General features: G+C 48.4%; 2 protein-coding genes across 4 annotated transcripts in view; one reads left to right on the forward strand and one right to left on the reverse strand.

Moving 5' to 3' along the window:
• Positions 1-7,357: 7,357 nt before the first annotated feature.
• LOC127586524 (keratin-associated protein 21-1-like) lies at positions 7,358-27,508 on the reverse strand. Its single transcript, XM_052044538.1, has 13 exons — positions 27,433-27,508; positions 21,620-21,643; positions 20,222-20,245; positions 19,523-19,630; positions 19,383-19,409; positions 18,755-18,778; positions 17,443-17,466; positions 16,541-16,567; positions 15,501-15,524; positions 14,622-14,648; positions 13,643-13,660; positions 9,845-9,942; positions 7,358-8,004 (listed from the first exon to the last, which is right to left on the reverse strand). Exons 1-12 carry the CDS (start codon positions 27,506-27,508, stop codon positions 9,863-9,865), a joined length of 483 nt encoding a protein of 160 aa, XP_051900498.1. The 3' UTR covers positions 7,358-8,004; positions 9,845-9,862.
• A 40,076-nt stretch (positions 27,509-67,584) lies between these two features.
• LOC127586685 (CD276 antigen-like) overlaps positions 67,585-70,600 on the forward strand; it is an 8,865-nt gene continuing 5,849 nt past the window's right edge. For all 3 annotated transcript variants that reach the window (XR_007958718.1, XM_052044812.1, XM_052044813.1), the window contains exon 1: positions 67,585-67,689. Coding sequence is in view for 2 of the 3 variants with exons in the window: in XM_052044812.1 (XP_051900772.1) it covers positions 67,632-67,689 (58 nt within the window). In the remaining variant the exon portion in view is untranslated. The remainder of the gene's footprint in view (positions 67,690-70,600) is intronic.

The following is a 70,600-nucleotide window of genomic DNA, read 5'->3' on the forward strand; positions in this document are numbered from 1 at the left end:
TTCTTAACAAAGATTTGTAACTTACGAAGGATTTCCAAACGCAAGTACGATTCTCACAAGCAAATCAACAAGTTGCAGACGAGCAAGTCATCCAATGCAAGACCGAAAGCTGAGGTTTTTTTTCTGTAACCCCTTCTCTCTGTCATTCCTCCCACCCTGACTGCCTTCTAACATTTGTAGTTTTTCCCACTAAGTTGACATCATGTGATGTTTTTCGACCACGTTTTCAGGTCAGGAGACTGGAGGGTTTATTTAGGGTAACGTGGACCCCATTGTTTCACCTTGATTAAGTCAGAGGCCAAGGTGGACCCCATTGTTCTCTTGTTTATGTCAAGAGGCTGAGCAGGGAATATTGGTTAGAAGTTTACCTTAGCAAACAACAAACATCTCGAGCCTTGGACAATTTCTGCTGGTTTTGTAAAAGTGAATTTAGCTGAAGTGAACGACCACTTCTTGACCTTTGGACAGGTCACGCTGTTGTGCTAAAAAGGCTGATGTTAGTGAATATCCGTCACAATCCCAACCTCTCTGCTCCCACTACTTAATCTGAAACACTTCCCTGATCTAATGACTGTTCTCTTTGACCTCTAAACCACCTCGGCCATATTTCCCTGTAATCTCCATCCAGTCTGTGTGATACTTAAGTTGACCATATTACAAACTTTCCTAGTTTTCTTTCCTCCTTGGAAAGGATTCTCCTTCAACCAATCCTTTCCTCCCAGTGTATGCATGACTGATCCAACTGAGCACTCTCACTGGTTTATGCCACTCTGTTCCCAGTAAGGGGAGCTGTTGTGGCATTCTGATCAACAGCAGAAGGTTGCCAAAGGACACAGCAGGATATTGACCAATTGCAGATATGGGCAGAGAAGTGGCAGATGCAGTTTAATCTGGGCAAGTGCGAGGTGTTGCACTTTGGGAGATCAAATGTAAAGGGACAGTACACAGTTAATGGCAGGATGTAAATTAGTTTATTATTGTCACATGTACCAAGTTACAGTGAAAAACCTTGTTTTGCATGCCGTCCCATACAGATCATTTCATCACATCAGTTCATTGAGGTAGTACAAGGGAAAAGCAATAACAGAATGCAGAATAAAGTGTTATAGTTACAGAGAAAGTGCAGTGCAGGCAGACAATAAGGCGCAATGTCATAACGAGGTAGATTGTGAGGTCAAGAGTCCACTTTATCGTACTAGGGGACTATTCAATAGTCTTATAACGGTGGGGTAGAAACTGTCCTTGAGCCTGGTGGTACGTGCTTTCAGGCTTTTGTATCTTCTACCCATGGGAGAGGGGAGAGAGAGAATGTCCGGGGTGGATGGGGTCTTGATTATGCTGGCTGCTTTACCAAGGCAGCGAGAAGTACAGACAGAGTCCATGGAGGGGAGGCTGGTTTCCGTGATGTGCTGGGCTGTGTCCACAACTCTCTGCAGTTTCTTGCTGTCATTGGCAGAGCAGTTTCCATACCAAGCCGTGACACCTCCAAACAGGATGCTTTCTATGGTGCATCGATTAAAAATTGGTGAGGGTCAAAGGGGACATGCAAAATTTCTTTAGTCTCCTGCAGAAGTGGAGGCACTGGTGAGCTTTCTTGGCCGTGGCTTCTACGTGGTTGGACCAGGATAGGCTATTGGTGACGTTCATTCCTAGAAACTTGAAGCTGTCAACCATCTGAAGTCAATAACCAGCTCTTGATGTACAGGGGACCTAGGGGTCCAAGTCCATAGCTCCCTGAAAGTGGCTGTACAGGTTGATAGGGTGGTAAAGAAGGCATATGGCACGCTTGCCTTTATCAGTTGAGGCATTGAGTTCAAAAGTTGGGAAGTTATGTTGCAGCTTTATAGAACTCCAGTTAGGCCACATTTAATTCTGGTCGCCCCATTACAGGAAAGAATGTGGAGGCTTTGGAGAGGGTGCAGAAGAGGTTTACCAGGATGCTGCCTGGATTAGAGGGGATGTGCTATGAGGAGAGGTTGGACAAACTTGAATTGTTTTCTCTAGAGCAGCGGAGGCCTGAGGGGAGACCAGACAGAAGTTTATAAAATCATGAGAGGCATAGATTGAGTAGACAGCCGGTATCTTTTTCCCAGGGTCGAAATGTCTAATAGCAGAGGGCGTGCATTGAGGGTGAGAGGGGGTAAGTTCAAAGGAGATGCATGGGGCAGGTTTTTTTTCACACAGAGAGTGGTGGGTGCCTGGAACAGGCTGCCAGGGGTGGTGGTGGAGGCAGATACGATAGAGGCGTTTAAGAGGCTCTTAGACACATGAATGTGCAGAGACTGGAGGGAGGTGGATCATGTGCGGGCAGAAGGGATTAGTTTAGTTAAGTGGGTTAACTAGTTCGGCCAACGTTGTGGGCCGAAGGGCCTGTTCCTGTGCTGTACTGTTCTGTGTTCTACCACAGGGTGACCAATAGGGGGCGGTGTTATGGCATTCTGCTCAATAGATGGCGCTGTTGTACCACTGAGTGACCAATAGGGAGAACTGTGTCAGTGTTTGAACCAATAGATGACATTCTTACATCGCTGACTGACCAATAGCGGACGCTATGGTACTCTAACCAATGGATGACACTGTTGTGTCACTTATGGACCAATAGTGGACTCTGTGGTATTTTAACCAATAGATGGCACTTTCACCACTGAATAACCAATAGGAGAGCTGCAGCAGCACTTTATCCAATAGACAGTGCTGTTGGTCGCCCAGTGATAGAACAGCTGGCACCAACACCTCCCTCTGTCTTGCCTGCCCCTAATGTTACACCAGCGACGCCGGTTCGATCCCGACCTCCGGCGCTGTCTGCCTGTGCGGAGCTTGCACGTTCTCCCTGTGACCGCGGGGGTTTCCCCCGGGTGCTCCGGTTCCCTCCCACATCCCAACCACGCGCAGGGTCAATTGGCAGCTGTAAATTGTCTCTCCCCACCACCCCCCCCCCCCCCACCCCACCAGAGTAGGTGGTTAATTGCAAAAAGAATCAAAGGGGAGTTGATGGGCAGGTGCGAGAGAGAGAGAACGAGTTGGAGATCGGTTCCTGATAGATGAGGGGGAGGAATGGGTGGGAAGGCAGAATCGAGGTTACAATCAGATCAGTCATGATATTTGAAAATAGTGGGATAGGTTTGATGGGCTGAATGGAGCATAGCATCATAGAGCAATACAGCACGGTACAGGCCCTTCCACCCAACTAGTCCATGCCGACCACTGTGCTCACCCAGCTAGTCCCAATTTCCTGCGTTCGGCTCATCTCCCTCCAAGCCCCGTCCCTCCCTGTACCTGTCCAAGTGCTTCTTAAGTGATCCCGTTGTACCTGCCTCACCCACTTCCTCTGGCAGCTCGTTCCGTACACCCACCACCCTCTGTGGGAAGAAGTTGCCCCTCAAGTCCCTTTTAAATCCTTCCCCTCTCACCCTAAACCTACACCCTCTAGTTTTGGATTCCCCTACCCTGGGGAAAAGACTTTACCGTCCACCTTATTTCTGCCTCTCATAATTTTAAACACTTCTATAAGGTCGGCCCCTCATTCTCCTACACTCCAAGGAATAACAACCCAGCCTGGCCAACCTCTCCCCATAACTCAGGCCCTCGAGTCCTGGCAACATCCTTGTAAATCTTCTCTGCGCTCTTTCCAGTTTAACCACGTCTTTCCTATAACAAGGTGACCAAAACTATACACAGTACTCCATGTGTAGCCTTACCAACGACTTATACAATTGCAACATAATGTCCCAACTCCTATACTCAATGCCCTGACTGATGAAGGCCAGCTCCTATAGTTTCAGGAGATGTTAAAGCAAACCTTCGTTTTCCGCCTTGGGCTAGAGTAAATGATTGTCTCACTATCAGTATAGAGTTACACAGCACAGAAAAAGGCCCTTCGGCCCAACTCGTCCATGCCGACCAAGATGCCTATCTGAGCTACTCCCATTTGCCTGCACTTGGCCCATATCTCTCTGGGGGTGTTTAAAGAGGAGGTTGATAGGTATCTAATTAGTCAGGGTATCAAGAGATATGAGGAAAAGGCTGGGAATTGGGGCCAGATGGGAGAATAGTTTAGCTCATGGCGAAGTGACGGAGCAGACTCGATGGGCCGAATGGCCTACTTTGCCCCTTCGTCTTGTGAAACCTTTCCTATCCACGTACCTGTTCAAATGTCTTTTAACTGTTTTAATTATACCCGCCGCTACCACTTCCTCTGGCAGCTTGTTCCACACACCCACCGCCCTCTGTGTGATGAAGTTGCCCCTCAGGTCCCCTTTAAACCTCTCCCCTCTCACCTTAAACCTGTGCCCTCTAGTTTCAGACTCCCCCTACCCTGGGGGACACTGACTGCAACCATCGACCTTATTTACGTTCCTCGTGATTTTATAAACCCACCCCATCAGCCTTGGAACCTCGCAGCCTAACAGCAGGGACATTGAATTCTCCCAAAGTAATCCCCACCTCCCCCTTCCCCACACCCCACCCCTCCCACTGTGCTTCTCCTCTTCCATCTCCTAAACTCTCTTTTTTTTTCTACCCCTTTTTTTCCCCTTTCCTTCCCTCCCTGTGACCCCTCCCCTGGTGGATCTGCTCTCCCCTCCTCCCCTGCACCTGCCCATCACTACCTCTTACCTGCATCTACCTATCCCCACCCTGTGCCCACCCCGCCTCCCCTCTTTTGTCCACCCGTCACTGCTCTGCTTTTCCCTCCTATATATCGGGCTCCCTCTTTTCCTATCTTCAGTCCTGAAGAAGGGTCCTGACCCGGCCTGCTGAGTTCCTCCAGCAGCAGAGTGTTTTTCACCCCTCAGCCTCCTACGCTCCAGTGAAGACAGTCCCAGCCTATCCAGTCTCTCCTTATAAGCCCTCCAGTCCCAGGAACATCTTTGTGAATCTTTCCTGCGCGCTCTCCAGCTTAATCAACGTCCTTCCTATCATGTGGTTACCAGAACTGCACACGTACTCCAGCTGTGGCCTCGCATCCAACCCCCAGCTCAACCATGCTACCACCAGATGACCTGGCCATTACATGTTGCTGCCCGTGCGATCTCACTCTGTCACCATCTAGATTGTTAAAGTCCAAGAATGACTCCAAGATTGTGACAATAGAGGCCTGTAAAATATGGTGCCAGAGGCATTTTAGAACATGGAAGACTACAGCACAGTACAGGCCCTTCAGCCCACGATGTTGTGGCGACAAATTATCCTGCTCTAAGATCTATCTAACCCTTTCCTCCCACAGAGCCACTTATTTTTCTATCATTCATGTGTGTATCTAAGAGTCTGCATGCAGCATGCAGGAGAATACTTGTACATGCTCGATCTGACCTTTTAAACAGCTTCTGCCCTACAACCATCAGGTTCTTGAACTGACCTGCATAACCCTAACCCTACCTCAGCAACAGAACACTACGGACCACCTCTTGAACTGACGTGGACTTGTCTCTGATTGTCTCTTTGTTTTTTTTTCGCACTAAGGTCCTGCATTTGCACCGTCTTTTTTCGCTGTATGGTATAAGTTTATGTGTAATTTACGTTCTGTGTGTTGTCTGTACCTGTGATGCTGCTGCAAGCAAGTTTTTCATTGCACCTGCACCTCACGGCGTGCACGTGGCAATAAACTCGACTTGATTTGACTACAGTAAGTTTTAGGATGCTAAGGATTGTTGATGAACCTTGGAGTTCAAGTCCATAGTTCCCTGAAAGTGGCAACAGAGGGCAATACTGTGGTGAAGAAGGTATATGGCTTATAAGAGTGAGGGGAGATTTGATAGAGGTTTACAAAATTATGAGGGGCATAGACTTAATGCAAGTAGGCTCTTTCCACCTAGATTAGGGGAGATAAGTACGAGAGGACATGGCTTTAAGGTGAAAGGGGAAAGGTTTAGGGGGAACATTAGGGGGAACTTCTTCACTCAGAGAGTGGTGGGAGTGTGGAACGGGCTGCCATCTGACGTGGTAAATGCAGGCTCACTCTTAACTTTTAAGAGTAAATTGGATAGATACATGGATTAGAGAGGTCTGGAGGGGTGTGGGCTGGGGGCAGGTAAATGGGACTAGCAGAATAATGTTTCGGCACAGACTAGAAGGGCCAAATGGCCTGTTTTCTGTGCTGTAGTTTTCTATAGTTCTATTATTGTGGTTTATTTTGCACCCATGTCTCTGGGTCTGTACTCGATGGAGTTCAGAAGGATGATGGGGGGAATCTCATTGAAACCTACCAGATACTGAAAGGCCTGGATAGAGCGGATGTGGGGAGGATGTTTCCATCAGTGGGAGAGTCCAGGATCCGAGGGCACAGCCTCAGAACAAAGGGACGTCCCTTTAGAACTGAGATGAGGAGGAATATCTTCAGCCAGAGGGCGGTGAATCTGTGGAAGGGCTGTGGAGGCCAAGTCATTTAAGGCAGAGGTTGATAGGTTCTTGGTTGGTAAGAGGGTCAGGGGTTCCGGGGAGAATGGGGTTAAAAGAAAAATCAGCCGTGATTGAATGGTGGGGCAGACTCGATGGGCCGAATGGCCTAATTCTGCTCCTTTGTTGTTTTGCACAGTGTTTTCCTTCACTGCCTGTATAATTTTATGTTCTGTGTGTTGTCTGTGATGCTGCTGCAAGCAAGTTTTTCATTGTACCTTTACCTCACCGTACTTGGCCACATGACAATAAACCCGACTTGACTTGGCTGATTTAGGCATTGCCACTGGATCTACTACATTTTAACAATGAAGGTACGTCACTAGCTGAGACTGCTCTGGAATGTCCCAGAAGTCACGGTGAAAAATCTCCGAACTTAGGCAAGTCTTCCATGAAAATAATTCTGAAAAACCACAGGCATCATGTACAGTGAGGAAGTTTTTATTGCTCCTTCTGGTGTGGCTGCATTACTATCGAAACAACACTCCGATGGGAGCCTAAATCAATTAAACCGAGGCAAATCCTTGGTGGTCATCCCAGGGAAGTGCAACTTGGAAGGCAGTTCTGGGAGTTTGGCTCATCCAACCAGAGTGAATCTCATCCCAACATAAGTTAACATTAACCAAACGAAATAATGACATTTGATTGCACTGTGTGAAGCCATAATTTCAACAGAGTCTTCACTAAACTGCATCTGATGTTCAAAGGTTGTTGGCCTCTCCAAAGACGATTTGTTTTTCCAAAAGCTAATTATCTAATCATGACCAATACACACAAAAAGTGCTGGAGGAACTCAGCAGGACAGACAGCATCCGTGGAGGGAAACAAACAGTCGACTTTTCGGGCCGAGACCCTTCATCAGGACTGAAAAGGAAGAGGGCAGAAGCCAGAATGAGAAGGTTGGTGGTGGGGGAGGGGCGGGGGGGGAGGGGTAGGAGCACACGCTGGCAGGGGATAGGTGAGTCCAAGCGAGAGGGGGAAGGTAGGTGGGTGGGGGAGGGAGTGGAAGATGTCATAAACTGAGAGGTGCTAGAAGAGGCAGTGGGCTGAAGAAGAAGGAAGCCGGTTGGAGACCATGGAGGAGGGGAGGGGAGGAGATGGACAGGTCATCAAGGCAGGGGAGGGGAGCCACAGGAATAAGGGAAGGTTGTCTAATTATGAGATTTCTTGCATTCCAACTACTCAAAAGCTTATGAAGCATCAATCAAAGATAAGAGACATAATGAGAAAAGATTCCAAGATCACTTCAGCCTTTAAGATGTGCAAATACAGTTATTGTTTTCCGTTAGAAAGAACAAGTGTCAATTTTTAATGATTGTTGGGGACACACCTTCTCTCTGGTCAATGACTGATAACTACACGTGTTTCTTGGACAGTCCAGGCCAGAGGAGGCTTCCTTTAGATTGACCTGCTGTGGTGTAAAGCAGGCTCGTCTGCCGCGGGCGTCTGGTGACGTTCCTCAGGCATATCCGTGAGTCAGCAACGAAGGAGCCTCGCTTTTGAACAACTACCGAGCTAACCTTGGGGTGTGAATTGGAAGCAGTTTTAAGCAGAAGCAAAGCCATATCTATCAGCGGTCCTCTCCTGGAGCAAAAAGAGTTTCCTGAAAATCTGAGCACAGTACAATTCCAATGATCAGGCACAATTAGGGCACAGTAAAGAATCTGTTGGAGGGACTCAGCGGTTCCCGCAGCATCTTCGGGGCAGTGAGGAATCATCGACGTTTCGGGTCGAGAGCCCTGCACCAGGACTGAGAGTGGAGAGGGGAGATGGCTGGTGTAAATAGGAGGCACTAGAAATTTTCCTGGATACTGGAATCTGGGGCAATGCGCAAAGAGCGCTTGAGGAACTCAGTGGGTCAGGCAGCATCCGTGAAGGGAGATGAACTGTCGACGGTTCGGGCCGAGACCCTTCGTCAGGACTGGAAAGGAAGAGGGCAGAAGCCAGAATAAGAAGGGTGGGGGGGAGGGGGAGGAGCACACGCAGGCAGGGGACAGGTAAGTCCAGGTGAGGGGGGTAAGGGAGGTGGGTGAGGGAGGGGGAGAAGATGTAATAAGCTGAGAGGTGATAGGTAGAAGAGGCAAAGGGCTGAAGAAGAAGGAATCCGGTAGGAGGGCAGTGGACCATGGAATAAAGGATGGGGGAGGGGAGGGGAGGAGAGATGGGCAGGTCATCAAGACGGGGGGAAGGGAGCCACAGGAATAAGGGAAGACAAAGGAGTGGTGGGGGGGGGGTAAGAAAAAGAAGGGATGGGTTTACCGGAAGTTCGAGAAATCGATGTTGACGCCGTCAGGTTGGAGGATCCCAAGGCGGAATAGGAGGTGTTGTTCCTCCGACCTGCGCCTGGCCCCAACGTGGCAGTAGAAGAGGCCGTGGACAGACCCGTCAGTATGGGAGTGGGATGTGGAATTGAAGTGGGCGGCCACCGGGAGGTCCCGGCTGTTGGGGCGGACGGAGCGAAGGTGCTCGACGAAGCGGTCACCCAATCTGCGTCGGGTCTCACCGACGTACAGGAGGCCGCACCGGAGGCAGTAAATGATGCCCTTGGACTCACAGGTGAAGCGCTGCCTCACCTGGAAGGATTGTCTGGGACCCTGAGCGGTGGTGGGGGACGAGGTGCTGGGAGCACTCGGTGCGGTTGCAGGCATAAGTGCCAAGGGGGGTAAATAGGAGGGGGTGAGACAGCTGGTAGGTGACGGGTGGACTGAGGAGCGGTGATGGGCAGATGAAACTGGGGGTGGGGGGGGGTGTGGGAGACACCTTCTCCCTGGCATCCTTCGCTCCCCCCCCCACTCGGTCCTCAGCCTCGATGCCAAACATCGACAGTTCCTCTCCCTCCACAGATGCTGCTCGACCCGCTAAGTTCCTCCAGTAGATTGTGTGTGGCTCCAGATCCCGGTGTCCGCAGTCTCTGGTGTCTCGACTTGGATGGTGCCAGACAGTACTAGAATTAATAAATAAAGGTGGGTTGACAGGGAGTGGGGAACGGGGTCCCGATGGGTTTACAGGGAGTGTGGGGAACGGGGTCCCGGTGGGTTTACAGGGAGTGTGGGGAATGAGGTCCCGGTGGGGTTACAGGGAGTGTGGGGAACAGAGTTCCCCGTGGGTTTACAGGGAGTGTGGGATTGGGGACAGAAGGCACACGGAAATGCCCCATTCCCACCCAACAGAAGATGCCTGAAGTCCGGCAGCAGCCGGCCGATCCATCCCGCCGATCTCCCAAACTCTCGCTTTCCTCCCCAGATATCACATAGTCCAGGGCGTCCACCCTTTGGCCGACTGTAATGCAGGTAGGACCCGTATCGGATGGGAGGTCAGTCTTCCTTCAAAGAACAGTCATCTGGCACACCAACAATGTCTCAATGTATTAGTGTTGTGATGCACAAGCAGGTGACCCTCACCGGCAAAATAAAGGAATCCAGAAGTTCAAGTAATTCTAAAATCCACTTACCAGAAGATGAAGCATCGGTCAGTAATATTTATCCATGCATTTTCCTTTGCAGCAGACTTCTCCGTTTTCACAATCTCTGTCTTTTTGACAGGGAGAACCTGCCGATAAAACACAAAGGCATCCCAGAACCTGTAGGATTCAATGTTGTGGTCCTGGGCAGAACAGTTGCCGTCCCAAGCCGTGATGCATCCGGGTAGGAAGCTTTCTAAGGTGCATGGATAAAAGTTGGTGAGTGTCAAAGGGGACATGCCAGATTTCTTTAGCCTCCTAAGGACGTAGAGGCGCTGGTGAGCTTTCTTGGCCGTGCCGTCTACGTGGTTGAACCAGGACAAGTTATTGATTTTGTTCACTCCTGGGAACTTGAAGCTCTCAACCCTCTCAACCTCAGCACCGTTGATGTAGATAGGAGCATGTGTACCGCCCCCCCTTCCTGAAGTCAATGACCAGCTCTTTTGATTTGCTGACACTGAGGGAAAGGTTGACACTAAGACAACTCTGCCCGAGACCTCACCAATTTTTACAGATGCATCCTATCCAGAGGCATCACAGAAAGCATTGTATCCAGAAGCATCACGGCTTGGTACGACAACTGCTCTGCCCTTGACAGCAAGAAACAGCAGAGAGTTGTGGACACAGCCCAGCACATCATGGAAACCAGCCTCCCCTCCATGGACTCTGTCTACACTTCTCGCTGCCTCGGTAAAGCAGCCAACATAATCAAAGACCCCACCCACCCAAGACATTCTCTCTTCTCCCCCCTCCTGTTGGGTAGAAGATACAAAAGCCTGAAAGCACGTACCACCAGGCTCAAGGATGGCTACTACCCCACTGTTATAAGACTGTTGAACGATCCCCTAGAACAATAAGATGTACTCTTGACCTCACAATCTACCTTGTTATGACCTTGCACCTTATTGTCTGCCTGCACTGCACTTTCTCTGTGACTGGAACACTATATTCTGCATTCTATATTGTTTTCCCTTGTGCTACCTCAATGCACTGATGTGATGAAATGATCTGTATGGATGGCATGCAGAACAAAGCTTTTCACTGTACCTCGGTACCTGTGACAATAATAAACCAATCTACGTTCTCTATCTCCTTCTCCCACTCATCGTTAATTGAGATTCAGCCCACTAAGTGTGGCTTCAGAGCACAAGAGTTCTTCTGTTCATTCCCTGGATTGGTCTGCTGAAATTTCTTGGTCTCCCAGCACAGCGAGTTGTCCATGAGAGAACGCTGCCGACTGGTACAGTCCAGGGTGCAGGAGTCCCTGCTGAGGGACACACTGAAGCTCAATGCAGCCACCGCAGAGGCCCTGTGGGGACGGACCACAGTCTAGGGTCCTGCAGCCAGTGGACGTTGAGGGACTGGGGCAACGCACGATCTGCTGGAGGAACTCAGCGGGTCGAGCAGCATCTGTGGGAGGAGAGGAATTGTTGACATTTTGGGTCCTGATGCAGGGTTTCGACCCGAAACGCCGATATTTCCTTTCCCTCCCAACAGATGCTGCCTGGCCCGCTGAGTTCCCTCCAGCAGATTGTGTTACTCCAGGTTCCAGCGTCTGCAGTCTCTTGGGTCTTCACTGAGGGACTGGGTCTGTGCAATGGTTTCTCAAACACTCAAAGGTTGTATTCAAAGATACTGCAATGTGACAATTGTACAACTCGTTAGTGAGACCACATTTGGAGTACTGTGTGTAGTTCTGGTCGCCCAGCTACAGGAAGCATGTAATTAAGCTGGAGAGGGCGCAGGAGAGATTCACAAGGATGCTGCCGGGACTGGAGGGCTTGAGTTGTAGGGAGAGATTGGACAGGCCGGGACTGTTTTCCCTGGAGCGCAGGGGTGAGGTTTATAAAATCATGAAGGGTATAGATGATATGAGATGTTTATTTATTAGTCACATGTACTTTGAAACACACAGTGAAATGCATCTTTTGTGTAGAGCGTTCTGGGGGCAGCCCGCAAGTGTCGCCACGCTTCTGGCACCAACATAGCACGCCCACAACTTCCTAACCTGTACGTCTTTGGAATGTGGGAGGAAACCGGAGCACCCGGAGGAAACCCACGCAGACACGGGGAGAACGTACAAACTCCTTACAGACAGCGGCCGGAATTGAACCTGGGTTGCTGGCGCTGTAATAGCATTACGCTAACAGTCTTTTCCCCAGGGTAAAGGAGTCTAAAAGTAGAGGGCATAGGTTTAAGGTTTAAAGATTTAAAGGGGACCTGAGGGGCAACTTTTTCACACAGAGGGTGGTGGGTGTGTGGAACGAGCTGCCAGAGGGAGTGGTAGAGGCGGGTACAATTAGTGTTTAAAAGTCATCCGGAGTATATAGTGTTTGATCTGCTTCATCTAAGGAAGGATATTAATGCATTAGAAGCAGTTCAGAGATGGTTTACTAAACCTATACCTGGCATAGGTGAAGTGCCTTATGAGGACAGGCTAGGCTTCTATGCACTGGAGTTTACAGTGAAGAGGGAATGTTGGATTAGGGTCCAGATTGTAGTTTTTATTGTGAAACACATAAGATCCTGAGGGGTCTCAAGAGTGTGGGTGTGGAGAGGATGTATCCTCTTGTGGGAGAATCTGGAACGAGGGGTCACTGTTTCAACATAAGACGTTCCCCATTTAGATGTGGGCCCAGCACATAGGTGCAACCATGAAGAAGGATTGCCAGCATCTCTACTTTCTTAGAAGCTTAAGGAGACTCGGCATGAAGACTCTGACAAACTTCTCCAGAAGTTCAGTGGGAAGCATTCTGACTGGTTGCATCACGGCCTGGTGTGGGAATTCCAACGCACAGGAACACAAGAGGCTGCAGAGATCAGTGGGACTCAGCCAGTTCCATCACGGGTACAGCTCTCCCCAACATCGAGGACGTCTACAAGAGGCGACGTCTCAGGAAGGCGACACCCATCATCAGGGAACCCCACCATCCGGGCCGTGCCCTCTTCTCGATGCTGCCATCAGGCAGGAGGTACAGGATCCTGAAGACCCACACCTCAATGTTCAACAACAGCTTCTCCCCCACTGCCGTCAGGTTCTTGAACCTACCTGAGAAACCCCAACACCACCTCGGACTATATTTCCCTCAACTTGCACGAATGTTGTTCTGTTATATTTTGGTTCTTGTGTCATGTAAGTTGTGTATAATTTATGTTAATTTAAGTTTATGTAATTCATATTTGTAATTTAGGGTTAATTTTCTTGCAAAAGGTTAATTTTCAAGGCATTTATTCTCTGGGTATGTGAGTAAATTTGAACACCTTTTTCTCTGATGTTTGTAAGTGTTTGCAACTCTCTTCCTCAAAGGTCAGTGGAGGTCCATAGTTAAGTCAGGGGAAGATCGATTCTTGATAAACCAGGGGGTGAAAGGATATCGGGGCGGGGATAGGTGGAAACGCAGAGCTGAGCTTACAGTCAGCCGTGTTCTTATTGACTGGGGGAATGAGACTCAAGAGCCTGAGAGGTTTCCTCCTGTTTGTTCATTAACAGGAGACTAATTAACACATTGTTGAAAGCGTCCTTTTTCACAGAGATGCTGCTATACAGTTGTGCATAGACAGAGATATCTTATGAGTCACAAGCCAATACAAAGCTGTTAACTGATAACCTACTTGTAATGGAGACCTCTCAGCGGGAAGCCAAATCCCGGATCTATGGTGTGTTGGCCGTTCAACTGCAAGGGCATCTCCCCTCCGTCACACAGAATGTGTTCATCTCCATAAAACCTTCTCAAATTAAACTAATAACGAAAAACGAAGCAAAGTCTGAACTGAAAAATTTACCATTACCAGAGCCAGCACTGTGACCTGTGGAACAAACAGAACGGTGTTAACGATGCTAAGAATCCACAGGAAATTCACAGAATCAGCCGGGGAAGTACTTGGAATTGGAATTGGTTTATTATTGTCGCTTGTACAGTGAAAAACTTGTCTTGCATATTGTTCGTACAGATTAATTTGTGTTTCAGATGTTTATCTGTTTCTCCTGAGCAATCCTGCCTCATCAATACAACAGCTATCCAGAAGCTGATAGATCTCCGGTAGGTCTCTGTGGATGGGTTGCACCCAACAGGTGGGTCAAAGTGGTGACTGATCTGGTCCAACAGCAATGGAGGTCCTGCTGAGCTTTGTGGAACATTACACGGAAATGTGGAGATCTAATTCTCTTCAATTTATTCATTTATCCAGATCAGGACATTGGTGGCAAGACCAGCCACTATTGCCAATCCTAACTGCCCTGTGAAGATGGTGTTGACCTCTACTCTTGGGTGGCTACTTGGGCCATTTTCAGAGATAACAATGTGAGATGGGACTGGAGTTATGTATTAGTCGGACTGGTTATGGGTGGTAGATTTACACCCCTGAGGGGAATTCATGAACCAGTAGGGTTCTACCACAATCGGTGGTGTGTGTGGTCATTACTGAGGTTAGCTGGTGTTTTTCCAAGTTCAAGATCGGTAACTGAGGTTAAGCTCCACAGGTTCTCTAGTGGGACCTTAATTCTCTGGATTGTTAGTCCAGCCTCTGCATTACCGGTCTGGTAACTGAACCACGGCACCACCACTGTAACTGGGCAGGAAGGTCACACCACTGTCACCGTGGACCCATGGACAGGAGTCGGTGGTCTGGGCAGTGAAGGGGTTTTGTTTCTGTTTGGAGGGGAGGAGTCTTCACTCACACTACAGACTGTGGCCCTCTGTACAAAACCTTGTGAAAATTACAAATTATGAAATGAAATATGATCCAATCCATGAACTAAAGTACTTACCATCCTTTTTCTTGCTTACGTATCCAACTGTGGAACAAACAGAGCAGGGTTAATGATGCGGAGAATCCCTGGGAAATCTGGAAAATCGGCAGGTGATCACTCCTTAGTGATCCTGACTCATCGAAGCACACGGCACAATCCGGGGAAGCTGAGAGATCTCCAGTGGGTCTCTGTGGATGGGTTGGACCCAACAGGTGGGTTAAAGTGGTGATTGATCTGGTCAAATAGCAATGGAGGTTCTGCCAAGCTTTGTGGAACATTACACAGAGATGTGGAGATCTAATTCTCTTTGATTTGTTGATTTATCCAGATCAGGACATTGGTGGCAAGACCAGCATTTATTGCCCAACCCTAACTGCCCTGTGAAGGTGGTGTTGACCTCTACTCTTGGGTGGCTACTTGGGCCACTTTAAGTGACAACAATATGGGATGGCACTGGAGTCACATATAGACCGGATTGGTTATGGGTGGACAACTTAAATTCCTGAAGGGTATTCGTGAACCACGGGGATTTTTTTTACCACAATTGGTGGTGTGTGTGGTCATCACTACTGAGGTTAGTTGGTGTTTTTCCAAAATGTAGATCTGTAACTAAGTATAAACTCCACAGGTTCCCTGGTGGGACCTTAACTCGAGTCTCCGGATTGTTAGTCCGGCCTCTGCATTACCGGTCCGGTAACTGAACCATGGCAGCGCCACTGTAACTGAGCAGGAAGGTCACACCACTGTCACCGTGGACCCATGGACAGGGGTTGGTGGTCTGGGCAGTGAAGGGGTTTTGTGTCTGGTTAGCAGGGAGGAGTCTTCACTCACACTACAGACCATTGTCCTCTGTACCAAACCCTTTCAAATGAAGCAAGTCAGAACCCAAACACTTACCGTAACCGTAGTTAGTAGCGTAACCTGTGGAGCAAACAGAACAGGGTTAACGATCCACTAAATCAGCCGACGAATTATTTCCGTTTCTCCTCAAAGCACACAGGTCATCCGGGGATGCTGAGAGATCTCCTGTGGGTCTCTGGGGATGGTTTGGACCCAGCTTCAGTTATATATGGGGGCCAAGTTTTTGTGGATGGAAGATTTCAGTCCCTGAGGCGTATGAATGAAACAGGAGGGTTTTACCACAATCGGTGGTGTGTGTGGTCATCGCAAGATTTGCTGGTGTTTTTCCCAGTTCCTGTTTAGTAACTCCGTATTAACCCCATGTGTAACCTGGAGGGATCTTAACTCGAGTCTCTGGAATGTTAGTCCGGCCTCTGCATTACTGGTCAGGTAACTGAACCACGGCAGCGCCACTGTAACTGGGCAGGAAGGTCACACCCCTGTCACCGTGGACCCATGGACAGGAATCGGTGTCTGGTCAGTGAAGGGGTTTTGTTTCTGGTTAGTGGGGAGGAGTCTTCACTGAATTTAGACTCTGAAAATAGTTGGAAGGGCAAGTTGCAGTGAAGATATTGTGATTCCGTAACGGGATATCGATAGATTGAGAGAGCAGACATGAATCTGGCAAATGGAGTTTTACGTAGCATCGTGGGAGGTCATGAGTAAGAGGAATCGAAAGGCAGATTATCATCTGATTGGAGATTGAGTGAAATTCTGAAGGATCTTGCTGCTCCTGCACATGAGCCACAGAAAGTTAACGCACTAGCGCAGCAGATCGTTACCAGTGCAAATGGCACGTCGGCATTTATTATAAAGGAGCTGCAGTTCAAAAATAGGCTGGTTTTGGTCCTTCAGAGTTTAGAAGATTGTTCTTCAGAGGATTGTTCTTCTTTAGAAGACCGTTCTTCAGAGTTTAGAAGATTGAGGGGTGACCTTACTGAAACGTGTAAGATCCTAAGTGAACTTCAGAGGGTAGATGTTGAGAGGTTTTCATTTTGAAATGAGTTCCGATCCATTCAGCGAACTAAAGCATTTACCATCGTCCTGTCCACTTCCGTTTCCGTCTGTGGAACAAACAGGACAGGGTTAACGATGCCGAGAATTTGCTGGAAATCTACAGAAGCAACCAATGAACTAATTCTGCTACGCCTCAGTGATCCTGACTCATCAAAGCACACAGTTCATCCGGCGAAGCTGAGAGATCTCCGGTGGGTCTCTGTGGATGGGTTGGACCCAACAGGTGGGTTAAACTGGTGACTGATCTGGTCCGACAGCAATGGAGGTTCTGCCGAGCTTTGTGGAACATTACACGGAGATGCAGAGATCTAATTCTCTTCGATTTATATATTTACCCAGATCAGGACATTAGTGGCAAGACCAGCAGTTATTGCCCATCCCTAACTGCCCTGTGAATGTGGTGTTGAGCTCTACTCTTGGGTGGCTACTTGGTACACTTTAAGAGACAACAATATGGGACTGAACTGGAGTCACATATAGACCGGACCAGTTATGGGTGGTAGATTTACACCCCTGAAGGGAATTCATGAACCAGTAGGGTTTTACCACAATCGGTGGTGTGTGTGGTCATCATTACTGAGGTTAGCTGGAGTTTTTCCAAGTTCCAGATCAGTAACTGAGTTTAAACTCCACAGGTTCCCTGGTGGGACCTTAACTCGAGTCTCCAGATTGTTAGTCCGGCCTCTGCATTACCGGTCCGGTAACTGAACCATGGCAGCGCCACTGTAACTGGGTAGGAAGGTCACACCACTGTCACCGTGGACCCACGGACAAGAGTCGGTGGTCTGGGCAGTGAAGGGGTTTTGTGTCTGGTTAGAGGGAGGGAGTCTTCACTCAGACTACAGACTGTGGCCCTCTGTACAAAACCCTTTCAAATTTATCAAATAATGAAATGAAGCAAAGTCTGAACTGAAATATTTACCGTAACCGTATCCAGGTCCGTAAACTGTGGAACAAACAGAACAGTGTCAACAATGCCAAGAATCTCTTGAAAATCCACAAGATCAACTGGTGAAGTATTGCTGTTGCTCATGTGACCCTGACTCATTAAAGTACACAGCTCATCCGGGGAAGCTGAGAGATCTCCGGTGGGTCGCTGTGGATGGGTTGGACCCAACAGGTGGGTTAAAGTGAGGTCCGATCTGGTCAAACAGCAATGGAGGTTCTGCCGAGCTTTGTGGAACATTACACGGAGATGCAGAGATCTAATTCTCTTCGATTTATTCATTTATCCTGATCAGGACATTGGTGGCAAGACCAGCATGTATTGCCCATCCTTAACTGCCCTGTGAAGGTGGTGTTGACCTCTATTCTTGGGTGGCTACCTGAGCCATTTTAAAGAGTCAACAATATAGGACTGGACTTGAGTCACATATAGACCAGACCGGTTATGGATGGAAGATTTATGCCCCTGGTGGGCACTTGTGAACCAGGAGAGTTTTACCACGACTAGTGGTAAATCAGTGTGTGTTGTATCTACAGGAGGCACTGTCTCAAGGAGGCAACATCCATCATCAAAGATCCCCACCATCCAGGCCGTGCCATCTTCTCACAGCTCCCATCAAGCAGGAGGTACAGAAGCCTGAAGTCCCACACCACCAGGTTCAGGAACAGTGACTTCCCTTCAGCCACTCGGTTCTTGAACCAACCTGCACAACCCTAATCACTGCAGTATAGCAACACTGTGACCACTTTGGACTATTTTTTGTTATCATTGTGTTCTTTCTTGTATAATTTTTAAAATATATGTTTAACTTATATTTTTCTTGTGAATGTTGTGTATCTGATGCTCTGTGCCTGTGATGCTGCTGCAAGTAAGTTTTTCATTGCACCTGTGCACACATGGACATGTGCAGATGACAATAAATTCGACTTTGACAAGATCATTACTGAGGTTAGCTGGTGTTTTCCAAGTTCCAGATCAGTAACTGAGGTTAAACTCCACAGGTTCCCTGGTGGGACTTTAACTTGAGTTTCTGGATTGTTCGTCCAGCCTCTGCATTACCGGTCCGGTAACTGAACCACGGAACCACCACTGTAACTGGCCAGGAAGGTCACGCCCCTGTCACTGTGGACCCATGGACGGGATTCGGTGGTCTGGGCACTGAAGGGGCTTTGTGTCTGGTTAGAGGGAAGGAGTCTTCACTCACACTGAAGACTGTGGTCCTCTGTACAAAACCTTTTCAAATTCATCAAATAACAAAATGGAACAATGTCTGGACTGAAATATTTACCGTAACCATAGGCAGGACCATAACCTGAGGGGCAAACAGAACAGGGTTAACAATGTCCACGATCTGCTGGTAACCAGCACAATCAGCTGGAGAATTACTTCTCTTTCTCCTAAGTGATCAGAATCTGAACTGCTGACTGTCGTGAAATGTGTTGTTTTGCAGCAACAGTGCAGTGAAAAGACAGAAAATTACTATAAATTACAAAATAAATAAATAGTGCGACAGAGGAATAACGAGGTAGTGTTCATGGGTTCACGGACCGTCCAGAAATCTGATGGCGGAGGGGAAGGAGCTGTTCAGTGAGGGTGTTGTTGGGTGTAGATTCTGACACATCAAAGCACACACCTCATCCTGGGAAGCTGAGAGATCTCCTGTAGGTCTCTTAGGATGGGTTGGACCCAACAGGTGGGTTAAAGTGATGTCTGAACTGGTCAAACAGCAATGGAGGTTCTGCTGAGCTTTGTGGAACATTACATGGAGATGCAGAGATCTAATTTTCTTCGATTTATACATTTATCTGGAGATGAGGAGTCTTCACTGAGAGTACAGACTTGGATCCCCTTCATAAAACCTTCTGAAGTTTATCAGATTATGAAATATTATCCATCCCATGGACTAAAATACTTACCATCCATTTCGCCATTTCCGTATCCCACTGGGGAACAAACAGAACAGGGTTAACGATGTCGAGAATCTGCTGGAAATCCACAAAATCAGTTGGTGACGTATTTCTGTTTCTCCTGAGGGATTCTGACTCAAAACACACACCTGCGGAAGCTGAGAGGTCTCCGGTGGGTCTCTGTGGATGAGTTGGACCCATCAGGTGGGTTAAACTGGTGACTGATCTGGTCCAAAAGCAATGGAGGCTCTGTCGAGCTTTGTGGAACATTACACGGAGATGTGGAGATCTAATTCTCTTCGATTTATTCATTTATCCTGATCAGGACATTGGTGGCAAGACCAGCAGTTATTGCCTATCCCTAACTGCCCTGTGAAGGTGGTGTTGACCTCTACTCTTGGGTTGCTACTTGGGCCATTTTAAGAATTAGCAGTACGAGATGGGACTGGAGTCACCTATAGACTGGACTGGTTAGGGGGTGGAATATTTACACCCACTCATCACTAAGGTTGCCCAGTGTTTTTCCAGTTTGCAGAATAATAATTGAGAATAAACTCCACAGGTTCCCTGGTGGGACCTTAACTCGAAATCTGGATTGTTAGGGCGGCCTCTGCATTACTGGTCCGGTAACTGAACCACGGCACCACCACCGTAACTAGGCAGGAAGGTCACACCCCTGTCACCGTGGACCCACGGACAAGAGTCGGTGGTCTGGGCAGTGAAGGGGTTTTGTGTCTGGTTAGAGGGAAGGAGTCTTCACTCAGACTACAGACTGTGGCCCTCTGTACAAAACCCTTTCAAATTTATCAAATAATGAAATGAAGCAAAGTCTGAACTGAAATATTTACCGTAACCGTATCCAGGTCCGTAAACTGTGGAACAAACAGAACAGTGTCAACAATGCCAAGAATCTCTTGAAAATCCACAAGATCAACTGGTGAAGTATTGCTGTTGCTCATGTGACCCTGACTCATTAAAGTACACAGCTCATCCGGGGAAGCTGAGAGGTCTCCGGTGGGTCTCTGTGGATGAGTTGGACCCATCAGGTGGGTTAAACTGGTGACTGATCTGGTCCAACAGCAATGGAGGCTCTGTCGAGCTTTGTGGAACATTACACGGAGATGTGGAGATCTAATTCTCTTCGATTTATTCATTTCTCCTGATCAGGACATTGGTGGCAAGACCAGCAGTTATTGCCTATCCCTAACTGCCCTGTGAAGGTGGTGTTGACCTCTACTCTTGGGTTGCTACTTGGGCCATTTTAAGAATTAGCAGTACGAGATGGGACTGGAGTCACCTATAGACTGGACTGGTTAGGGGGTGGAATATTTACACCCACTCATCACTAAGGTTGCCCAGTGTTTTTCCAGTTTGCAGAATAATAATTGAGAATAAACTCCACAGGTTCCCTGGTGGGACCTTAACTCGAAATCTGGATTGTTAGGGCGGCCTCTGCATTACTGGTCCGGTAACTGAACCACGGCACCACCACCGTAACTAGGCAGGAAGGTCACACCCCTGTCACCGTGGACCCATGGACAGGAGTCGGTGGTCTGGGCAGTGAAGGGGTTTTGTGTCTGGTTAGCGGGGAGGAGTCTTCACTCACACGACAGACTATGGTCCCCTACATCAGGCCTTCTGAAAGTTATCAAATTATGAAATGAAGCAATATGACAGAAAGCCTCCTATCAGGGTGCATCACGGCTTGGTACGGCAACTGCTCTGCCCAGGACCGCAAGAAGCTGCAGAGAGTTGTGGACGCAGCCCAGGGCGTCACGGAAACCAGCCTCCCCTCCATGGACTCTTTACCTCTCGCTGCCTCAGTGAAGCAGCCAGCATAATCAAAGACCCCACCCACCCGGGTCATTCTCTCTTCTCTCCCCTTCCATCAGGCAGAAGATACAGGAGCCTGAGGGCACACACCACCAGGCTCAAGGACAGCTTCTACCCCACGGTGATATGACTATTGAATGGTTCCCTTATACAATGAGATGGACTCTTGACCTCACAATCTACCTCGTTATGACCTTGCACCTTATTGTCTACCTGCAATGCACTTCCCTGTAGCTGTGACACTTTACGCTGTATTCTGTTATTGTTTTTACCCTGTACTACCTCAATGCACTATGTAATGAATTGATCTGTACGATCGGTATGCAAGACAAGTTTTTCACTGTACCTCGGTACAAGTGACAATAATAAACCAATATCAACATCAATACCAATGTCTGGATTTAAATATTTACCGTAACCGTAGTCAGGACCATAACCTGTGGAACAAACAGAACAGGGTTAATGATGCGGAGAATCCCTGGAAAATCTAGAAAATCAGCCGGTGAAGTATTTCTGTTTCGCCTGAGCGATGCTGACTCAGCAAAGCACACAGCTTATCCGGGGACACTGCTCAGTCACAGCCATAGGGTCACACGGCCCCCAAGTGGGAAGGGAGGGTGCTAATGGGGTGGGAGATCCGAGATTTAGACCCAGCGACCGTGAAGAAACCGTGATACACTTCCAAGCTGGGACGGGGAGCCTGCGGGTGGTGGTGTTGCCTGTCCTTGACCTTTACCTTTCTTCTGTTGGAGATCACGGCTTTGGGAGGGTCTGTCGGAATAGCCGAGGGGTGTAACAGCAGTGCATTTTGGAGATGGTGCGCACTGCAGCCACTGTGGAAGAGGGAGGGAGTGTCTCTTGAGATGAAGGGGTGTATGTGTTGGTTTATTATTGGTACATGTGCCAAGATACAGTGAAAAGTTTTTGTTTAACATTCGGACAGATCATTCCATATATAAGTACATCGAGGTCAAAAACAGAATGCAGAATATAGCGTTACAGTTACAGAGAAAGTGCAGTGCAGGCAGACAATAAGGTGCAAGGGTCACGACGAGGTAAGATAAGATAAGATATCTTTCCTACTCACATGCACATCAAAACACACAGCAAAATGCATCTTTTTGTGTAAAATGTTCGGGGAGCAGCCCGCAAGTGTCGCCACACTTCCGGCGCCAACATAGCATGCCCACAGCTCCCTAACCTGTACGTCTTTGGAATGTGGGAGGAAACTGGAGCACCCGGAGGAAACCCACGCAGACACACGGGGAGAACGTACAAACTCCTTACAGACAGCGGCCGGAGTTGAACCCGGGTAACTGGTGCTGTAATAATGTTACACTAACAGCTAATCAAGAGTTCATCTTTCAGTGTATAAGAGGTCCATTCAAGAGTCTGATGACAGCAGGATAGAAGCTGTCCTTGAACCTGGTGTTACGTGTTTTTGAGCTTTTGTATCTTCTGCCTGATGGGAGGGAGGGGAGAAGAGAGAATGTCCGGGGTGGGAGGGGTCCTTGGTTATGTTGGCTGCTTTACCGAGGCAGCGGGAAGGGACGCTGGTTTGCTGATGGACTGGGCTGTGTCCGCAATTCCCTGCAATTTCTTGCCGCCTTGGGCAGAGCGGTTGAGCGAATGGGTGGGTTGAAAAAGTTGGGCCAGTGGTCATTGGAAGAACGAGCGGCTGTCTTATTGAAACATAACTTTCCGACGCAAGTTGGGGCTGAGAGAATGTCTCCCCTGGTCGGTGATATCTAGAACCAGTGGGCATAGAGTAAGGGGTCACCTTAGACGGAGATGAGGAGGAATATCTTCTCTCAGGGGGTTGGGAATCTTTGGAGACATGGAGGTGGAAACTGTGAATAGATCCTAGCAGAAGAGTGAAAGGTTTAAACTACAAGGGGGTTAAAGATAATGGAAAAGTGGTACCAAGGCCAAGGTTGGTTCGAGATCGAACTGACCTACAGGACCCCGATGCTAGGAGGCCAAGGAGACCGCAGTTGCTGGAATCTGGAGCAACACACAATCTGCTGGGGGAACTCAGCGGGTCGGGCGGCATCTGTGGGGGAAAGGAATTGTCGACACTTCGGGTCCTGATGCAGGGTTTCGACCTGAAACATCGACAGTTCCTTTCCCCCCCCACAGGGGGTTGGATTCTGTGCTGTAGTGTTCTAATATAGAGCTATAAATGGAGGAACTCAGCAGGTCAGGCAGCATCTGAGGAGGGTCTCAACCTGAATTATCATAGAACATAGAACATAGAACACAGAACACTACAGCACAGTACAGGCCCTTCGGCCCACAATGTTGTGCTGACATTTTATCCTGCTCTAAGATCTATTTAACCCTTCCCTCCCACATAGCCCCCTATTTTTCTATCATTCACGTGTCTATCTAAGAGTCTCTTAAATGTCCCTAATGTATCTGCCCCCACAGCCTCTGCAGGCAGTGTGTTCCACGCACCCACCACTCTCTGTGTAAAAAAAACCTACACCTGACGTCCCCCTTATACCTTCCTCCAATCACCTTAAAATTATGTCCCCTCATCTTAGCCATTGTCGCCCTGGGAAAAAGTCTCCGACTGTCCACTCGATCTATGCCTCTTATCATCTTGTACACCTCTATCAAGTCACCTCTCATCCGCCTTCTTTCCAAAGAGAAAAGCCCCAGCTCGCTCAACCTATCCTCATAAGACATGCTCTCCAATCCAGGCAGCATCCTGGTAAATCTCCTCTGCACCCTCTCTAAAGCTTCCACATCCTTCCTATAATGAGGCGACCAGAACTGTGGACGAGCCAATCGATCGTCCACTTTCTTCCACAGAGGCTGCCTGACCCGTTGAATTCCTCCAGCAGTTTGTGTGTCAGTCCAGTCACGGGTGACTGCACACACCAGTGACACCTGCGCAGTGCAGAGTACAGTTGCTGAAGCTCTGTGGCAAGTTTGCCCACTGGTCCAGTTCTGGTAGCCTCATTATAGGAAGGATGTGGAAGCGTTGGAAAGGGTGCAGAGGAGATTTACCAGGATGCTGCCTGGTTTAGAGAGTATGCATTATGAGGAGAGACTAAGGCTTTACTCTTTGGAGAGGAGGAGGATGAGAGGAGACATGATAGAGGTGTACAAAATATTGAGAGGAATAGATAGAGTAGACAGCCAGCGCCTCTTTCCCAGGGCACCAATGCTCAATACAAGAGGGCATGGCTTTAAAGTAATGGGTGGGAAGTTCAAAGGAGATATCAGAGGGAGGTTTTTTACCCAGAGAGTGGTTGGGGCATGGAATGCGCTGCCTGGGGCGGTGGTAGAGGCAGGTACATTGGTCAAATTCAATAGATTTACTAGATAAGCATATGGAGGAATTTAAAATAGAGGGATATGTGGGAGAAAAGGGTTAGATAGTCTTAGGCGAGATTTAAAGGTCAGCACAACATTGTGGGCCGAAGGGCCTGTATTGTGCTGTACTGTTCTATGTTCTGTGTTGGTACACAAGAATGGGGGTCAGTGAGGGAGGAGAAGGTTGGGGGGTAAAGCTTTACAAATGGAAGCCTGCTCTGTTGAGGCATTCCCTGACCCCAAATGTTAACAGATGCTGTTCTCTCTCCACAGACGCTGCCTGACCTGCTGAGTGTTTCCAGCATTTTCTGTTTTTGTTGTGTATGGTTTTCTCTGGAAAATCATTTCAAATTAATATCCACAACATGAAATGCTGTAAATTCTTTGAAGTAAACTACTTACTTGGATATATATAAGGTAAAGCCTCTGTGGAACAAATAGAAAAACGTTAACAATACAGAGAGTTTACCAGGTGCCAATAAGATTAGGCCATGAAATATTGCAAGTTTTTCAAACTCCCTCAACCGTTCCAGCTCCTCAGAAGGCACGGATCATGGAGCTGGCTCCGGGTTTTCCCTGGATCCCTGTCCATGGGTTGGAACCAAAAGCAGGGTCAGAACAATGATAAACCAACGTGATCTGGGTCCGCATCTCAGAATCCTGTTCCCACAGGATTCCCAGCTGGGACCCAGTTCCCAGTACGAGGCCAGGTGGGATCCTGGTTTTCAGAACATTCCAAAGTAAGATTCCCAGTTCCCAAAACATTCCCAGGTGAGATCCCAGTTCCCAGTACATTTCCAGTTAAGATCCTGATTCCCAGTACATTCCCAGGTAGGATCTTTTTCCCAAAACATTCCCAGGTAATCTCCCAGTTTCTCATACTTTCCCAGGAAAGATCCCAGTTCCCAATATATTCCCAGTTAAGATCGTGATTCCCAGTACATTTCCAGGTAAGATTCTGGTTCCCATTACAATCCTAAGTAGGATCCCAGTTCCCTGTACATTCCCAGGAAAGATCTGTTCCCAGTACATTCCCAAGTAGGATCCCAGTTCCCCGTACATTCCCAGGTAAGCTCCTGCTTCCCAGTAAATCCTCGAGGGTCCCTATTCCTCATAAACACCCAGGCTGGGATCCCAATTCTCCCAGTCGGGACTGGAAGACCCTTGATCCCAAGGGACCGTGTCCAAAGCTGATCCAGTGGTGAACTTCTCTGAATTCAGCCAGAAGGTTAGAGGAGGTTTTATCCGTGTTTCAGCTATTTGCAGTGTGACCTTCCTTCACTGGGCATTCCTGCGGGAGTGGTGTACATGCTGGTGCCAAACTGTTTAGATCCACTGCTAATGTTACGAGTTGAACACAAGTCCAGCACACAGTGGCCACGGTGTGCACTGTCTACAGAGCGCACCACGGTTACTCGCCCAGGCTACTCCCACACCACCTCCTGAACCCTGCAACTCTACCAGGGGAGCTCCACCACCAGGTTCCCCTTCCCGTCCCGCACCATCCCCGCTTGGAACTATCTTGCCGTTCCTTCACCATCACTGGGTCCAAACCCTGGAACTCCCTCCCCAGGTGGGGGCACCTTCCCCAGAAGGACTGCAAGGAGGTTGCTCACCCCCACCTCCTCAAGGGGCAGTTAGGGATGGGGAGTAAATGCTGGTCCTCCCAGAGACGCCCTTTTGGAATAACTAATGACAAAAGTCCTGGGCATCAGGCAGCAGATGATTGGAACAGATCTCTCAGTGGAATTACCTCACCCGATGTCTAATCTCACTGCCACTGCCCAGCTGAGAGGGGAAGCAATGGATTGAAGAGGTGGCGGGTTCGGGAGGTGGTGTCGGAGTAGCCTGAGTAACCGCGGTGCGTTCTGTAGACAGTGAGCTGTGGTGGAGGGAGGGGGTGTTTGTGGGGGGAGGTGGATGGGATGCCAATCGAGTGGGCTGCTCTGTCCTGGATGGTCTGTGTGCAGGGTGAAAGAATCCATCCCCTGTGCTGGGGACAGGGTTCAGAGGTGGGGTCCAAGTTCAGGGGTTGGGTCAGGGTTCAGGGATGGGGCCAGAGTTAAGAGGTTTGGGTCAAGAGTTCAGGGGTGGGGTCAAGGTTCAGGAGGCAGTTCAGGGTAAAGGGGTGGGTGCCAGAGCTCAGGAGTGAGGTCAAGGTTCAGGGGTTTAATCAGGATTCAGGGGTGGGGTCAAGATTCAGGGATGGGGGTCAAGGTTCAGGGATTGGTTCAGGATTCAGGGATGGGGTCAGGATTCGGAGTCAGGGTTTGGTAGTTAGGTCAAAGTTCAAGGATTGGGTCAGGTTTTGGGGGTTAGGTCAAGGTTCAGGGATTGGTTCAGGATTCAGGGATAGATTCAGAGGTAGTTTCAGGGTTTGGAGGTTGGGTCAGGGATTGGGGTTGGGTCAGGGTTCGGGGGTTGTATCAGGGTTCAGGGTTAGGTCAAGGTTCAAGGTTGGGAGATTGGCTCAGGATTCAGCGGTAGTGTTTGGGGGGGGGGGTGGTTGAGTCAGGATTCAAGGGTTGGGTCAGGGTTCAAGGACGAGTTCCAGGGAGGGAAGCTGTGTCCCTGGATCACACTGGGCACTGGAAGCCCAGTGCAGAGAGAAGCTATGTCACTGATCTACAATGGACACTGGATGCTCTGTCCCGGACCTAGATGGATACCTCATCCGTCACCACACTGCATTGGGACCCCACAGAGAAGCTCTCTCCCTTATCTACACTGGACACTCTCAGCCCAGAGAAAAACTCTGCTCCTAATCTACCCCACATTCTGTAATCTCTCCCAGAGGAGAGCTCTAACCTCCCTCAGCAGTGGGGAGAGCCCCACGTAAAGGTCCTCTCACTGTCAGAGACCTCCCTGACGTCCGTGCGCGGAAAGGCAGCTCACTGCTCACCTGCGATGACCAGGACGCAGAACAGCAGCAGGAGAACGGTGAGGCTCGGTTCCTTCACGGCTGCTTGTCTCTCCATTGCGTTCTGCTCAGCTCTGACACTCTGCACCTTGCTTATATTCTTCCATCAAGCCTTCCCCCAGTCACTGCCCAGCAGTCCCTGGCTCCGGCCCCATGTTCCTCCCTGCAGGCTTAAATCAAACCAGACGTGACATCCAGGAGATGGAACGTCAGCCAACCAGATAAGGTCCAGGCGTGAAGAATGACTGAACGCTGGCAAGTGAGGGAACATTGCCAAAATCCCAGCCCGAGGACCTCTGAGCACGAGGGGAATGGGGCAGTTGTGTCAGCTGCGGACAACAGAGAGGGTTGCTTCAAGAGTTGGTGGGGAGGTGGGCATGTGTCAGTGGAGGGGTCTACGTCTTGGACAGACACACCACCAAGCCTGTTTATACTTGAGCGCAGTTTAATTACCCTGTCAGGAGCTAACAAATCACATGGCTTTTCCATTACGATTTGGCCTCAATTACCCAATGTCTGTCAGTCCCTCTCTCTCAGGGGGAGATCTGTACACTGACCGGTGTCTCTCAGTCCCTCTCTCTCAGGGGGATATCTGTACACTGACCGGTGTCTAGACCTGACCTGTACGTGCCAGATACAGTGTAATGTTCCCTGTACATGTGGGTGTCTGACGTTGCCTGGGCATGACAGAGGTTGACAATTGGTCTGCGGGTTGCCTTTCTAAAGTCCTGGACTGTTACAGTTATTTTTGGATCTGGTATTTCAAGTCACTTAACCAGGATATGTAAAGTCAAAAGTGGCCTGATTTACCAACCCGTTGGAGTCACAGAGTTACACTGCACAGAAACAGGCCCTTCGGCCCAACTGGTCCATGCTGACCAAGATTGCCATCCAAGCTAGTCCCATTTGCCTGAGTTTGGCCAATATCCCTCTAAACCTTTCCTATCCGTGTACCTGTCCAAGTGTTTTTTAAATTTTGTGACTGTTCGTGCCTCACCCACTTCCTCTGGCAGCTCGTTCCATATACTCACCACCCTCTGCGTGAAAATGTTACCCCTCAGGTCCCTTTTAAATCTTTCCCCTCTCACCTTAAACCTGTGCCCTCGAGTTCTTGATTCCCCAACCCTTGGGAAACAAACAAGTGCATTCACTCTATCTGTGTCCCTTGTTATTTTATACACCCCTATAAGGTCACCCATCATTCTCCTACACTCCAATGAATAAAGTCCCAACCTGCTCAACCTCTCTCCATAACTCAGTCCCTCGAGTCCCGGCAACATCCTCGTAAATCTCCTCTGCGCTCTTTCCAGCTTAATGGCATCTTTCCTCTTGAAGGGTAACCAAAACTGAACACAATATTCTAAATGTGGCCACATCAATGTCCTGTACAACTGCTACATGGCCCCGATGGTTAGCAATGATATAAAATCAATAGAAAGAAGGGACATAAGGTCAGAAGAAGTAGAATCCTTATGGGTGGAGTTAAGAAATAGCAAGGGTAAAAGTACAATAGTAGCAGTTATATATAGGCCCCCTAATAGCAGCCTGGATGTGGACTATAAGTTACAGTTGGAAATAGGAAAAGCGTGTCAGAGAGACAATGTCAAGATAATGTTTCCCCTCGTGGGTGAGTCCAGGACTAGAGGGCACAGTCTTAGAATTAGAGAGTACCCGCTTAGAACAGAAATGAGGAGGAATTTTTTTAGCCAGAGGGTCGTGGATTTATGGAATTCGTTGCCATGTACAGCTGTGGAGGCCCGATCACTGGGGGCGTTTAAGGAGGAGATTGATTAGTCAGGGTATAAAGGGATATGGGGAAAAGGCCGGAGATTGGGGCTAGATGGGAGAATAGTTTAGTTTAGCTCATGGTGAGGTAGCGGAGCAGACTCAATGGGCCGAATGGCCTACTTCTGCTCCTTTGTCTTGTGGTCTTGTGATCTACGTAGCCTCCCAACTTCTGTACTCAGTGCCCTGACTGATGAAGGCCAAAGCGCCAAACGCCTTCTTCACCACCCTGTCTACCTGTGCCTTGACGGACTGAGTGCCATGATCAACAAACACGAGACAGCGTACCCCAATGCCTACCTCATCATCGCTGGGGACTTCAGCAAGGCTAGCTTGAAGAAGTCTCTGCTTAATGACCAGCAACATGTCATCTTCAACACCAGAGGAGCCAACACACTCGACCGCTGCTATACCACCATCAGGAACGCTTCCCGCTCCATCCCTCGCCAGAACGTTGGTAAATCCGACCACCGGGCTGTGCTCCTTTACCCTACTTACAGTCGGAGTGTGGCACCGGAGGAGAGGATAAGATTAAGATAAGATTTCTTTATTAGTCACATGTGCATCGAAACACACAGTGAAATGAATCTTTCTTTTGCGTAGAGTGTTCTGGGGGCAGCCCGCAAGTGTCGCCACACTTCCGGCGCCAGAGTAGCATGCCCACAACTTCCTAACCTGTATGTCTTTTGGAACGTGGGAGGAAACCGGAGCACCCGGAGGAAACCCACGCAGACACGGGGAGAACGTACAGACTCCTTACAGACAGCGGCCTGAATTGAACCCGGGTCGCTGGCGTTGTAAAACGTTACGTGCCTGCCAAGAGTTGGTCAAGGGAGACAAGAGGAGCCAATCGGTGGGCTGGGCCATATCCACCGATTCGTCAGCGGACCATGTCACAGTCGTCACCGACTTCGCAGAGAACAGCGCGGACAAGGGTGCAAAAAAAAGGAATAACGAGGAGATGTTGATGGGTTCATGGACCATTCAGGAATCTGATGGTGGAGGGGAGGAAGCTGTTCCTGAATAGTTGAGTGTGGGTCTTCAGGCTCCTGTACCTCCTCCCCGATGGTAGTAACGAGAAGAGGACATGTCCCGGGTGGTGAGGGTCCTCAGTGATGGATGCTGCCTTCTTGAGGCACCACCTCTTGAAGATGTCCTCGATGGCGGGGAGGGTTGTGCCTGTGATGGAGCTGGCTGAGTCTACAACCCTCTGCAGCCTCTTGCGATCCTGCGCATTGGAGCCTCCGTACCAGGCGGTGATGCAACCAGTCAGAATGCTCTCCACCGCACATCTGTAGAAATTTGTAAGAGTATTTGGTGACATACCGAATCTCCTCAAACTCCTAATGAAGTAGAGCCGCTGGTGTGCCTTCTTCCTGATTGAATCAATGTGTTGGGCCCAGGATAATGAAGTGCTTTGAGAAGTTGATTATAGTTCAAATCAACTCCTGCCTCAGAGATGACCCGATCCCCTTCAATTTGCCCATCGCCACAACAGGTCAACTACAGATGGGATTTCACTGACTCTTCACTCTGCTCTGGACCATCTGGATAAAAGTAATGCACACATCAGGCTGCTGTTCATCGACTACGGCTCAGCGTTCAACACTTTCTTCCCATCCAAACCTATCACCGTGCCCCAAGACCTGGCCCTCTGTACTGTGACTGGATCCTCGACTTCCTCACTGGGAGACCCACAATCGGTACAGATCGGAAACCTCCTCACTGACCAGCAACAAAGGCGCACCTCAGGGCTGCTCTAACCTCTCCATACCTAGGACCGTGTGGCGAGGCATCGCTCCAACACCATCTACAAATTTGCCGATGACACCGCTGTTGTTGGCAGAATCACGGATGGTGTCGAGGAAGAGCGCCGGAGTGAGGTGGGTCAGCTGGTCGAGAGGTGTGATAACAACCTTGCGCTCAGCGCAAAACCAAGGAACTGATCATGGACTTCAGGAAGAGGAAGTCAGACAAAGTCGTCATTCAAGGGTCTACAGTGGAAAGGGTGACCAGCTTCAAGTTTCTGGGTGTCAACATCTCAGAGGATCTATCCTGGGCCCAGCACATAGAGCAATCATGAGGAAGGCACGCTAGCGTCTCTACTTCCTTCGAAGTCTAATGAGATTCTGACAAACTTCTCCAGATGTTCAGTGGGAAGGATTCTGACTGGGTGCATCACGGCCTGGTGTGGGAATTCCAGTCCACAGGAACGCAAGAGGCTGCAGAGAGTGGTGGGACTCAGCCCAGTTCCATCACGGGTACAGCTCTCCCCACCGTTGAGGACGCCTACAAGAGGCGACGTCTCAGGAAGGCGACACCCGTCATCGGGGACCCCCCCACCATCTGGGCCGTGCCCTCCTCGATGCTGCCATCGGGCAGGAGGTACAGGAGCCTGGAGACCCACACCTCAAGGTTCAACAACAGCTTCTTCCCCACTGCCGTCAGGTTCTTGAACCCACCTGAAAAAACCCAACACTACTTTAGACTATTTTTCTCTATTCTCTCTCAATCTTGCAATGGTGTTGTTATGTTATTTTGTAGTTTATTTTGTACACATATGAGCTATGCATAATTTATGTCAAGTTTAGGTTAATATATTTGTCCTCATCTTGTAACGTACTGAGCTGTTGTTGCAAAAAGCTAATTTTCATGGCATTTATACCTTGGGTTGTGTATGCTTGGACACAACATCCTCTGTAGCGTGTTGCAACATGACTTCTGCAATATGCAGCTGCAGAAAACTTTAATTAGGCCGCGCTTAGAGTACTGTGTGCAGTTCTGGTCACCCCATTACAGGAAGGATGTGGAGGCTTTGGAGAGGGTGCAGAAGAGCTTCACTAGGACGCTGCCTGGATTAGAGGGCATGAGCTTTAAGGAGAGGTTGGAAATACTTGGGTTGTTTTCTCTGGAGCGGCAGAGGCTGAGGGGAGACCTGATAGAGGTTTATAAAATTATGAGAGGCACAGATAGAGTAGACGGTCAGAATCTTTTTCCCAGAGTGGAAATATCAAGTATAAGAGGGCATAAATTTAAGGTGAGAGGGGGGAAAGTTTAAAGGAGATGTGCGGGGCAAGTTTTTTTACACAGAGAGTGGTGGGTGCCTGGAACAGGCTGCCAGGGGTGGTGGTGGAGGCCGAGACGATAGAGGGGTTTAAGAGACTGTTAGACAGACACGTGAATATGCAGGGAATGGAGGGATGTGGATCACGGAATTAGTTTAATTTGGCATCATGGTCAACACAGATATGGTGGGCCGAAGGGCCTGATATATGACAATCTCGGCAGAGTGTTTCAACACAACGTCCCCCGCCAGACGTTGTGGGATAGGCAGGGACCAGTTCACCCCACAAAGAGAAGTGGTACGTTCATGAATGCCTGAGCAGAGGTGGTGTTTATTAGCAAAGATTGCTCAAGTGTGAACCTAATGAACAATTTGTCCCACACTGCATTCAATTTGTGACCTGTACACTCTGGCCAAGACAGCCTCACAATAATTTGTTCAGTCAAAGCTCAAACACTTGCCAGGAACAATATTTCAGATAACGTGACTTTTTCCCGAGAAGTATTCCCGAGCCCAATACATTCTCCCAACGCTGGTTCCCAATGTTGGATGTACCCAGTTGACAGGGCCAAACAGGTTCTTCACAAATCAGAGACAACAAGGAGATGTCAGAGAGATAATGGAAAGCAAAGAGTTTTGGAAGTGAGAGAGAGGGACTGAGAGACACTGGTCAGTGTACAGATATCCCCCTGAGGGAGAGGGACTGAGAGACACCGGTCAGTGTACAGATCTCCCCCTGAGGGAGAGGGACTGAGACACACCGGTCAGTGTACAGATATCCCCCTGAGGGAGAGGGACTGAGAGACACCGGTCAGTGTACAGATATCCCCCTGAGGGAGAGGGACTGAGAGACACCAGTCAGTGTACAGATCTCCCCCTGAGGGAGAGGGACTGAGGGACACCGGTCAGTGTACAGATCTCCCCCTGAGAGAGAGGGACTGAGGGACACCGGTCAGTGTACAGATCTCCCCCTGAGAGAGAGGGACGGAGAGACACCGGTCAGTGTACAGATCTCCCCCTGAGGGAGAGGGACTGAGGGACACCGGTCAGTGTACAGATACCCCCCTGAGGGAGAGGGACTGAGGGACACCGGTCAGTGTACAGATACCCCCCTGAGGGAGAGGGACTGAGAGACACCGGTCAGTGTACAGATCTCCCCCTGAGGGAGAGGGACTGAGGGACACCGGTCAGTGTACAGATACCCCCCTGAGGGAGAGGGACTGAGAGACACCGGTCAGTGTACAGATCTCCCCCTGAGGGAGAGGGACTGAGAGACACCAGTCAGTGTACAGATCTCCCCCTGAGGGAGAGGGACTGAGAAACATCGATCAGTATGCATTGATGTCTTTGTCTCTGAGAGGTAAAGCCATCAATCTGCTGTAACTTTCAGTTTGACTTAACTCTCTCAGAATGCCACATTGCTCAAGGAGTCTTCTAAATAAGTTGAGTGAGTTGCCAGGTGTAAGTCATTTACTCGCTCTCAGGGAGGTTATCACAGTTCAGCCTGTTTCCTGCAATGTTCATGCTGTTCCTGTTGAGCACAGTTGTGAGTTGAGCAGTAATCATTTGGCCCCTTTGACCAGAGATGAATTTACAGCAAAAATTGTTGCACGACAGCGGGGACATGCCATATTCCTCTTGCCTCCGAGGAAGTAGAGGCTATGTTGTGAGTGAACTGAGTCACTGGAAACACACCGAATCTGGTTGATATGACAGGTCCCGATTTGTCACGACAAGCAGACGTCCTCCTGGAGACCCTCTCAGTGGAGTCTCCCCAACTCAAAGGACATCAGGTTTTTATACTCTTGCGATCAAAGGTAACAGCAGGTGATTCAACACGATTTCAATAGCTGCAATGGCATCTTTCTCTTCTAGATTTTGAATCTGTTAATGCTTCCATTGAATTATATATCTACAGTTGGAGACAGCTCTGATTTTTTTTGTTCTAGTTGTGTTCTTTCTTGTTAAGATTGTGTATAACGTACGTTTAATTTATCTTTTGCTTGTGAGTGTTGTGTATCTGATGCTCTGTGCCTGTGATGCTGCTGCAAGTAAGTTTTTCATTGCACCTGTGCACACATGGACTTGTGCAGATGACAATAAGAGGGTTGTAGATTCAGCCAGTTCCACGACGGCCACAGCCCTCGAGGACATCTTCAAGAAACAGTGCCTCAAGAAGGTGGCATTCATCACTAAGGACCCTCGCCACCCGGGACATGCCCTCTTCTTGTTACTACCATCAGGGAGGAGGTACAGGAGCCTGAAGACCCACACTCAATGATTCAGGAACAGCTTCTTCCCCTCCGCCGTCAGATTTCTGAACGGTCCATGAACCCATGAACATCACCTCATTATTGCTCTTTTGCATTATCTATTTAGTTTTGTAACTACCTGAGGGGCAACTTCTTCACACACAAGGTGGTTGGTATATGGAACGAGCTGCCAGAGGAAGTGGTTGAGGCAGGTACATTAACAACATTTAGAAGACACTTGGACAGGTACATGGATAAGAAAAGTTTAGAGGGATATCGGCCAAAGATGGGCAAATGGGACTGGATTAAATGGGAATTTTGATCAGCATGGACAGTTGGGCTGAAGGGCCTGTTTCCGTGCTGTATGACTCTGTGATTCTACAACTTAGGGTAATCTTTATGTCTTGCACTGTACGGCTGTCGCAGAACAACACATTTCAGAACGTATGTCATTGATAATAAACCTGATTTTGATTCTGTATAAACTCGACTTTGACTGTTCAAACACCTTTGTTGAGACAAAGTGATTCACACAGATGGTCTGAAAGTTTCTGAGAACAGAGAGCCCACACACCCAAACTTAATGTTGTGGGGCTGACTCTCTGGGTACACAAATATCCCGACTATTGATAGAGCAGATACTGTAGCCATATTTGACGTTCAATATCACTCTGGTCTGCAAGCTCCCTTGAACTCAGTCACAATGGTGCAAGATCGCTTCGCCATAGTTGCCTGGTTGGATGTAGGCCAATTAACCTACATCCATTGTTTTACACTTGGCTGGTGCCTACAAGAACATCCCATGGTCATTCACTTTGCAACTCTATCTCTTGAGCAGCCAGACCCCTGCTGTGGGTCAGTAGCCTGTGGACAGCACTGTTTGTTTACAAAGCTGTCCTGTTAACTTCAAACTGTGGGGCAGTGTGGAGGGAGCTTCACTCTGTGTCTGACCCTGAGAGTGTGTGATAGGACGATGTGGAGGGAGCTTCACTCTGTGTCTGACCCCAGGAGTGTGTGATGGGACAGTGTAGAGGGAGCTTCACTCTGTGTCTGACCCTGAGAGTGTGTGATAGGACGGTGTGGAGGGAGCTTCACTCTGTGTCTGACCCTGGGAGTGTGTGATGGGACGGTGTAGAGGGAACCTCATTCTGTATCTAACCTCTCTGTGTCGTGTGGGGTTCGATGGAAAACTTGTAGTCATTTTCCAATAAACGGTCCCTTAATTTATACTAATCCACCAGGACTGAAAATTGACCGAAACTTCTATAGCAGCAGGCCCCGGTTTACCAAGGGGCAGGCCTGGTGGTGAACTTCTCAAACAAGCCGTGAACTGACAGGAAGTGATGAAGAAACTGTTAATACAAACACAAACAGGAAGCAGTTGGAATATAACCAACTGCGTGCTTTAAACCTCAGTGGTGTGGTTTTCAACAAGGCAACGCATTCGTAACGAATATGGTTCAAGCATGTCTAGATGTGTCACCAAAACCTTTGAGAGTTGCAAACATCAGAATCGTCACTAGAGTTGACCAGGTTTTCAGAAAGCTGATAAAGGCAAACATTTCCCCATTGAAGTATTTTTTTTATTACTGAGCTAGTGTTTGGAAAAACAGAATGATTATATTAAATCAACCATTTTCCAACAAACGGTCCCTGAACTCATAGTAATCCACCTAGACCGAAAATTGACTGAAATTTCCATAGCAACAGGCCCCTGTTTAACAAGGGGCAGGCCTGGTAGTGAACTTTTCAAACAGGCCATGAACTTACAATGGGCAAGTCCAGTGGAGATAGTGCAGTCAAAGGTAGGTGTGATTGTTGTGCTATAAAATAAGATGGGTTCAGAGCAAACTCTAGCCACCATGGAGTCAGTGATCTGCTGTAGACGTGAATAGACTCCTCCAATTGATGGTCAAAATTATCTTCTGCACTTGGACAAGTTGGGAGAGTGGGCAAAGAAGTGGCAGGTGGAACACAAGGAAGTGTACGGTCACGCACTTTGGTAGAAGGAATAAAGGCGTAGACTATTTTCTAAACGGGGAGCAAATTCAGAAATCGGAGGTGCCGAGGGACTTGGGAGTCCTAGTTCAGGACTCAACTTGCAGGTTGAGTTGGTAGTGAGGAAGGCAAATGCAGTGTTAGCATTCATTTCGAGGGGACTACAACATAAAAGCAAGGACGTACTGCTGAGGCTTTATAAGCCATTGATCAGACCGCATTTGGAATCTTGTGAGCAGTTTTGGGCCCTGTATCTAAGGAAAGATATGCTGGCCTTGGAGAGGGTCCAGAGGAGGTTCACAAGAATTATCCCAGGAATGAAAGGGTTAACTTATGAGGAGCATTTGATGTCTCTGGGCTTGTACTCGATGGAATTCAGAAGGATGAGGCGGGGAATCTCATTGAAACCTCCCAGATACTGAAAGGCCTGGATAGAGCGGACGTGGAGAGGATGTTTCCATCAGTGGGAGAGTCCAGGATCCGAGGGCACAGCCTCAGAATGAAGGGACGTCCCTTTAGAACTGAGATGAGGAGGAATTTTGGAAGGTAGAGTGTGGTGAACCTATGGAACTTGCTGCCACAGAGGGCAGTGGAGGCCAAGTCGTTGGGTGTATTTAAGGCAGAGATTGATCGGTTCTTGATTGATAAGGGGGTCAAGGGTTACAGGGAGAAGTCGGGAGAATGGGGTTGAAGAAGAAAATCAGCCCTGATTGAATGGCGGAGCAGACTCGATGGGCCGAATGGCCTAATTCTGCTCCTCTCTCTTATGGTCTTACTTGTGAGTAATATTAAAGGTTAATGGGCAATTGTCGAAGAAATGTTGACAAGACCGATCCCCTGCACATGTGGGGATAAGCTCTTCCAACTAATCATTGGAGTAAGTTATGTTGTATACACTCTAGCATCAAAGAGAATTATACATGAGCACAGTATTTAAAATTAAAGGGGGAAGTCTTCAAGGGAACTGTCATCAGCAGTGATCACCTGTACAGGTGGGTCAAAGTTCTTCAATTGATTTCTCTCACTCGAAGTTAGAGAGAATGACTAGAAGATTAAGGTTAAACCTGCGTAAGCTCGTTACAAAGGGAATATTAGTCCGAGAAGATTGCATCTCCCGGGTAGTGAGGGTCCTCAGTGATGGATGCTGCCTTCTTGAGGCACCGCCTCTTGAAGATGTCCTCGATGGTGGGGAGGGTTGTGCCCGTGATGGAGCTGGCTGGGTCTACAACCCTCTGCAGCCTCTTGCGATCCTGCGCATTGGAGCCTCCATACCAGGCGGTGATGCAACCAGTCAGAATGCTCTCCACTGTACATCTGTAGAAATTTTGTGTTTTATATCATCTAATCTTCAAATAATTTCTTGTGTCATATTATTTGTAGTGTGTGAATATTATTTTATCTTGAGCAATCTTAATGAACTTTTAAAAGAGTTGTTTTGTGCTGATCAGTCAGATTTATTATCACTGACTTAGATGGCGTGAAATATTTTGTTTTGCGGCCGCAGTACAGTGCAAAGATGTGAAATCACTATAAATTACAAAATAAATAAATAGTGCCAAAAAAGAAATAACGAGGGAGTGTTCATGGGTTCATGGACCGCTCAGAAATCTGATGGCGGAGGGGAAGAAGCTGTTCCCAAATCGTTGAGTGTGGGACTTCAGGCTCCTGTACCTCCTCCCCGATGGTAGTAACGAGAAGAGGGCATGTCCCAGGTGGTGATGGTCCTTAGTGGTGGATGCTGCCTTCTTGAGGCACTGCCTCTTGAAGGTGTCCTCAATGGTGGGGAGGGTTGTGCCCGTGACGGAGCTGGTAGTACAATAAGATGGACTCTTGACCTCACAATCTACCTCGTCGTGGTCCTTGCGCCTTATTGTCTGCCTGCTCTGCACTTTCTCTGTAGCTGTAACACTTTATTCTGCCCTCTGTTGTTGTTTACCCTTGCACTACCTCGATGCACTGACGTGATGAAGTGATCTGTAGGGATGGCGTGCAAAACAAAGTTTTTCACTGTGACAGTAATAAACCATTTAACCCACCGACCCCACATGTTATTGGGATGTGGGAGGGAACCGGAGCACCCGGGGGGGTGGGGGGAACCCACGCTGTCACAGAGAGAACGTGCAAACTCCACACACACACACACACACACAGTGCTGGAGGTTAGGTTTGAACCCGGGTCTCTGGAGCTGTGAGGCAGTGACTACCCACTGCACCACTGTGCACACGGTGAAACAGGACGGAAACAATAAATGGGGTCATACTGAGGTGTGGAGGACAAACTAAGTCTACAAATTATAAAAATAACAGGAGGGTTCAATAAAATGATTAACGGCACAGGAGCTGCCAGGTCATAGGATATCCCTTGGAACATATATTTATAGTGCTGGTATTTATCCACATACATTTAAATATAAGAGCAGGGAGGTTATGCTAAAACTGTATGCAGTATTACTCAAGTGGCAACTTGAGTATTAGTTACAGGAAGATGCGAGCAGCTTCAAGTTCCTGGTGTCAACATCTGTTCTGGGCCCAGCACGTACGTGCAACCATGAAGAAGACACACCAGCATCTCCACTTTCTTAAAAGTTTAAGGAGGTTCAACATGTCATCGAAAACTCTGACAAGCTTCTCCAGATGTTCAGTGGGAAGGATTCTGACTGGTTGCATCACGGCCTGGTGTGGGAATTCCAACGCACAGGAACGCAAGAGGCTGCAGGGGGCAGTGGGACTCAGCCAGTTCCATCGCGGGCGCAGCTGAGAGGCGACGTCTCAGGAAGGTGACACCCGTCATCGGGGACCCCCCACCGTCCGGGCCGTGCCCTCTTCACGATGCTGCCATCAGGCAGGAGGTACAGGAGCCCGAAGACCCACACCTCAAGGTTCGACAACAGCTTCTTCCCCACTGCCGTCAGGTTCTTGAACCCACCTGAAAAACCCTAATACCACCTCGGACCATATTATTTGTTCCCTCTCTCTCAACCTTACACTAATGTCGTTCTGTTTATTTTTGCACACTGAACACAGAACAGCACAGCACAGGAACAGGCCCTTCGGCCCACAATGTCCGTGCCGAATATGATGTCATATCAAACTATCCCTTCTGCCTGCCATCCCATATCCCTCCAATCCCTTCAAATCCACGTTCCATCACCACCCCTGGCAGCCAGTTCCAGGCACCCACCGCTCTCTCTGCAGAAAGCACAGCGCCAGCGATCGGGGTTCGATTCCCTTCGCTGTCTGTAAGGAGTTTGTACGTTCTCCTGTGTCTGCGTGGGTTTCCTCTGGGTGCTCCGGTTTACCCCGGGTATGGTTACCTATGACAACAGAAACGTAAACTTGAACAGGAGATTTATTCAGAAGTTACCAGGATGGACCATGGTGGTTTGGAGGAAGGATTGATGGGGTAAGATTGCTTTCTTTGGAACAGAAGAGGCGTGAAGTTGCAGAATTTCCAGTTTTAAATTCCCAAATGATGTGATAATAATCTGTTTGTTTAAAGCTAAAATTTGGAAACTCCCCTGGTCTTTGTGTCAGTAACAATATATATCGTACAGCCTGAAAGAGCAGATCTCAATGCCTCCTTCGAGATATCATGAGACCATCCCTCAGTATACCACTATACTGCTTGTCTTAGCTGAAACATTTAGAATATTGCGAGAATATCAGTGAGTCATTGTTTGAGACCGCACTTGGAATACTGTGCACAGTTCTGGTCGCCCAGCTATAGGAAGGGTGTCATTAAGCTGGAAAGGGTGCATGAAAGATTCATGAGGATGTTGCCGGGACTGGAGGGCTTGAGTTGTAAGGAGAGACTGGGTTAAGCTGGGACTGTTTTCCCTGGAGTGTAGGAGGCTGAGGGGTGACCTTATAGCGGGGAATAGGTAAGATGAATAGTCACAGTTTTTCCCCCAGGGTAGAGCAGTCTAAAACTAGGGCATAGGTTTAATGTGAGAGGGGAAAGATTTAAAGGGGACCTGAGGGGCAAGTTTTTCACACAGGAGAGTGGGGAGTGTTATGTTTGTTCTTCATCAAGAGACAGACTTCGCATGGGTTTAACATCTGAACATTTTTATTAACCAACAACAGACCGGCATGCTTTCCCTCTCTTTTCACAGCCACTTCCGGTTCCCTCATGTGATCCCTTGTATTGCCTACTGGGGACTGTAGTTCTTTATTATATCTACACAATAACACATAATAATACAGTGGGAATATGGAATAAGCTGCTAGAGAAAGTGGTAGAGGTGGGCACAATTACGTTTAAAAGACATTTGGACAGGTACATGGATAGGAAGGGTTTAGAGGGAACTGGGCCAAATGCAGGCAAATGGGACTAACTCAGGTGGCCACCTTGGTCAGCATGGATGAGTTGGGCCGAAGGGTCTGTTTCCATACTGTATAACTTTATAATTACCACTCTGATTGCAGACGCGAGAGACACAAAGGACTGCAGATGCTGGAATCTAGATGAAAAACACGATGATGCCGGAGGAACTCAGCAGGCCGGGCAACATCCGTGGAGAAAAGCAGGCAGTCAACGTTTCTGGTCGGGACACTTCTTCAGGACTGGAGATAGGAAGAGGGGAAGCCCGATATATAGGAGGGAAAAACAAAGCAGTGATGGGTGGACAAAAGAGGGGAGGTGGGGTGGGCACAAGGTGGTGATAGGTAGATGCAGGTAAGAGATAGTGACGGGCAGGTGTGGGGGAGGAGGGGAGAGCAGATCCACCGGGGGATGGGTCAAAGGTAAGGAGGGAGAGGGGAAGAAAGGGCTAGGAAAAAGAAGCATGTTGGGGGGTGGGGATTACCTAAAGTGAGAGAATTCAATGTTCATGCTGTTAGGCTGCGAGGTTCCAAGACGGAAAATGAGGCGCTGTTCCTCCAGTTTGCGCTTGGATTGTAGATGTGTTCCTTGAGCAACAGAAGATCTGGAGTGAGATTTGAACCTGCGATAGTTTGGAGCTTCACCAACCGGTATCTACACATTCAGGCAGTTGGTGTTGTGATGGTGGGCTGCAGATATAGAAGGCTGTCGGCTAAACTAGACGTCTGTGAGAAGCTTTAAGCTGAGTGACAAAATGGTGAATGGATGATAAGTCTTATCTTGATACCCACATCAGTAACACACACGAGAGATCAACCGAAGTAGAACTCAATCGAAAGATTAGCATTAAGATAGGGCTGGGATGAAAAACTGTTATCTTAAACCTGCAAGCTTTTCCTGTGTTATGTATTTTCAAGCAAGCCCGTGGGCAGAATCAACACCAGTCTTGCCTGCGTGGCTGTTATTGGACCAAGTAATTGGAAGTTCAGACCATGTGGAGTTTACGTTTCAGTTAAGTCACCTGGGATTTTTGACTTCCCCAAACAGGCAAGTGTATTTCCCCAAACTAACCCACCTGTTGTCACGAGGTTAACATGAGACCAGCTTACACACAGAGAGCTGCCAAGGCAACAGCAACCAGATCATCTGAAGCTTGAGGGATAACTATGACCTCTGGGTCACACTGGAAGGACAGCTAACACCTCTGCTCTCCTTCGAAGGATGGGATTGGTTGCATCTCAGTACAGCAACTGGTCTGCCTGTGACCACAAGAAACTGCAAAGGTTTGTGGACAGAGCTCAGCACATCACGGAAACCAGCCTCCCCTCTGTGTAGACACAGTTCTTGCTGCCTCGGTAAAGCAGCCAGCAAGACCCCATCCACCCGAGACAAACCTCTCTTCTCCCCTCTCCCATCGGGCAGAAGATACAAAAGCCTGAAAGCACGTACCACCAGGATCAAGAACAGCTTCTATCTCACTGTTATAAGACTATTGAATGGTTCCCTCATTCAATTAGATGGACTCTTGACCTCACGATCTACCTCGTCGTGGCCCTTGCACATTATTGTCTGCCTGCACTGCACTTTCTCTGTAACTGTAACATTTTATTCTGCATTCTGTTACTGTTTTTCCTTGTACTAGTGTTCTGGCCCCACAACAGTCTACGCAAAAGATGCATTTCACTCTGTGTTTTGATGTACATGTGACTAATAAAGATCTTAATCTAATGCTACCTCAATGCACTGTTGTAATGATCTGTACAAACAGTATGCAAGACCAGTTTTTCACTGTACCTCAGTACATGTGACAATAATAAACCAATTTACCAATTTACATCTGTCCAAGAGGACGGACTTCTCAATGTCTACTCAAAGCCCCAGAGAGCCAAAGCTTCAAGCCAATAGTTTTTCAGTTCTGAAACTGTGGTAATTGGGAACATCAATTCAAAAAATACACAGTATAACCCTTTTGATGGCAACATTTCTTTCAGAGTCAAAATGTTTTTATAGCATCAGAACCTCACAGAGTTGTCGAGGGACAGAGAAGAGACATTGGATCATCTCTTGGCTTAGGCCAAAGGCAAGACAATCAGAATCAGCTTTATTATCACTGACGTATGACGTGAAATTTGTTGTTCTGCGGCAGCAGTACAGCGCAAGACATGAAATGACTATAAATTACAAAAATAAATAAATAGTGCAAAAGAGGAATAACGAGGTAGTGTTCATGGGTTCATGGACCGTTCAGAAATCTGATGGCGGAGGGGAAGAAGCTGTTCCTGAAACGTTGGGTCTTCAGGCTCCTGTACCTCCTCCCCGATGGTAGTAACGAGAAGAGAGCATGTCCCGGGTGGTGAGGGTCCTTAGAGATGGATGTCGCCTTCTTGAGGCACCGCCTCTTGAAGATGTCCTCGGTGGCGGGGAGGGTTGTGCCCGTGATGGAGCTGGCTGAGTCTACAACCCTCTGCGGCCTCTTGCGATCCTGGGCATTGGAGCCTCCACACCAGGCGGTGATACAACCAGTCAGAATGCTCTCCACTGCACATCTATGGAAATTTGCAAGAGTGTTTGGTGACGTACTGAATCTCCTCAAACTCCTAACAAAGAAGAGCCGCTGGCCTGCCTCCTTCATGATTGCATCAATGTGTTGGGCCCAAGGCAGATTCTCGGAGATGTTGACACCCAGGAACTTGAAGCTGTTCACCCTTCCCACCGCTGACCCCTCAGTGAGGACTGGTGTGTGTTCTCCCAACTTCCCCTTCCTGAAGTCGACAATCAGTTCCTTGGTCTTGCTGACGTTGAGTGTGAGGTTGTTGTTGTGACACCACTCAACCAGCCGATCTATCTCACTCCCGTACGCCTCCTCGTTGTCACCCGAAATTTTACCAACAACAGTGGAGTCAACTGTGAATTTATAAATGGCGTTTGAGCTGTGTTTAACCACACAGTCATGAGTGTAGAGAGAGTAGAGCAGTGGGGTGCACCTGTGTTGATTGTCAGCGAGGAGGAGATGTTACTACCGATCCGCACTGACTGTGGTCTCCTGATAAGGAAGTCGAGGATCTAGTTGCAGAGGGAGATACAGAGGCCCAGGTTTTGAAGCTTGTTGATTAGTACTGAGGGGATGATGGTGTTGAACATCGAGCTGTAAACGATAAACAGCAGCCTGTGTATGTTTTGCTGTTGTCTAGGTGCTCCAAAGCCGAGTGGAGAGCCAGTGAGATTGCGTCTGCTGTAGACCTGTTGTGGCGGTAGGCAAATTGCAGCGGGTCCAGATCCGTGCTCAGGCAGGAGTTAATTCTATCCATGACCAAACTCTCAAAGCACTTCATCACAGTAGATGTGAGTGATACCAAGCGATAGTCATTGAGGCAGCTCACCCTGCTCTTCTTGGGCACCGGTATGATTGATGCCTTTTGAAGCAGGTGGGAACCTCAGACCACAGTTGTGAGAGATTGAAGGTGGTCTTAAACACTCCAGCCAGTTGGTCATTTTAGAAAATGGCACCAGTTCAAGTCAGCATTGATGAGTTAAAGCCATAGAGTTATTCGAAAGGTACAAAAGGTAGGACTTCATTCCTTGGAGCGCAGGAGATTGAGGGGTGACCATATAGAGGTGTATAGAATCATGAGGGGCATCGATAGGGTGAATGCACTCAAGTCTTTTTCCCAGGGCTGGGGAATCAAGAAGTAGAGGGCACAGGTTTAGGGTGAGAGGGGAAAGATTTAACAGGAACCTGAGGGGCAACTTCTTCACTCAGAGGGTGGTGAGTATATGGAATAAACTGCCAGAGGAAGTGGTTGAGGCAGGTACAATAATGGCGTTTAAAAGACATTTGGGTAGGTGCATGGACAGGGAAGGCTTAGAGGGATATGGGCCAAACGCTGGCAAATGGGACTAGATTAGATGGGTATTTTGGTTGGCACGGAAGAGTTGGGCCGAAGGGCCTGTCTCTATGATGTATGACTCTATGACTTTATGCTCTCAGTAAAAGGAGTCTCTCCTGACATTACCCTCCTATCTCCTGGCCAGACCTTTGTGCTTTGATCTCCAGTTTACTAACTTGAACACATTCCTTCTCTCCACCCGCTCTCTCTACGTCAGTCGACCTTGTTTGCCCAGGTCACCTCCCTCCCCCCCAGGAAAATAACTCCGGCTCTCCAGACTAACCTGATACGATTCCATTTATTTTCCACTCCGCCCCCTGTGTGACTTCCCACCCTTCCATCCTGTGACGGCATGAAATGTACCTCCTCCAGTAGGATTCATCGAATACGACTTAGCTGCAGCCTCACCTATGAAGTTCTGACAGATCTTACATGTGGATTATGAGCAAGAGAAGGCCATTCGGCCTCTCAAAGCCTGCCGCCATCATCTAAGGATGTGGAGACTGTGGAAAGGATACAGAAGAGGTTCACCAGGATGCTGCGTGGATTAGAGAGCATGAGCTATAAGGAGAGGTTGGACAAACTCGAGTTGTTCTCTCTGGAGCGGTGGAGGCTGAGGGGAGACCTGATGGAGGTTTTTTAAAGTTATGAGAGGCGTAGGTGGGGTAGACGGTCAGAATCTTTTCCCCAGGGTAGAAATATCAGATACGTTGGTATTGGTTTATTATTGTCACCTGTACTGAGGTACAGTGAAAAGCTTGTCTTACAAACTGATCGTACAGGTCAATTCACTACACAGTGCAGTTACATTGAGTTAGTACAGAGTGCATTGATGTAGTACAGGTAAAAACAGTAACAGTACAGAGTAAAGTGTCACAGCTACAGAGAAATTGCAGTGCAATAAGGTGCAAGGTCACAACAAGGTAGATTGTGAGGTCAGAGTCCATCTCATTGTATAAGGGAACCGTTCAATAGTCTTATCACAGTGGGGTAGAAGCTGTCCTTGAGCCTGGTGGTACGTGCCCTCAGGCTCCTGTATCTTCTACCCGATGGAAGAGGAGAGAAGAGAGAATGTCCCGGGTGGGTGGGGTCTTTGATTATGCTGGCTGCTTCACCAAGGCAGCGAGAGGTAAAGACAGAGTCCAAGGAGGGGAGGCTGGTGTCCTTGACACGCTGGGCTGTGTCCACAACTCTCTGCAGTTTCTTGCGGTCCTGGGCAGAGCAGTTGCCGTACCAAGCCATGATACATCCAGATAGGATGCTTTCTATGGTGCATCAGTAGAAGTTGGTGAGAGTCAAAGGGGACAAACCAAATTTCTTTAGCCTCCTGAGGAAGTAGAGGCGCTGGCGAGCTTTCTTGGCTCACTTGGCTGTGACATGCTTTTAAGGTTAGAGGGGGAAAGTTCAAAGGTGACATGAGGGGCAAGCTTTTTTACGCAGAGAGCAGTGGGTACCTGGGATGGGTTACCAGGGGTAGTGGTAGAGGCAGGCAGTTTGGTGGAGGCTTTTAGATAGAGACATGAATATGGAGGAAATGGAGGGATAGGGATGATACACGGGAGGAGGGCTGAAGAAGACATCTTCGGAATTATGAGAAAATTAATGCAGGAGAACTGTTGGAGGAGCTCAGCAGGTCAGGCGGCATCCATGGATGGAAACAAACGGTCAATGTTTCGGGCCGAGACCCTTCATCAGGACTGGAAAGGAAGAGGGCAGAAGCCAGAATGAGAAGGTGGAGGGAGGGGGAGGAGAACACGCAGGCAGGTGACGGGTGAGTCCGGGTGAGAGGGGAATGGTAGGTGGGTGGGGGAGGAGTAGAAGATGTAAGTAGCTGAGAGGTGACGGGTAGAAGAGGCAAAGGGCTGAAGGAGAAGGAATCCGGTAGGAGACGGCAGTGGACCGTGGAATAAAAGATACATTCGAAGGGATGATGGGGAACTAGGCTGATAGTGGAGATGGCTTCAAGGTCACTCAGACGAAACAGGCTGCCACTGAGAGCAGAGAAGTGTTTAGATTACAGGACGTCACTGGCTGGAGCAGAGATACACAAATGGACGTGTGAATACAGGTTGCCTGAGCATGATATAAGCTGAGGAAGACAAGACCACAAACCACAGCACCCAATTGCTGGGAGACTGGGGGAAACTGCTGGCCAGTTAAAGGAAGATAAGTGTCATTTGTCGCAGTTAGAAGCAACCCCTGCAGAGATAAAACAAAGATCAAACACTACAAGGAGAAGTGGGTTATTGATGAAATTGTGAGATCTGCCTGTAATTATTGTAACACAAATACTATAAATTGCTGGCAGTTCTTTGGATCAGTGGAGTATCGCTGAGCTCTCACTCACAGTGCTCCCCAGCGTACGCCGTAACAGGCCTGACTAAACGGCCTTGTTCGAGAAACTCACCACTGTTGTACAAGAGATTTTCTTTGTGTGTTGTCCTGATCTGAGCTGTAATTAAGGGGGTGACTGGGCCCTCCCCCTGTGAAAGCCAGATTCAGGGTGCAGGTTAAACGCACAAATTCCTCCAGTGAGGACATTTGGTATAAATTGGTATCAAGGTCGGCACAACTGTTCTATGTTGTATGTTCTATGTAATGAGATCACGGCTGATCTACCAACTCTGCACTCATGCCCACCCCTGGTAATCTTTCACCCCCATGCTTATCAAGAATCAAACTATTTCCGCCTTAAAATTATTCACAGACTCTGCTTCCGCCTCTCTTTGATAAGAAACTTGTAAACTGTAAATTGGTAATTCGTTTATTACTGTCACACGTACCGAGGTGCAGTGAAAAACTTTGTTTTGCATGCCATCCATACAGATCATTTCATCACATCAGTACATCGAGGTAGTACAAGGGAAACGATAACAGAATGCAGAATAAAGTGTCACAGTTACAGAGAAAGTGCAGTGCAGGCAGACAATAAGATGCAAGGTCATGACGAAGTAGATTGTGAGGTCAAGAGTCCATCTTATCGTACTAGGGGACCATTCAATAGCGGGATAGAAGCTGTCCTTGAGCCTGGTGGTACGTGCTTTCAGGCTTTTGTATCTTCTGCCCAGTGGCGGGGGGGGGGGGGGGGTGGGGGTAGAGGAGAGAATGTCCAGGGTGGGAGTGGACCACGAACCTATGAACACTACCTCGTTTTACCTCTTTTGCACTATTTATTCATTTTTGTCACTTGTAGTAATTTTTATGTCTTGCACTGTACTGCTGCAAACAAATTTCATGAGTCAGTGATCATCAACCTGATTCCGATTATTTTGGCTGCTTTCCCAAGGCAGTGAGAGGTATAGACAGAGTCCATGGAGGCGAGGCTGGTTTCCATGATGTGCTGAGCTGTGTCCACAACTCTCTGCAGTTTCTTGTGCTTGTGGTCACGGGCAGAGCAGTTGCTGTACCAAGCCGTGATGCACTCGGTTAGGATGCTTTCTATGGTGCATCTGTAAAAATTGAGGGTCAAGAGGAACATGCCGAATTTCTTTAGCCTCCTGAGGAAGTCGAGGCGCAGGTGCTTGTGATGCCATGAGAAAAACATTTTACCTCATTTCTGTTGCAAGTGGGCAACCATTTATTATTAAGCAGTGGCCCCTTGCTCTCAATTCTCCCACATGAGGAAGCTGCCTCCCCACACCTACCCTCTGTGTTAATCGAGTCACCCTTCTAAACCCCAGCCTAGTCTGTCCAACCCTTCCTCATGAAACAACTCACCTATTCCAATTAATATTCGAATAAACCTTCTCTGAACTGTATACAGTGCATTAACACTGTTCCTTAAACAAGGAGTCTAATATTGTACACTTACACCATATATGGTCTCACTGATGCCCTTGGCATGTGCCCGTTGGATCTAATGGCTTATTTCTTTGCAATGTGGAAAGATAGAACTGTGGCCAGCTTTCATTAATAGCTGATTGAGCAGAAACATAATCAAGGCTCCCTCCCAACCCAGTGATTCGCTCTTCTCCCCCCTCCCATCGGGCGGAAGATACAGAAGTCTGAAAGCTTTTACAGTGTACCATCAGGCTCAAGGACAGCTTCTACCCCGCTGGTATCAGACTCTTGAATGGACTTATATGATAAACTCTTGATCTCCCAATCTACCTCGCCGTGACTCTTGCACTTTATTTGTCTGCCTGCACTGCACTTTCTCTGTAACTGTATTGTAAACTATAGCTAAATTTTTATCTGTTTCATGCTTTAAAAAAAAACATTTATAAATTCTTTCTCTTCACTACTTATGTACAGAATGATCTGTCCGGATGGCACGCAAACAAAAGTTTTCACTGTATCTCGGTACATGTGACAATAATAAACCAATGACCAAACCTATTTTTGCATTCAGTTTGTCAACTTTCCAAGTTACTTGCTGCATCAGCACAGGAGCCTTCTGCAAGTTTTGCACTGAGACGCTCAGACCTCTCTGTGTCTCAGATCTCTGCAATCTCTCACCTTTGAGATAAAATGCTTTTATTTTATCTTTGATCATGAGTAAATTTAGCAACCATTTCTTCACAGCTGGTCCATGTAATTTACAGAAAATGTGAAAAGAGGAGGTGCCAGCTCTGATCCCTGTGTTAGGCCTGAGGTTACACATTACCAAGGAGGAAAAGACCCATTTGAAGACCCTCCCCGGGATACGAACTCCCAACTTATGGACACACCGTATGAACGGTCGAGCACTTGGGAGAACACGGGTGGGATTTGCCAGCTGCTGAGGGGCTGCAGACATTTCCACCTGTTTTCTCTCCGCACTCCTATCCCTACCCCTGAGCCACAACACTCGTGGGCTGGGTGGAGCCGAGCAAAGCTGGGGGCACTGAGCGGACGCACTCGCTCACTGAGTCAGCGAGGCAGGCCAGCGGCCGCTCCTCCCACGCCTGCTCGCCCTCCTGTTACCGCCTGTCGTTATTCATTTGGTAAATTGGTAAATTGGTTTATTATTGTCACATGTGCCGAGATACAGTGAAAAACTTGCCTTGCATACCGTCCATATAGATCACAATGCATTGAGGTAGTACAAGGGAAAGCGGTAACAGAATGCAGAATAAAGTGTAACAGCTACAGAGAAAGTGCAGGGCAGGTAGATTAATAAGGTTTCAATGTCATAACGAGAATGATTGTGAGGTCAAGAGTCCATCTTATCGTACTAGGGAACCGTTCAATGGTCTTATAACAGCGGGATAGAAGCTGTCCTTGAGCCTGGTGGTACATGCTTTCAGGCTTTTGTATCTTCTGCCCGATGGGAGGGGGAGAAGAGAGAATGTCCGAGGTGGGTGGGGTCTTTGATTATGTTGGCTGCTTTACCAAGACAGCGAGAAATGTCAACAGAGTCCGTTGAGGTGATGCTGGTTTCCGTGATGTGCTGGGCTGTGTCCACAGCTCTGAAGTTTCTTGCGGTCCTGGGCAGAGCAGTTGCCATACCAAGCCGTGATGCATCCAGATAGGATGCTTTCTATGGTTCTATCCCACTGTTATAAAACTATTGAATGGACATCTTGTACAATAATGTAGATTCTTGATCTTACGATCTGCCTCATCATGGCCCTTGCACCTTATTGTCTGCCTACACTGCACTTTCTCTGTACACTTTATTCTGTATTCTGTTATTGTCTTCCCTTGTACTACCTCAATGCACAGTTGTAATGAAATGATCTGCATGGATGGCATGTAAAACAAAGTTTCCCACTGTACCTTGGTACATTTGACAATAATAAACCAATAATCAATTTACAGTTTACAGGTCTCTGGTATTGGTATTGGTATTGGTTTATTATTGTCACTTGTACCGAGGTACAGTGAAAAACGTCTTGCATACCGACAGTACAGGTCAATTCATTACACAGTGCAGTTACATTGGGTTAGTACAGAGTGCATTGAGGTAGTACAGGTAAAAACAGTAACAGTACAGAGTAAAGTGTCACAGCTACAGAGAAAGTGCAGTGCAATAAGGTGCAAGGTCACAACAAGGTAGATCGTGAGGTCAGAGTCCATCACATGGTATAACCGTGGGGTAGAAGCCATCCTTAAGCCTGGTGGTATGTGCCCTCAGGCTCCTGTGGACCTCTCTTCCTCAAAGAGAGGTGGAAGCAGAGTCTGTGAATAATTTTAAGGTGGAAATTATTCGATTCCTGATAAGCATGGGGTGACAATAATAAGCCAATTACCAATTACCAGCACATGAAGCAGCCCGTGCCGACAGACAGCAAGACCTGGACAACGTTCAGGCAAATAACATCTGGGAAAGGCAATGACCATCTCCAGCAGGAGAGATCTGACCACCGACTGTTCGATTACCACGTCCCAGGGACCACCCGTTGTCCAGGAACTCAGTTAGAGCAGCCACATCAATACTATGGTTACAAGGGTGGGTAACTGATGGTGAGCAGGTCACCCCACAATGCAGGGTGACGCCAGAGGAGGTGGGTTGAAAGGCAGAGCTCGATTACATTGTCAGGATTGGCCAACGGACCTTGTTTCATGGGACATCAAAGCAAAAAAATGACGTAAATCCTCGCCAGGTCAGTCGGCATCAGTAGAGAGAGAACCAGAGTGGAAGGGTCCCCAACCTGAAAGGTTGACTATGTCTCTCTGTTCCTGAGAGTCATAGAGCAATACAGCACGGATACAGGCCCTTCAGCCCAACCAGTCCATGCTGACCATGGTGCCCACCCAGCTAGTCCCAATTTCCTGTGTTCGGCCCATATCTCTCCAAGCCCCACCCCTCCATGTACCTATCCAAGTGCTTCTTAAATGATACAGTTGTACCTGCCTCACCCACTTCCTCTGGCAGCTCGTTCCATATACTCACCACCATCTGTGGGAAAAAGTTGCCCCTCAGGTCCCTTTTAAATCTTTCCCCTCTCACCCTAAACCTATGCCCCCTAGTTTTGGACTCCCCTACCCTGGGGAAAATACTGTTACCGTCCACCTTATCTCTGCCTCTCATAATTTTAAACATTTCGATAAGTCCGCCCCCTCATTCTCCTACATTTCAAGGAATAAAGACCCAGCCTGGCCAACCTCTCCCTGTACCTCAGGCCCTCGAGTCCTGGCAACATCCTCATAAATCTCCTCCGCACTCTTTCCAGTCTTTCCTCTAACAGGGTGGCCAAAACTGTGCGGACTTGCCAACGACTTGTTCATCTCCAACATAAAAGAGGTTGAGTTATTTACTGTTTTTATTTTGGATTGCCAGCAACTGCAATAGTTTGCTTTCTGGTGAAATATTTCAGAAAGCGCTTCCTAAACTTACCGATAACATCAGATTTCCGTGGGTTTCGGTGTTTCACAGCCAATCAAAGCCAACTGCTTACGTGAAAACCTTTCATGTTACTTTGTGGGAGGTTGCAGATCTTCAGAAAACGTGCTAGGGATGGTTATTATTCATATTGTAAGGATCTGACACTGTTTCGATCCTCAGAGGGCCCTGCACCCTCTGTGATGCTGACTTGTTGGGCCATGGGCTGTCTTGGGAATTCACACTTGATTCTGGGCTCCATTCTCTGGTTAGATTTCATCAGAGGTAAGGTGACCCTCTTACTGTTATGGCCTTTGATGTCTCCCCCTCATTCTCTTTACTGTTAAATGAGTCATTGTCAACAGTCCGAGAAGAGGCTGTTCAGCCCTTCTTGGTAGTGTGACCTAGGCTGGCGTACTGGGAACACAGCACTGTCGGAGACACCAGCTTCCACTGGCTCCCAGCTCCAGAGACCCGGGTTCGATCCCATCCTCCGCCACTCTGTGTGTGTGTGTGTGTGTGTGTGTGTGTGTGTGTGTGTGTGTGTGTGTGTGTGTGTGTGTGTGTGTGTGTGGAGTTTGCACGTTCTCTCTGTGACCGCGTGGGTTTCCCCCGGGTGCTCCAGTTCCCTCCCATATCCCAACCACGTGCGGGATCGGTGGGTTAATCGGCCGCTGTAAATCGCACCCCCCCCCAGTGTGTGGGTGAGGGGTAGAATCTGGGGGGGGGGTGTGGGGGAGTTGATGGGATTGTGGGGAGAATGAAACGGGATTGGTGCAAATGGGTGGTTGATGGTTGGCACAGACTTGATGGGCCGAAGGGTCTGTTTCCCTGCTGTATGACTCTATTCTCGATGATAAATATCCCACGGGAGTAGTTGGAGAACAGGGAGGTTCCCAAGGTTGTTCAGGCTGATATTTATCCCTAAAACCCAGTCATTTAAACTTCCAAACTCGGTGTCAAGAAGGTCAAAGGAAGCAGGGGCAAGGAACACCACCACCCGCAGGTTCCCCTCCAAGTCCCGCACCATCCCGACTTGGAAATACCTTGCCGTTCCTTCATCACCACAGGGTCCGAATCCCGGAACTCCCTCCCCACTAGCACTGTGGGAACATCTTCACCAGAAGGACTGCAGCGGTTCGAGGGGGCAGCTCACCTCCGCCATCTCAAGGGGCAGTTAGGGATGGGCAATAAATGCTGTCCTTGCCACTGAGTCCATCCTGTAAATAAGTAAGCAAAAAAACCCACTAAAAAACAAAATTGGTTGGCCAGTTATTTCATTAGTTTACATGAGGCCTAAATGAATATGGATTCATTTAGACCTCACGTAAACTAGGTCACAGGTAGACAGGGTTGTAAAGAAGGCTTTTGGCATCCTGGCATTCATAAATATTGAGTATAGGGGTTGGGATGTTATGGTGAGGTTGTATAAGACATTGGTGAGGCCAAATTTGGAGTACTGTGTGCAGTTCTGGTCACCTAACTATAGGAAGGATATCAGTAAGATTGAAAGAGTGCAGAGGAGATTTACTAGAATGTTGCCGGGTCTTCAGGAGTTGAGTTCCAGGGAAAGATTGAACAGGTTAGGACTTTATTCCTTGGAGTGCAGAAGAATGAGGGGAGATTTGATAGAGGTTCACAAAATTATGAGGGGCATAGACAGAGTTAATGCAAGTAGGCTCTTTCCACCTAGATTAGGAGAGATAAGTATGAGAGGACATGGCTTTGGGGTGAAAGGGGAAAGGTTTAGGGGGAACATTAGGGGGATCTTCTTCACTCAGAGACTGGTGGGAGTGTGGAACGAGCTGCCATCTGACGTGGTAAATGTGGGCTCACTCTTAAGTTTTAAGAATAAATTGGATAGATACATGGACGGGAGAGGTCTGGAGGGTTATGGACTGGGTGCAGGTCAATGGGACTAGCAGAATAACATTTTGGCATAGACTAGAAGGGCTGAATGGCCTGTTTTCTGTGCTGTAGTGTTCTATGGTTCTATGGTGCTATAGATTGGCAGACAGAATTCGATGTATTATAAGAATGGCTTCAAAGAGAACACAGCTCTCCATGCAGCTACCTCACCCTTCCTGTAGCTTGGGAAGTTATCACCCTTTAGCACACAAGGGAATGGGAGCAGGAGTTGGCCACTCGGCCCATCTAGCCTGCCCCCGCCATTCAATACGATCTTGGCTGATCTTCCCCAGCCCTCATCTCCCAGCTCCCCACAGCCCACAATCCCCCAACATTCCAATAATTTATCCACCTCCTCTTTAAATCCCCCCAATGTTCTGGACTCTGTGGCAGAGAATTCCAGAGATTCACCAGCCTCTGCCAGAAGGAATTCCGACGCACCTCTGCCTTCAATGACCACCCCCCTAATCTTGGTAAATTGGTTTATTATTGTCACATGTATTGAAAAACTTGTCTTGCACACCATTCATACAGATCAATTCATTACACAGTACATTGAGGCAGTACAGGGTAAGACAATAACAGAATGCAGAATAAAGTGTCACAGTTACAGAGAAAGTGCAGTGCAGGCAGACAATAAGGTGCAAGGCCATAATAAGGTGGATTGTGAGGTCAAGGGTCCATCTTATTGTACCAGGGGACCATTCAATAGTCTTATAACAGTGGGACAGAAGTAATTCTGTCCTCTCATTCAAATCTCTCCCACTGGTGGAAACATCTCGACCCCTCAAGATCTTCGATTCCAACCTCCAAGGAATATAGATCCAACTTTTGTAGCTGTCTGTGATGGGACACCATCTCTTCTGGACTTACCCCCAGTTCCTGAAAATCCTTTCTTAAATTAAGGGAGCAAAACTGCTCGGTATTCCAACACACTTGTACAAATCTAACCCCTTTGCAATAGAGGCCAGTTTGCTCTCAGTACGAACCAAACCACTTCTGATCTTGCTTTCAAGCAGTGAGTTCCATCTGACAGCGACGTCCTGGGACCATTGACCAGATAGAACAGCAGCTCACGAGCCACCTCATTACTGTGGTTACAAAAGCAGGTCAGAGGCTGAGTTGAAGAACACAAGGAGGTCATCAGACCGACCGTACCTGTTACACACAACCGCAAAAATCATGGCTGATCTAATCTCAGCCTTAACACCACTGTGTTGAGGCGTTAATTCGGAATAGCATCGGAAAGTTCAGGACATCTGTGGTACCGAGGATTATAGGAGTTTTATGTACTGACGTTAGGCTAACAAAGTTCCAGAAACGAGGGAAGTCCTGATTTAGGGTTACAACCGGAGACACCGACAATCCTTCTCTTCTCCCCACGGATGCTGCTCAACCCACTGAGCTCCCCCAGCAGATTGCCTGTTGTTAGGCTAAACAAGTCTCCTGAAAGATAAGGAGAAAGCAAGGAGAAGAGAATAAAGGAAGGGGGAGGGGGCAAGAGCTGGCAGGTGAGAGGTGGATCCAGTTGAGGGGGGGTGGGGGGTGAGAGGCAGATGGAGGAGGGGAGGGTAGGAATAGGTGGAGGTAACAGAGGGCTGCAGATGGTGGGATCTGATAGGAGAGGGAGCATGGAACCAAATAAGGGAGGTGGGGAGGGCAGATGGGAACAGTGGGGGGAGAGGACAGTGGGAGGATGGAGAGGGTAGGGGAGGGGAAAGAGACAGGGTGATGGGGGGGTGGTGCTGGGTGTAGGAGGAACTGGGGGGATCAGGGGGGAGATAGAAAAGGGACAGAGGGGGGGAGCAGGTTACCTGGGATTGCAGGCAATCCCTATCACCTCTCAGCCTCTGTCGCCATTCCCGCTCTCCCTCATCCCCACACCTCACCTGGATCCACCCCTCACCTGGATCCACCCCTCACCTGCCAGCTCCTGCTCCACCCCTTCCCCTCCACCTCTTTACACCGGCTACCTCCCCTCTACCTTTCAGCCCAGGTGAAGGGTCTCGACCCGAAATGTCGACTGTCCATCTCCCTCCGCAGATGCTGCCCGACCCACTGAGTTTTTTTTTTATTTTTACTTACAGCGTGGTAACAGGCCCTTCCGGCCCAACGAGTCCGCGCCGCCCATTTTAAACCCAAATTAACCTACCCATACATCTTTGCAATGTGGGAGGAAACCGGAGCACCCGGAGGAAACCCACGCAGACACGGGAGGACATACAAACTCCTTACAGACAGCAACGGGAATCGAACCCCAATCGCTGGCGCTGTAATAGCGTCGCGCTAACCACTACACTCCAGCAGCTCGTTTTTTTATTTCCAATTTAAATGTTGCCATGTTGCATACAGTAAGAACCCAAACACTCAGCAAGGCTATGAAGGTTCCACAATCTGTTAAAGAAGTCATCTCAATTCAGTCTCTATCCTGTGTTTCCAAACATTACAGCGGTTCGTATAATGGAAATTCTCCCTTACAGAAATTCACAATTTGGTAAATCGGTTTATTGTTCTCACGTGTACCGAGGTACAGTGAAAAACTTTGTTTTGCATGCCATCCATACAGATCATTTCATCACATCAGTACATCGAGGTAGTACAAGGGAAAACAATAACAGAATGCGGAATAAAGTGTTACAGTTACAGAGAAAGTGCAGTGCAGGCAGACAATAAGGTGCAAGGGCCACAACGAGGTAGATTATGAGATCAAGGATCCACCTTACGATACAAGAGGTCCGTTCATATCATACAAGCTATGTAGTTATCTGATGCTCTGTGCCTGTGATGCTGCTGCAAGTGAGTTTTTCATTGCACCCATGCACACTTGGACTTGTGCAATAAGTTCGACTTCGACTTCAATAGTCTTATACCAGCAGGATAGAAACTGTCCTTGAGCCTGGTGGTACGTGCTTTCAGGCTTTTGTATCTTCTGCCTGATAGGAGGGGGGGAGAAGAGAGAATGTCCGGGGTGGGAGGGGTCTTTGTTATGATGGCTGCTTTCCCGAGGCAGCGAGAAGTGTAGACAGAGTCTAAATTTGAGATACAAAAATAAAAATTTGCTTTCACGGAATTTATGTGCAAAAAAAAGTAAGAAACACAAAACAAATGTTGTCAAGTTCTGTCAAGGGTTAGCATTATGGAGAATTGAGACATGGACTTTTTTGTAGGAAAGCAAACTCTCCGTAACACGCAGTGTACAGTACCAATATTTTGGCCTTGGAACTGAATAATCCCATTGGGGCTTTTGTTGTCTGCCACACACACAGGAGCAATGGGGAGCCTTTCAGCCCAGCAAATTCCGGCTTCACTCTCTACGGCTGAAGGGAAACCATTCAGCCTTCACTGCAAGCTCAACGCAATGGAGGTCACGGAACTAGAGACGGTGGTCTTCAAGTGGACCATGGGAAACACCAGTCTCCAATTCACAAAGACCCTGTCCAACACCACGTACTGGGACAACAGAACGGATTGCAGCAGGGGAATGCACATCGAGGATGGTGTACAAGGCTGGGCCACAACCCTGGTGGTGGACAGAGCAAGGAGGGAAGACAGTGGTGACTACCTGTGCTACATCTCTGTCATCAGACCATTAGCAATGCAAAATGACTATCCAGGCAACGGCACCAGAGTCGATGTCCTGGGTAAACTTATCTGGCTTCTGACGGGCAGGGTAAAGGGGAGGAGGAGAGAGAGTGGGGGGACCATCGGTCGATGTTGGATCGTGGTTAGGCTCTACGCAGTGACCTGCACTAGGGGACGGGTCCCAGACACACACTGACCCTCATTGGGGGACGGTCCCACACACACACACTGACCCTCACTGGGGGATGGATCCCACACAACCTGCCCCTCACTGGGTGATGAGTCCCACACACACTGACCCTCACTGGGGGGACGGGTCCCACACACACACATTGTCCCACACTGGGGGACGGGTCCCACACACACACACACTGACTCTCACTGGTGGGATGGGTCCCACACACACTGACCCTCACTAGGGGACAGGTCCCACACACACACCGACCCTCACTGGGGGATGGGTCCCACACACACACACACACACACACTGACCCTCAATGGGGAGATGGGTTCCCCCCCCCCCCCACACACACACACACACACACACACACACACACACTGACCCTCACTAGGGGACGGGTTCCACACACACACCGACCCTCACTGGGGGACAGGTCCCACACACACACACACACACACACACACACACACACACACACACACACACACACACACACACACACACTGACCCTCACTAGGGGACGGGTCCCACACACACACTGACCCTCACTGGGGGACAGGTCTATTCCCTTCTGAATTACTTGCTGGGCCTCTCTACGGTTAAGGTCTTTTCAATGCGTTTCTGTCTCTTTCAGCTGGGGAGGACCCTCCTTCCTCCATGTGGTACCTCTTGGGCATTGGAGTGGTACCTCTCCTGTTGTTAGTGGCCTGGCTGTTGACAAGGAAAGAGTCCCGAGGTAAGATGACCTCCCTGCTCCCACCCTCAATCTTCCCCTCTCACGGGGAGTCAATCTGAAGACCCACTTGCTGGCTACTGTCTATCAGTGTCAGCTTATCCCAGGTCGACCTACGGCACAGAGAGATTCAAAATATGGATCTCCAACACAGTTACTCACCCCGACTACTCCATTCTCCCAAACCCACCAATGGCAGCAGGCACAGGGGAACAAGTCAAGTCAAGTTTATTGCCATGTGCACACATACGGTGAGGTACGGGCACAATGAGAAACTTGCTTGCAGCAGCATCACAGGCACGTAGGTACAGACCACACAGAGAATATAAAATATACATAAATTATACAAGACAGCAAAAAGAGAGAGATAAAAAAGTCAAAGTTGAGTTTATTCTCATCTGCACAAGTCCATGTGTGCACAGATGCAATGAAAAACTTACTTGCAGCAGCATCACAGGCACAGAGCATCAGATAAGCAGCATTCACAGGAAAAACATTAAGCAGAAATTAAACACAATTTTTACAAGAAAGAATAAAATTAGAATTTAAAGAAAGTTTAGTACAAAGTGGTCCCAGTGTCGCTGTACTGAGGCAGTGATTAGGGTTGTGCCGGTTGGTTCAAGAACCGAATGGTTGAAGGGAAGTAGCTGTTCTTGAACCTGGTGGTGTGGGACTTCAGGCTTCTGTACCTCCTGCCCGATGGGAGCTGTGAGAAGATGGCACGGCCTGGATGGTGGGGATCTTTGAAGAAGACAAAGACCTTAGAGCAAAAACAAAGACGGTAGCACAAGAGGTGGTCTGTAGTGTCCCGTTGCTGAGGTAGGGTTAAGGTTGTGCAGGTCAGTTCGAGGCCCTGATGGTTGTTGGGAAATAACTGTTCCTGAACCTGGTGGTGTGAGACACCATCAACAATCTCCTCAGCTTCACTTCCAAGTCCCAGTCCCTCATGACTTGAAAAGATATTGATAGTCACCAGGTCTAACTCTGGAAACTCCCTCGCCACCAGCACCGTGGGAGCACCTTCACCAAAAGGACTGCAGTGGTTCGAGGGGGCAGCTCACCCCCACCTTCTCACAGAGTTGAGCCAGTAATACTGGCCTTGCCCGCAACACCCACATCTCAAAAATGAAACGAAAAAGCTGCTCAGTTATTTGCTGTGTAAGCTGTCGGCAAGGCTCTGATGTTTGCTGGGTTGACGTTTATGCATTCACTGGGACAATAAGATGACTATCAATCAACCTTTAAAGTTGGGAGTAAACCACAGCTTGTCTTCTCTCTATTTCACATCCACAGTGTTTAATGTCACATCACTCACACCCAGGGTCAGACACAGAGTGAAGCTCCCTCCACACCGTCCCATCACACACTCCGAGGGTCAGACACAGAGTGAAGCTCCCTCTACACTGTCCCATCACACACTCCCGGGGTCAGACACAGAGTGAAGCTCCCTCTACACTGTCCCATCACACACTCCCGGGGTCAGACACAGAGTGAAGCTCCCTCTACACTGTCCCATCACACACTCCCGGGGTCAGACACAGAGTGAAGCCCCCTGGTGGAGCTTGATGGAAGAAATTCCATTAATCTGTAAAAGTTCAAGATTATTATTTGCATGGGCTGTGGATAGTGTAGGTCAAGGAGATACTCTATCATACACAGAACACAGAACACAGAAAAGTACAGCACAGGAACAGGCCCTTCGGCCCACAATGACTGTGCCGAATACGATGTCAAATTAAACTAAATCTCTTCTGCCTGCCCATGATCTACATCCCTCCGTTCCCTGCATATTCACGGGTCTGCCTAACAGCCTCTTAAACCCCACTGTCATATCTGCCTCCACCACCACCCCTGGCAGCCTGTTCCAGGCACCCACCACTCTCTGTGTAAAAATCTTGCCCCGCAAATCTCCTTTAAACTTTCCCCCTCACCTGAAACAAATGCCCTCTAGTATTTGACATTTCTACCCTGGGGAAAGAGACACTGCCTGCCTACCCTATCTACGCCTCTCCTAATTTTATAAACCTACCAGGATGACCCAATGATATTAGCCCGGAATTGGACGAGGGATGACTATTGGCCAAGCAGCCTAGATGAATAGACTGGAATGATTGGGTGTCTAACCAGTGGAATGTTGCCCAAACAGGCCGTGCTTCACCAGCAGGAGGAAGAGAAGCTGACATCGAGGATTGTAACAGGGCCACGCAGGTGAGTCGTTGTTTGGAAACACTGCTTGGCAGCTCATAGCTTTTCATACAAGGAGCTGGGATTGTTGTAGGGCTGGTGGACATTGGAAACAGGGAAGCAAGGTGTGAATCCAATGTTTTATTTCTGATTTTAAATAATATTTCTGCCTGAAATATACTGTACATACAAATGAAGTACTGAGGGCATTTGAAAAAGAAGGCAGGGTTGGAAATGAGGGAGATTACCAGAGTGAAGACTGTCTGTGTCTGTGACTGAATGGAATGGAAAATATTCAGAGTAAGACCAGTGGGTTAGATATGGAGTGAAGCTCCCTCTACACCGTCCCATCACACATTCCCAGGGTCAGACACAGAGTGAAGCTCCCTCTACACTGTCCTATCACACACTTCCGGGGTCAGACACAGAGTGAAGCTCCCTCTACACTGTCCTATCACACACTTCCAGAGCAGGGACAACACAGGTCAGACACAGAGTGAAGATCTCTCTCACACTGCCAGGACAAGGATGGGGGGGTTACATTTAATCTCCTCAGAGCCTGTTCTATCACACACTCCTGGGACAGGGACCGGGCGAGATGAAGTCCAAGGTCAGGCTAGTAGAATTGGGGAGATGTATGGATTATGTAGAAGTGGGGAGTTGAAAATATGGATTAGGGAGATATGTGGATCATGTGGGATTGGGGAGGTGTTGGATCATGTTGGATTGGGGAGATATACAGATCCGATGGAATTGGGCAGATATATGGATTGTGGGACTGCCCCATTTCACACATGGGCTCTCCCGTCTCACCCCCTCTCTCACTCCTGCTGAGTCTGGCTTCTTTCCCCATCAGGAATTCGGTTTGCAAACAATTTACTGCTCACTCCGGATGTCCAAGATGAGAGCACCAGCTCAGGGGTGGATACAACACACCAGTGGGCAGGGCAACGCAAACAGTGTCCATTGTGCCACTGTCAGTTACACTGTGGATCAGAAGGCAACTGACTTACACTTCAATGGGAAACGTAAGCTCCCTCAGTAAGAGAATGGAAGAACAGAGAACTTGAAGGATAATTCCATTAAAGTACCACCAGAAGGCAGCTTTGACATTCCCCACAACATAACATTACCTTGACACAAGAAATTCTGCAGATGCTGGAATCTGCAGCAACACACACAAAGTGCTGGAGGAACTCCGCAGGTCGGGCAGCATCCGTGGAGGGAAATAAACAGTCGACGTTTCGGGCCGAGACCCTTCATCAGGACTGGAAAGGAAGAGGGCAGAAGCCAGAACGAGAAGGTGGGGGGAGGGGGAGGAGCACACGCAGACAGGGGACAGGCGAGTCCAGGTGAGAGGGGGATGGTAGGTGGGTGGGGGAGGGGGAGAAGATGTAAGAGGCTGAGAGGTGACAGGTAGAAGAGGCAACGGGCTGAAGGAGGAGGAATCCGGTAGGAGAGGGCAGTGGACCGTGGAATAAACGATGGGGGAGGGGACGAGAGGAGATGGGCAGGTCATCAAGGTGGGGGAAGGGAGCCACAGGAATAAGGGAAGAAAGGGGGGGGGGGGTGTAAGAAAAAGAAGGGGTGGGATTTCCAGATGTTAGAGAAATCAATGTTGAGGCCGTCAGGTTGGAGACTCCCAAGGCGGAATATGAGGTGTTGTTCCTCCAACCTGCGTCTGGCCTCCACGTGGCAGCAGAGGAGGCCGTGGACAGACGTCAGTGTGGGAATGGGAAGCGGAATTGAAGTGGGCGGCCACCGGGAGGTCCCGGCTGTTGCGGCGGACGGAGTGAAGGTGCTCGACGAAGCGATCACCCAATCTGCGTCGGGTGTCACTGATGTACAGGAGGCCGCACCCAGAGGACAGGATACTGTTAATGACACTCTTGGACTCACAGGTGAAGTGCTGCCTCATCTGGAAGGATTGTCTGGGGCCCTGGACGGTGGTGAGGGAGTGGTGTAGGGAGAACGGTGCGGTTGCAGGCATAAGTGCCGGGGAGGTTACCAGTGGGGAGGGATGAGTGGACAAGCGAGTCACAGAGACAGTGGTCCCTACGGAAAGCGGGGCGAGAGAGGGGAAGATGGCCTGGTGGTAGGATCCCATTGGAAGTGGCAGAAGTTGCGAGAATGACATGTTGGGTACGGAGGCTCGTGGCGTGGTGGTTAAGGGGAACCCTGTCCCTGTTATGTCGGCAGGGGGAGGGGGTGAGGGCAGACGTACGGGAAGTGGAGGAGATACGGGTGAAGGCAGCATTGATGGTGACGAAAGGGAAACCCCGGTTACTGAAAGAGGACTTTGTGGTTTCAACTGTGGATCAACACTTACCAGAATCAAGATCATCTTGGAACCTGGTCAAGGGCAGGAACAGGACGGGTACAACACAGTGTGGAGCTCCCTCGACACTGTCACACCACCTGCTCCCAGACCTGGGACAGTGGGCCTACCTCCTTGTCGGTTTACTCCTGGGCCTGGTCAAGGTGGCCGTTCACAGGTCAAAGGGGCGGGCAGTGGAGGGATCCATTCCAGCCGAGGGCCGTCGCCTTTTCCGAGGATGCATCCATGTCTGTGTCTCTGAGAGGGAGCACGTGGTGTCCACTCGGTCTCTGGAGGTCTTCCAGGACCAGTGGGAACCGCAGGGGCTAAAGTGCATTCTGGATGGTCGTGTTTTAATTTGATGTTTTAATTTAATGTATATTTGCAACTAATTAAGAATTAAGAAAAATGTAAATAATGTAAATGAATAAATAAACCTCTTATTTAAAAGAAGAGTCAGACACAGTGTGAAGCTCCCTCTACACCGTCCCATCACACACTCCGAGGGTCAGACACAGAGTGAAGCTCCCTCTACACTGTCCCATTGCACACTCCTGGGGTCAGACACAGAATGAAGCTCCCTCTACACTATCCCATCACACACTCCCAGGGTCAGACACAGAGTGAATCTCCCTCCACACTGTCCCATCACACACTCCCAGGGTCAGACACAGAGTGAAGCTCCCTCTACACCGTCCCATCACACACTCCCGGGGTCAGACACAGAGTGAAGCTCCCTCTACACTGACCCATCGCATACTCGCAGGGTCAGGCACAGAGTGAAGCTCCCTCCACACTGTCCCGTCACAGACTCCTGGGATCAGATGCAGAGTGAAAGTCCCTCTCACACTGCCAGGAAAAGGACAGGGGGGTTACATTTAATCTCCTCAGACCCTGTTCTATCACACACTCAAAGTGCTGGAGGAACTCAGCAGGCCAGGCAGCATCCGTGGAGGGAAGTAAACAGTCGACGTTTCGGGCCGAGACCCTTCATCAGGACTGGAAAGGAAGAGGGCAGAAGCCAGAATGTCAGGGGAGGGGGAGGAGCACACGCAGGCAGGGGAGTTCAGTGAGTTCAGGTGATAGGTGAGTCCAGGTGAGAGGGGGAAGGTAGGTAGGTGGGGGAGGGGGAGAAGATGTAATAAACTGAGATGTGATAGGAACTCGATTACTGTGAATGCTGATAAAATATTCTGTAATGACGACTTAAAAATCCCCCATCTGACTACTTGATCAGGGAAGTAAATCAAGTATTTTTACCGCTCAATGTGCTTTCTGTTCTCACTCTTGGGAGTTTCAGTTTCACTAGACACTGCCACTGTAATCTGCCCCATGACTTCATTGGCCTCGTCCAGTTCCACCCACCTGTATTGCAGTCCATGATTCCCCCTTTGTGTTCCCCTTCATCCAACCAGGGTATCAGTCCTCACTGTGTTCAGGATTCCAAATGGGCTCTTGTTTTGTTTATTTTTTACATAAGGGGTGGAGGGAGGTCACAGATGAGTGTCCCAAGTGTTGGGGTGCGTGTTGGGGGACGCAGTTGGGGTCAGTGTTTGAGGTTAGGGTTATAGTGGTAAAAACAAGAATTAGGTCATTAGGGATTAATTGGGATTAGGTTATTGGAGACTGATTGGGATTAGATTATTAGGGACTGATTGGGATTCGATTAATGGGGATTGGATGTGATTAAGTTATTAGGGACTGATTGGGTTTTGGTTGTTAGAGATTGACTGGGATAAAATATCTTTATTAGTCACATGTACATCGAAACACACAATGAAATGCATCTTTTGCGTCGAGTCTTCTGGGGGTAGCCCGCAAGTGTCGCCACGCTTCCTGTGCCAACATGGCACACCCCCGGCTTCCTAACTCGTACGTCTTTTGGAATGTGGGAGGAAACCGGAGCACCCGGAGGAAACCCACGCAGACATGGGGAGAACGTACAAACTCCTTACAGAGAGTGGCGGGAATTGAACCCAGCTCACTGCCGCTGTAATAGCGTTACACTAACCGCTACACCACCATGCCTGCCCGGGATTGATTGGGATTAGGTTATTAGGGGCCTTTTTTTTGGTTATTTGATTATTACGATCTACCTTGTTGTGACCTTGCATCTTATTGCACTGCACTTTCTCTGTAGCTGTGTCACTTTACTCTGTACTGTTATTGTTTTTACCTGTACTACCTCAATGCACTCTGTACTAACTCAATGTAACTGCACTGTGTAATGAATTGACCTGTACGGTTGGTATGCAAGACAAGTTTTTCACTGTACCTCGGTACAAACGACAATAATAAACCAATACTAATACCAACAGGGATTGATTGGGATTAATTTATTAGAGGTTGGTTGGGATTAGGTTATTAACAACTGATTGGGGTTGACAATAATAAACCAATACCAATTTGGGAAGGAAAGAGACCTCCCATGGATTACGAGGAGGTGTGTAGGGAAGAGATGTGCAGGGTATGAAAGGTTTACAGGTTATGAAAGGCGAACGTTCGGTACAAATCAGTGGCATCAACACTGTTACAACTCTGGACGAGCTTTGCTGAAATATTAGATCATTGCAAAAGACTGTGAATTCTCTTCCTCCGTACCTTAGTCATCTGTCTCGGATTGTATGCAATTTGCTTTTGCAGTTTCCCAGATCTAAAGTAATCACTTCCTTTTTAGAAAGCACTTTGTTTTTAATAAATTCCCATCATCGTTGCTGCTGACTGCTTCCTGGAGGACACTGGTGTAGTACACGATGCTTCGGACAAGCCATTCAAGAGACGTGAGTTTAAACCTGAGTTTGGGAAATTCGGGAAATTGGGAAGATAAGTGCAAATTCTTAGTAGCAATGACTGTTGGAATGTGGTTTAAAGAGAAAAGTCTCTATCAAACAATGCCATAAAGGAAATAAAACACAGGAGATGGGTGGGAATAACTCACTCTGTGCAACTCCCTTCCAAATACCAATCCCCTTCCGCATCCTGGAGATCTTCGGTGGGAACGCCCACATTTTTGGGCAAGTTCAAGGCGCAACCCAACTGTTAGGGTTAGGTTAGGGAAAGAGTTAGGATTGGGATTGGGATTACAATTAAGGTCAGCATTAATGTTAAGGCTAGATTAGGGCCAGACAGGGTTAGGAATAGAATTCTTGTCAGGCTGGGATCACAGTCAGGGTCAAAATTCGGATTAGGTTAGGACCAGAGTTAGGGTAAGAGTGAGAGTTAGGAGTTGGTTGTGGCTAGGGCCAGAGTTGGGATTAGTATTTGGGTTTTGGTTAGTATTTGGATTAGGGCTAGGGTTAGAACTAGGTTACGTTCTTAGTTATTCTCCTTGTGCTTACTGTTCTCCTTACTGGAGACTCTGTCTCACTTGAAACTACCACTTTGATCCAGCACACACCTTCATTACCCTCATCCAGTACAACACCTTTATTGGGGTCCAGGCCATATTGTCTATTTTAAATTTATTAGGGGTGGATGGGGGTCCCAAGCACGGTGGTGTGTGAGGCTGAGCATTGTTGAGGGTCAGAAGTCTTTTAAGGCCAGGGGTGTGAGTGTGTGGGGGTGCTTTTGGGGAGCTGGGGTTAAGGTATCAGTTGGAATCTGGAGCAACACTCAATCTGCTGGAGGAACTCAGCGGGTCAAGCAGCATCTGTGGGAGGGAAAGGAATTGTTGGTGTTTCGTGTCGAAATCCTGTATCAGGACTAAGGAATGTCAGACTGGGAGAGAACACGGAGATTCATCTGTTTATCCTTCCAGTGAATTCGTAGAGTCAGTGCCGATATCTCTCCAGATCTCACTTTATTTCCCACAAAGTCAAAGCCGAGTTTATTGTCACTTGCTCAAGCCCATGTGTGCACAGGTCCAGTGAAAAACTTACCTACAGCAGCATCACAGGCACAGAGCATCAGATAAGCAGCATTCACAAGAAAAGCATAAATTAAACACAATTTTTCCAATAAGATTATTGAAAGGTTCTCTTATACAATAAGATGGACTCTGACCTCATGATCTACCTTGCACCTTATTGCACTTCACTTTCTCTGTAGCTGTGACACTTTACTCTGTACTGTTATTGTTTTTACCTGTACTACATCAATGCACTCCGTACTCACCAAATGTAACTGCACTGTGTAATGAGTTGATCTGTACGATCGGTATGCAAGACAAGTTTTTCACCGTACCTCAGTACAAGTGACAATAATAAACCAATACCAACACCAAATAACAAAGTCCATTTTAGTTAAAAATCCACAGTGCCAATACTACACTCAAGTTACCAAAGAGATACCAATGCCGTTAAATGCTGAAACACTTGGAAAGAAATCTATTGACCTTCTTGATTCTGTTGACAGAGCTACAGAAACAGATGTTAATAATTCTGCAGGTTGAAAGGGCTTCTGTCTATCTTGGGGACGGTGTTTACAGCTGAAACTTGAAGCTGTCAGTGTAAATAAGTGAGGGGAACGGGCGGATGTTTCTTTCAAAGAAGCCAGAGGAAGAATTTTCTTTTGAAAAATGGTTATCTCTTGATTCAGCTGATTGTTGATTATTGAATCCTCGTGTATAGTCACAGATTTTCAATAGTATGCTCATAATAAAGACAGATAAGCTTCATGGTAACACTCACCTCAGGGGGAAGTTTATACTGGGAAATTCCATGCACTTGAAATAAAAAGGAAGCAGGCAGAAATTTGTCAGTCAGGGCTGCACTACAGCAGAATGGAGGTCTTCTGGACACTCACAACCCTCCTGCTTGTCGCTGGGACCAGCCAGTCAGGTGAGTGCGTTCATTAGATGTCGTTTGTCTGCTGCTGATCTTTCCGAGTCTCGGGAAATCCAAACTGGCACTCCCTTGCCCTTGGATTGTCCGCACCGGTTCATCCTTCTGAGCTGTGTCCTGGTGTCAGGAGTGCCACACTCTCAGAGGAGCGGTCTTTCGAGTCCCTCTCCCCCACCGCACCATTACCACCCCCCACACCCCCACCACCTCCCCCCACCGCCCCATCCCCCCACCGACTGCCCACCCCCCACCCTCCGCACCGAATGATCCAGAATTTGGGGGGGGTTGATGGGAATGCGGGGAGCATGAAATGGGATCAATGTAAATGAACTCAAAGGGCCAAAGTGCCCTGCCATATCTCCTGACAACTCTCCAACCTAAGGTCTCCCTGTGGAAATCACGGCAACAGACTCTACATTCCGGCAGACGGGGTCCCATTCTTGGGGGAACATCCAGTGGGGGATGGATGGAACACCAGCACAGGATACCTGCCCCTGAAGGCCCCTCACTTTCCCCTCGCCTGCTCTTGCAGCCACACTAATTCTGTTGAGCTTCCAAACCCTCCAAACTTCCAATGGTCATTGAGTCCCAGGGCACGGAAACAGGCCCTTCAGCCCAGCGAGTAAGCACTGACCATCAAACTGGCCATGAGCCATTTCCATTTTTATTCAGCCCATGAGACCCAGCAACAGTAATGCCGTTGAATTTTTGCTTAATTTATTCATTTATGGGGTAGGGAAATCACTGGTAATGGTTTATTGTTCATTATTTCCCCCTCAGTTAAGGGGGTAATTAGGAAGAGGACTGAGAGGGCTGGCACATTGTTCCCGCACCTTGTTTAGTTAATTGACCTATGTAACTACGATGAGATGGACTCTTGACCTCACAATCTACCTTGATATGACCTTGCACCTTATTCTCTCCCTGCACTGCACTTTCTCTGTAACTGGAACACTTTACTCTGCACTCTGTTATTGCTCTACCCTTGTGCTACCTCAATGCACTGTGTAATGAATTGACCTGTACGATCGATATGCAAGACAGGTTTTTCACTGTACTTTGGTACGTGACAATAATAGACCAATTCCAGTTCCAAATAGTCAACCCTATTCATCGTGCTGAGATAGATTTGTACATTGGTTCCTGCCTGTTGGTTTATTAATTGACCACCGTGTAAAGAGTCAACCCCATTGGTGGTGTTGAGATGGATTGGTACATTGGTTCCTATATGCTTGTAGGTTCATTGGTAAATCGGTTTATTATTGTCACATGTACCGAGGTACAGTGAAAAACTTTGTTTTGCATGCCATCCATACAGATCATTTCACCACATCAGTACATTGAGGTAGTACAAGGGAAAACAATAACAGAATGCAGAATAAAGTGTTACAGTTACAGAGAAAGTGCAGTGCAGGCAGACAATAAAGTACATGGGCCATGACAAGGTAGATTATGAGGTCAAGAGTCCATCTTATCGTACTAGGGGACCGTTCAATAGTCTTATAACAGCGGGATAGAAGCTGTCCTTGAGCCTGGTGGCACGTGCTTTCAGGCTTTTGTACCTTCTGCCCGATGGGAAGGGGGAGAAGAGAGAATGTCCAGGGTGGGTGGGGTCTTTGATTTTGTTGGCTGCTTTCCTGAGGCAGCGAGAAGTGTAGACAGAGTCCATGGAGGGGAGGCTGGTTTCTGTGATGGGCTGGGCTGCGTCCACAACTCTCTGCAGTTTCTTGCGGTCACGGGCAGAGCAGTTGCCATACCAAGCCGTGATGCATCTGTAGTGCATCTGTAAAACTTAGTGAGGGTCAAAGGGGACATGTCGAATTTCTTTAGCCTTCTGAGGAAGTAGAGGGGCTGATGCACTTCTAAGCCACTACAATGAGTGAACTCCATTGGTGGGTCTGCAGCCATCTATGCACCAGAGCAGATAAGCACAGATTTTGTCCCCCCAAATGGGCATTGGTGAACCCAATGGGTGTTTAATGTTTACTGTTAGAGACGGTAAACATTTAGCTAGTTGAATTTCGGAGCCACAGTGCTAATCCAGACCTGCATTATTGCTGCCCTAAATCACGGTGGTTAGACACTCACTCACAGGAGATGACCACTTCCTGGGGTATGTGTTCATGCCACGGATGTTACTATTTCTACGTTGCAGTGCAGATATGCAACAGTTAAAATATCGACCACACAACACATAGTGACCTACATATTGCAAGCAGAGCTTCGGTGATGTGTTTCACACCCTCTCTGTCACATTCTGTTCTGTGAACATGTTTCTCCTCCCCACCCCCACCACCACATCCCCACGTAAGGGGGTTTCATGAGGTTCACAGAGGTCTTCACTTCCATATGGGTGAAAGCTTGGACCAGGGGAAGGGTCTCTCACTCACCCGGAAACTCTGTGACAGAACGAAACAAAAATGCTTTCAACTCTGGCAAAATTTTGCAAGAAAACAAATTACACGGGGCTTTCCGAAAGAGGAGGAAGTTATAAATTTGTGTTCCTATTTTTAGTTGAGGTTATTATCCTCATGAGGATTAGGTGAATTCTAAGAACCTGACATGCAAACTAATTGAAAGCTCCCCTGCTAAGTGGAAAATCCACAGAGGGAAAAATATCTCATCCCCAGTGAAATGTGACTCAGCTCCAGGGAACTTCTAACCACCGATATCTTTTCTGGACTTAATACTGGTTTCCTTTTTCAGTCTGAGTTTGAAAAAACTTTATGACATTTTGTTTGTTTTGTTAATAGTCACAGAGAGATACAGAACGGAAACAGGTTCTTTGGCCCATTGAGGCTTTCTATTTTGTGTGTGTGTTGCTTCAGACTTCCAACATCTGCAGTCTCTTTTGTGTCTTGTTTTATTCTCCCCCATTCCCATCAAACACACCCCCCCCACCCCCCAG

This window comes from Pristis pectinata, chromosome 37, assembly GCF_009764475.1.
Source record: "Pristis pectinata isolate sPriPec2 chromosome 37, sPriPec2.1.pri, whole genome shotgun sequence".
NCBI classification, from domain to species: domain Eukaryota; kingdom Metazoa; phylum Chordata; class Chondrichthyes; order Rhinopristiformes; family Pristidae; genus Pristis; species Pristis pectinata.

Coding starts and splice junctions, on each gene's coding strand:
- LOC127586524 (XM_052044538.1), bottom strand. CDS start 27,508: ATGGAGAGACAAGCAGCCGTGAAGGAACCGAGCCTCACCGTTCTCCTG. Junction 18,779..19,382: donor CGGAAATGGCGAAATGGATG/GTAAGTATTTTA, acceptor TTTGCCCCTCAG/GTTATGGTCCTGCCTATGGT. Junction 17,467..18,754: donor TGGTCCTGCCTATGGTTACG/GTAAATATTTCA, acceptor TTTGTTCCACAG/TTTACGGACCTGGATACGGT.